The 72,089-nt window shown below is 27.8% G+C and overlaps 2 protein-coding genes and 2 long non-coding RNA genes across 7 annotated transcripts; 2 read left to right on the forward strand and 2 right to left on the reverse strand.

Moving 5' to 3' along the window:
* Window positions 1–16,647: 16,647 nt before the first annotated feature.
* On the forward strand, window positions 16,648–20,182 carry LOC119684459. Of its 2 annotated transcripts, XM_038098503.1 has the most exons (5): window positions 16,648–17,095; window positions 17,191–17,276; window positions 19,367–19,450; window positions 19,681–19,931; window positions 20,013–20,182. In XM_038098503.1, the coding sequence occupies exons 1-5, from the start codon at window positions 16,648–16,650 to the stop codon at window positions 20,137–20,139; spliced, it is 996 nt and encodes a 331-aa protein (XP_037954431.1). In that variant the 3' UTR covers window positions 20,140–20,182. The 2 variants fall into 2 exon arrangements, with proteins under 2 accessions (XP_037954431.1, XP_037954432.1); XM_038098504.1 differs by lacking the exon at window positions 19,367–19,450.
* An 8,016-nt stretch (window positions 20,183–28,198) lies between these two features.
* Window positions 28,199–29,636, forward strand: LOC119682403. Its single transcript, XR_005252583.1, has 5 exons — window positions 28,199–28,748; window positions 28,830–28,929; window positions 29,161–29,308; window positions 29,367–29,462; window positions 29,531–29,636. It is a non-coding gene; the product is annotated as an uncharacterized LOC119682403 (long non-coding RNA).
* Window positions 29,637–39,562: 9,926 nt separating this feature from the next.
* On the reverse strand, window positions 39,563–67,056 carry LOC119683583. 2 transcript variants are annotated; one of them, XR_005252662.1, is made up of 5 exons: window positions 66,577–67,056; window positions 42,221–42,285; window positions 40,526–41,027; window positions 40,094–40,221; window positions 39,563–40,035 (listed from the first exon to the last, which is right to left on the reverse strand). It is a non-coding gene; the product is annotated as an uncharacterized LOC119683583 (long non-coding RNA). The 2 variants fall into 2 exon arrangements; XR_005252661.1 differs by lacking the exon at window positions 66,577–67,056 and adding an exon at window positions 42,938–43,047.
* A 766-nt stretch (window positions 67,057–67,822) lies between these two features.
* On the reverse strand, window positions 67,823–70,413 carry LOC119685238. Of its 2 annotated transcripts, none has more exons than XM_038099473.1 (4): window positions 70,118–70,413; window positions 69,307–70,051; window positions 69,036–69,245; window positions 67,823–68,507 (listed from the first exon to the last, which is right to left on the reverse strand). In XM_038099473.1, the coding sequence occupies exons 1-2, from the start codon at window positions 70,354–70,356 to the stop codon at window positions 69,349–69,351; spliced, it is 942 nt and encodes a 313-aa protein (XP_037955401.1). In that variant the 5' UTR covers window positions 70,357–70,413; the 3' UTR covers window positions 67,823–68,507; window positions 69,036–69,245; window positions 69,307–69,348. The 2 variants fall into 2 exon arrangements, with proteins under 2 accessions (XP_037955401.1, XP_037955402.1); XM_038099474.1 differs by having other exon boundaries at window positions 69,036–69,248.
* Between the last annotated feature and the right edge of the window lie 1,676 nt (window positions 70,414–72,089).

Raw genomic sequence — 72,089 nt, forward strand, 5'->3', positions numbered from 1 at the left:
ACAAACATCACAATTGCTGGCATTAAAATTGGCATTAAATATAATCAAGCATTTCATGGATTCATGGATATGTAATCATATATAAGAGAATTATGAAAGGAAAATAACGAAATTTGTATTTCTGTTATTAATAAAGTAAAAAGTAAAATTCGAAGTGTCATTTAAAGTGGCACTTGCCAATTGCTTTCCGTTGCAGGTAACAAACGCATTAACAGCAATGAAAGTACCTGAAATTTATATCTGACTTTTGCGTTTCGGAAGAAGTAATGAACCACAAAAGAGGTAAATTACTCGAATTAACCAGAAAACGCTAAAACGACACAAGAAACAACACAAAATAACTGTGAACCGCAATGAAAACTCTGGAAAAAGAGCAACTAGTGAAATGATATGTGTAAGAAGAAACTATGGTAAATCACATTCAAAGACAAATTAAAAATTAATTAAGTAAAAAATTACAAGTAATTTGTAGAAGTAGTAAATTAGTCGAAGAAGAAAAACAAATAAAAACATTAGCAGCAATTAAGAAAAATGCACAAAACTCATAAAAGATACAGAAGACAGAAAAGATACAAAAGATACAATAATCAAGATCGCTGGAAGCATTGCGCAGGTAATTTGCACGGGCAATATAGCTATACACGCACTCTCAGCTCTTTATGTTGTACGCTCTACGCTTCGGATAATAGTGCTGACTAATGTGAGGATCTAGATACCTATGGGTGTAACAATAAATTCTGATTTGTTTTGCTGATATGTAATTAAACGTGAAATATGTTTGCAGTTATGTATCTGCCAAGCTTTACTCTCTCCACTCAAATCACCTGCAACATTTTTATATTTTGTTGTTGTATTTTATTTACTTCTTTTCTTAATGGTAGTAAAATTTCTTTCGCATTTCTACTCAAACATGTTGTACAACTCTTCAAACCATAAACTTGGCTTAAACAAACCAAAGTAACAGCAACAACAACACTTCAGCGTAGCTGCCAAGCTGCGAATGGAGTTTTCTGCATTTCTTTCAACCGCAATCAAGTGTTTAGCAACATTTCTCGGTTTTCTTTGTGTGTTGCTATTTTGTTGCAGTAAAATGGGTCAGACTATATAAAGCCAAGTTCAAGGCGATCACTGTTTCAGACGAAAGAAATCGCTGTCACTAGCAACACAACTACAGCCAACGACAAATTCAAGACTAGACAATCTTGTGCGAGTAAGCAAAGTAAATCAAATTGAAAATAAATCTGAACTCAGTAGTGAAATATTTGAAAAAGTTTTGGTGTTTGTGTCTTCAATTGTATCTAAAAGAGAAATTTAAAGCAAAATTTTAATTGAATTCGAAAACGAAAAATATTTTTTATATTTGAAACAGTGGCACTTTAAGTGCCCAAAATAAGTGCTGTGAAAACACATCAGTAGTGCAAATAAATTGGTTTATACTTCATAAATAAAATTCAATTAAGTTCAAATACCAAAGTTGAAACAAAAACACACAACCAATTTCAGACCACTGGAACAAAACCCATTGTGCTATTGAACTTTTTTAATTTAACCAGTTGAAGATATAAGATACAATAACAATATCAGGTAAGTTTTTAACTATGCTGGAGTAATTAAAATAACACATGAACGCGCTTTTAATTGTGTGAAGATACAAAGAGAAAGTTTTTGAATGCTTCAAAAAATTTTGAAAACAGTTAACATTATAAAAGCGTAAATAATTTTCATGCACTTTGATTTAAATGTGAAACATAAATAACAATAAAAATGATCAATATGAAGATAAAAGTTTAATATATTTGGCAAATATATAAAATAATTTTGCAGTAATAGAAATAGAGACAAACTACCATAGAATAAATTATGATAATTAAACACGAAATCTTAACATATATTCGTTTTTGGTTCTTTTCTATATACTGAATCTATTGTTAAGAACCTAACAATAAGTTGTAAAAATTCAATCTAAAATATGTAATAAGTATTTGTATAGATATTTGTTAGAATGTGAACTCAATGACCTTAAATTGAGAGTAGGTTAATTTAATAATATATTATTTTTAATATAATAACCATTTAGATACAATGACTAAGAGTGATATATATTGTTTTTTGAATATAAGCTAAATTAAACATAATTTGTGAGACTGAAATATTGAGATTCTTAAATACTTTGTTATATTTTAGAATATAAGATATAAACAATATATGTGGTGTTGTTACTTTTATATACGTAGCAGGTCTCACCAGAACTTTTATCCTCTCTAAAGTAGTGAGCTTTCTTTTTTCTCACTTAATAACGCAGCATACCTATAAAGTTTATATTTTCATCTTTTTTCTATATATTTTGATCCTTTGATATCATCATTTTTTTAATTTTATTCGAAATTTCTGTAATATTTCTGTTAATATGCTCATATTTTGATTGTTATCAAAGGATTTAAAGCTTTCTCTGTCTTTTGTACAGCTACCGAAAAATCATTACAGTGATAGCATAAAATTGTTAGAAGGATCGTTTAAATAAATGTATTAAAGTTCCGGGAGACTATTTTGAATAAAAATGCACACTTTTTTATTTTTACTTCCAAAACTTTTATAGCAACCTGTATATTACTTAACTGTTGGTAATCTTAGGACAATATTGAATTAATATTTCGAATATATCATAATTGTTAACTTTTAAATCTGTTTTGGGTTATTTCATATAGCTTATAGTCCGCGGTGTAATTATTATTTACTCGGTAAAAATATGTGGCGTACACAAGAAGAAGATCTCCATCTCCATCTCTCAGGAGATGGAGATGGATGAGGAGTTTGGACCATTTCATATTAGTTACAATTGATTTCTATTAACTAAATATTTTAATATGAATTAATTTAATAAACTAATTCTTAGCTGTTACTTGAAAAATCTGTTCATTAGAAGTTTGTTAATTAGGCTTTTTAAAAGACAAAAAAGAGCTATCAGTCTTTCAAAAAACCACTGTCAGAAAACGAAATATCTTTCAAACTATCCTTCCAACGATTTTTGAGTGTGATGTCAATGATCTTTCATCTCGAAAGATCGTTGACATAATACAAAGATCGTCTTTGTATTGTCTTCTATTAGAAACAGGTTTTGTTAACTTTTAATAATAATAATAGATACTAGTTAAGTGATTTAAAAAGTCCTATACAATAACAAGTCTGTGTAGAGGCTTCAATTAGAAACAAATTTTCGGCAAAAGATATTTCTTCGTTAACTTTAAATAACAATAGATATTAGTTAGAGGGATGATTACAAAAAAAAAAATCGGTATCATATCAAAGTGTGATAGTCAAAAAAAAAAAAGAAAATTGTTTGTACTCTAATTATTTTGAATTTTATAAATGGAAGAAAGCATTAAAATAAATTTGAAATAAATATTGTTATAGAATGGTCGAATGGTTTTATATATTCAAATGAAAATAATTTAAAATTGAATTTCAATTTAATTATTTGAGTGTGTTATTGGTTTCAAAATAAAATGAAACGGACATATTATATATCGCAATATATATAACACATATTGTTTTGATATATAGATTGTGTTTAGACTATATTATATATATTTCGGAGAATTTAGGGAAAGTATCTAAATGAAAAATTTAATTTATTTTATAAATTTGAATATTTATATTTCTCAAAAGTATTTGTTAGTTTGATTAAAAAATTGTAATTTCTCTTAACAGATTACAAGAAAAACTTGATTTCTCTATTATTAATGACTAATTTTTGAAAAAACTGTTTTTGAAATATTTGAGCTCTATAATATGTGCATATATTATGACTAATTATATATTATGACTAAAGTAACGGATATTTTTCGACTGTATTTTAAAGTCATGAACAATAAATTGACAACTTATATTAACCACACAGGTTAAAAAGGCAAATCCATTTTTTAATCTATTTAGCTTTAAAAATCATATTGATGGAATTTATAGATTGGATAGAATTATAATATTTGTTTAGATAACTAGTGTATCTGTTATTAGATAAACTATTTTTGACATTAATATCTTCTGTGTTAGCTACAAACAGTTTACCATCGAAAACGTACTTACCTAGATTTTTTACAGAGGAAGTTCACAGTTCTAACGACATTTTTTTTTAGTATCACAGGGTATTCTAGAAGTATTCATAATTTTAATTATGAATATATTATGAATATATTAATATTTTTGTATTATGAAATTTTTTTTTTATTTTTTGTTATATATATAGAGTATATATATACTCTATAAGTGTTAGCACTTTGTTACTGTTATTATTATTATTTCTTAAATAATTTTATTATCTCTTTTTAAAATTGTTAAATTTGCATTGGAGATACGACTGAAGTTGAGGACATTAACTTCATAATTATGTACAAATCAATTAAATATATACTAGTTTTTTTTAAATAAATCCCCAATATATTGTGATCATTCAGAATATGCAGACTATTGTTGTTGCTTCACTTATTGTATTCATTGTACAACCGTTTTTCGTCTCTGATGCTGTTATTATTGTTCTCATTATAATTGTCTATATTTGAGCATTGACTACATGCCTGAGTGAAGTGAATGGAAATGAATTGGTGTTTGTTATTTTTGTATTCAATCAATAATTTATGGTTGTTTTTACGAATGTGTTGGGTATTTGTTTTACTTGTTGTAATGTAGTTTATTACTACATTTATAATGTTTTGTTGCATTTAAAAAAATAACATTTTTTGTTTTAATATTAACAAGAAAAATAACTGTAAAAATGAAAAATAATAAGAATCATTAATAATAAAAACATTATTCATGATACAATTTAAACTTATTTGCTAACTTTTATCGCTGAAATCTTGATATTCCCTCAATTTTGTTGGCGAATTCTTTTATTGCATAATTATGAACCCAATCTGATCAAGATCTATTCAATTTAAAAAAATTTTCATATACAATAATTTGAGGTGTTGCTGAAACATCTGTTTGTATGCGATCCTTGCTTGGTATATTATTTATTTATATATGGCTTAGCAAAAAATAAGATATAAATGAAGATCATTGATAAAAAACTAAAAAAATTTTTTATAATGAATGTTCCTAAATATATTTTATACGTCCGTCATGCAAAGATATTTTATAAAATTTATGTTTAAATCAATAAAAATATTTGTTAATCATTATTATAGCTATTATTTAATTAAAATATTGCAAAACTAGGTATAAAATTTTATTTGCAAAGATTTTCATGAAGCCTATAATACATAAATTTATCAAAAAAATAAATTTTAAAATGAATTCTCATTTGAAAATCCAAATTTATTATTTGGATATTTATAATTGCCCATCACTAGGTAAAATATTACTATTGAACTAATGCTGAATGGGCTATATAGACTAAATCAATCATATTGTAGTACCTAAGAAGGAGCGTAAGTCGTCAATCCTGTCTACATAAGTTTATTGAAAAATATAACCAGTATCGCGTTTCTTTATTTTGTGATCCATATTGCATTTTGATTTCCATCTCATCTCATTGTATATAAACAAAAAAAAAAAATATATAATAACTAGTGTTAAAATATTATAACACAAATGTCAAAATTCTATTTCAACTCTATTTCTATTCTTTGCTTTTAATTATTAATTTAATTCTTCTAGGAGGTGTGACGTATCAATGTTTTTATTAAAAAAAATTATAAATACATACATATATTGTATGTATATAAAAATAAGTGTAAAACGTGAGTTATTAGTTTATTATGCAAATAACATTAGTCTACTAAAGCATACCAATCATTCCCAATGTAATCAATTTCATTTTAAATGAAATTAATTATTGTAGTCTCAACTTTCTCTCGATACTTGTTAATAAGTCATAATTTGATATTCGTTCTAAGCAAACAATTTGTCTGCTTATTTGCTTCAAATCCATAAAATCAAAAGAATAATTCGGGAAGTTGAAATATTTCAGAAAGCACAGAAAAATAGAAAGTTATTTATTTGCATTTATTAACAAAACATTCATAAATACAGTGGTCGTCCAGTATAACGAACGCTCGATATTACGAATTTTCGATATAACGAACACCCAAAATATTTACATTGATTGTTCTATATAACGAACGAAAAAAAAAATTCTGCTCCATATTACGAACAAAAAATTTTTTGTTTCTTATTCGTTTTTGTTTTATACAAATTATGCTTTTGAATATAATTTTACTATAAAACTAGCATTATTCAGCTTAGAATATGCATGTAATTGTCCGTTTTTTTTTTTCTGAGAAAAATGCCTATATATGGCAAAATGCATATATGCAGGCGCCACTGATCTGTTGTTCACAAATTCAGTTTATCATATACGAAATACTATCCAGACATACATATGTACATATTAAGGTGTTTATATTTAATATGTATTTGTTTGAAAATATCATTTAAAAATTAATTTTGACAAAATTAGCTGTACTAAGAGAACTACAAGAAAAAACTGTTCAGAAAAGTCTTGAGTGTAGTAAAAAACAAACAAAAATTAATGATATAATTTTTTACTCTACACTATGATTGAATGCGTCCTTTCTTATAAATAATTTTTGTAACAACCGAATAAAAAATACTTTTAAATAAATATATACTCGTACGTGTTTATAAGTTAATTTATGAACTCAAATATATGAAATTTCCTAAAAATAACCATATTGGTAGGTAAATGTATAACATTCGATATTACGAATTTTTCGATATTACGAATTTTTCGATATAACGAACAAGGGGTGCAACATAAAATTCGTTATATTGGACGTCCACTGTAATTTGTTTATAGGCGATGCTATACAGTAAAGTGAAAAAAAAACAACAAAAAAAAACACGGAAAAAAGCGTCACAAATACGCCAGCCACACAAATTGAAGTCAAAACTGTCATACAAAAATGTAGGCCACCTCAAGGCACAACGCTACGTATGAAGCATTTAAAAGGCAAAACAACAACAACAATAACAGCAACAACACAACAAACACAACAAGAACAACAACACTGCGAGACACTTTACAGAAGCATGAGGCATTGAGTACAGTTAAAGCCAAGATCACGCATTTGACTCTGAATTCACTGCACTGAATATTGCGTGTTAGTTAAGTGGAGTCAGCTACAAACAACAACAAAACTCCATTATACATTGCAACGAGCGGCACGCAACATACTCCATTCAATAAAAAATGCAGCAGCATTTGCAAGGCACAAACGAAGCAGAAAATATTAGGCGCATACCCACTAACCCCATTCTGAGCACTGCGCTTATGTTTAGCACCTCGAATTTTTCGTGTTGTGGAGAAACTGCCAAAAAAAAAATCAAAAAAAAAAAACAGAAAAGAATTTCATTTTCGTTGCTCTCGCACCGTTCTTGTTTTTGGCTATGTTCTATTTGCGCGGTGCGCGGTGCAAAACCTAAACAATTTTAATTGACGCTGCGTGCATATCAATTAACACTTCAATACTCGTACACTTAAAAAAAAAACTGTTAAAAGGTATTTCATTTTTGGTGTGTGTTGGCCGCTACTTTAACGTGGTTAGTAACTTGCATTTTTTTATGCCGTATTTTGGATTTTTTTTGTATTTGCTGTGTTGAAACAATTTCGTTTGGATAAAATATAAACTTTCATTCATGCAATGGAATTTTAGCCGCGGCTTCGCAGCTGTCGTTGCTCTTGCAGCACGAGTTCACTGTGAGGAGAAAGTTTTATTCAAAAAACATACATACATATACATATATATGTATGTATTTTTCTATAATCTTTTTATTGCTTTGTGAACTGTTTGATGCTTAAAGGTTTAGTTGCGAGTATTTATGAATATGAGTATTCAAGTATTCGCATATGAGTTATTATGTATGTATATATGCATATGTTATTAGTTTTGTTATACTCGTATATGAGTAAACATGAAAATATTTGCTTATTCAGATTTTTTTGTTGTTTTGATATGTTCTGTTGTTAAGATTTTAATATTTCGAGAGTGAGTAAAAAATTTTTGTTTTGATAGGTGCCGAAATTCAATCCATATTTTAAATTGAAGTTAAAATTTTGATATTCAATTTTCTTTTATCAGTTTTAATAATTTTAAAACTACAAAAATATAAAATTTTAAAAAAATTAATATAATAAAATAATAATATTGAATCGAATTTTAAAAATATAGAAGTATGAATTTATATAGTCGATATGAGGAAGGATATGAAGCTTACTTTTATTTTAATAAATTTTAAAAACTGTTTTTTTTTCCCAAATATTACTTCTAAAAATATATAATTTTTATAAATTGACAGTAATGTTTAAAATATACAAATGTTTCTGATTTTAATTCAAAATGTATCTATTTTATAAGTACCTTATCAATTGTCGATAGATAAAATTTTGTTTTAGTATAACTATAACTATTATTACTATATAAATGTACCATTAGTTTTTTATACATGTATGTACACATAAATACATAAATATTATAATAATATTTTATAATTCATTTAATAATGTATATTTTTTTTGAATTTGTAAAAAAAATTTGTTCATCTAAAAGAAAAGATCTATTATTGACTTTATTGTATATATGGATATAAAAAATTAATTTGATAAATTCTCAACATTATTAAGTATTAATGACAATATTTCAATTCATATGAATTAAGTTATTAAATTAAATTCATATTCTATTTAAAGTGAAACTCTTTATAACACCCCGCGCAAGTACTCAGTGCCCAATTTAGTTAGAAAATATGCATAAAAGTACATTTAAGAGCCAGGTAACAGCATTAAAAAGTGAAAAAAAAATGAAGGAATAATAATATCAAAAATACTTCTAAACTATTAATTTTATTCTAAGTCTACATTTGTTTATACTTGTAATTTATAACCGTAGTATAAGTCTCTCACCGTAATCTCTTAAAATACTGTGTCAATTTTTTTCTTTTTATTAACAACCGTATTTTAAAGGGTATTTTAGTTCTCTTCTTCATATAATGATGATTTTTTTGTGTATTTAAAAGAAATTAAAAGCAAAAATAGAATCAAAAATTAAATATTTACCCCAGATCAGATCAAAACCTTAGACTTAAGTTGTTACCGCTTAAATCTTAGTTGGCTTTAACATTGCTCTCCTGTACTGGCAAAACTTTATCGACTTATAAGTCAATTTAATAGCAGAAGTATTTTTTTAAATTGTATTTCATTGAAACATAAAATAATCTATAAGTGAGCCCACTTTATTATGAGAACATTCTTAACAATTAACGAAAAAAATTAAGCACGTGTTTTGCGTGGATGGGAGTCAGAGAGGGTGAGACAAACTGATGAGCATAAAATGGTAAAACTTTATTCAATTGAAATAATCATAAGCAATGATATTATGCTTGATCTATTATTATGTCTATTTATTAAAAATAATAGGAACACCACCCCCTATGTCCCACTTAGTTAGAACTATGAAATAATTTAAGAGATTGTCCTGTTTTGTTTTCATTTAAAATTTGTTATAACTTTTCTGTTACCTTTTTTTTGAATATTTTGTGTATAAACTAATAAAATATAGGTCGGAAATTATTTACCAAATGACTCTTAATTGCTTTTAAATAATTTTATATTTAGTTTCAAATAAGTTTTTATCGAAAAATCATAAAATTCGATCAAATACGCAATAGTTTAACATATTTACTCTAAACATGAGTTCAGTATTTGGCATTTATCAAGTAACTTTCTATCAAATTTCACAGCTAATATTCGGAAATATTACATCATTCAGAGTTGAAGTATTTTGAGTGCATATAAATCGATTACGCTTTATATTTTAGTTTTATTCATTTATTTTCATTTGTTTGTAAGTTGCATTTAACAAAATTTTAATTAATATATACCGAGCATTTCTATTGCATAAAAAGAAAAATACGTGCTTTTTTAGGCGACATACAAAATTACCATAAAATGCCCAATGTGTCAATCAGGAAAAAAAATTATAAAAAATCAAACTTTTACATGATATTTCGCACTTGCATACTAAATAATTGGTAAAGAGGTTACTGAACTGAATTTTTCACTTGGGTTGGTTGAACAGATACAACAATTTTTCTCAATATTCAATTTTTTTCACTAATAATTTATTTTATATTCGAACTTTTAATTGTATAATTGTAAGATTAAAAAAGAATTAATCCGGATAAAAGGGACTAAATATATTAAGATACAGTACAAATTCGTTTAGAAAGACATTCATGGTTAGCCAAATTATATTTGCTCAAGAGTTTTTTGAAAATTGGTTATCCGAGAGAGATCTCTAAACGATCGTGTCTCGTTTCACTGTAGTTCACATCGATCCTTAATATTCACATCGCAATAAATTCTTTCAGAGATATTTTTAATTTAATGACTTAAGGGTTTCTATTCATCGCTTTTCACATTTATTTTTCCTCTATCGACATGCAGAATTTATAGTTTCATGAATATATTCTTATAAAATATTTAAATCAAATAAACACATATTACTTATCATTATTATCCATCAAGACACTTCACTCTATATGGAGAAAAGCATTTCACTCATTACTCATTACTCATTACCTATGAATTACTTCATAATACCAATCCATGTTTATGTTGGGGACATATTCAGTTTAGTTTCACAAAATCTCTCTTGTCGAGGTTTTTATTAAAACCAAGAAATAATTAAAGACTTGTGTTTCAAAAAAATATAATTTCTTCTTGTAAAAAATTTCTTATAGAAAGTGCGGAAATTATAAAACAAGGGCAAGTTGTAAAATATATCTTATTTTTTAGATTTTTTATTGTTTTTATTACTTTCTATTCACTTTTTTTATTTTGTTATTACAGCTGCTTCTATTATAAGAAGTTATTACATCGATATTAGGGATCCATTCAATTCTGTCGTCTTATTGTATTCCAATTTAAATATCTCTTGGTTTGGAATTATGGAGAAACTTTAATACTTAGTTACTGCTGTCCTTCCCACCTAGTAGAGCATAGGGTGTTAAAGCTTTAATATTATGCGATATTTTTGAAAGTTCCAAGGAACCTCCATGGAAACTTAGTGCCTTGCATGTTTACTTTACTGACAAGAAATATATGCAATAATATATATATATTGTATATATAACAATATATATATTCCTTATCATTGAAGGGAATATTTAATCCTGTAGTAAGTTTGCTACAGTGACAGGTGTGAGGTATCTCAACGAGATTGTTGGATTTATTCTTACTTAGGAGAGGTCAACTTATATTTTAATATTTTGATACAAAAATTTATTTTCAAATAAAATTTAAACAATTTAGGTGGAATTTCTTCAACGATAGGATATCTTATATTATGGTTTGCCAACTCGTTTATAGACATCATTTGAGTTTTATACATTATATTATGTATGAAGGTAGCGTTTTTAGACATAAAAATATAAATAATTAGAAGGAAGTAAGTGAATGTTGTAGTGCCAACTTTTATCAAAATGAATAAAATAATTTTTAATTTATTTTACTGATTTAATCAATTATTTTATAATAATAAGACAGACACATAGCCTTGTTAATTAAAATCATATAAAACAATAAAAAACTTTATTTTAGTAATTAAGCATACAGGTAGAGTTTAGTTAAGCTTTTAATAATAATTAACCACAGTATTCTCCGGGTTTGGACCCCTGTGGCTTTTTTCTCTTCCCAATACTTAAAAGTGACACGACGGAACATGGCTAACGAAACAATATGATATTGCTTGAAGAGTTCAAGGCGTTGAACGAAAGTTGAAAGATTATTTTATACCATGAATCTTATAAAAATATCATCACAAAAACTAAAAGCACACACTAAAGTTTCAGTTCGCTGCTATATATATTTAACAAAAATCTAGGATTTAATTCAATCCATGAGTGTTTCGTTTTTAAACTGCCAGCCTTTCGAGGAGTGTATATCTGGCTATGGGTCTGATTCCTGTGTTTATATTAAGGGGTATATGAAAATATCGAATTATTTCTTTTATAAAATACTGTGTGGATTTTTAAGTTAAGTTGCGTTTCTCTATCCAACAATCTAAAATTGAAGTTAGGCTTAGACTTGTTTACTAATAATAAACAGATTATACTAGGGATATTTGCTATGAATCAGTATAAAACTATTTATAAAATAGTCTACTGTATATCATGTTAGACTAAAAAATTAGTTTATATAGTATAAAAAAAAATTTCATTAGAAGTGCAAACATTAATAAAATTTTAATGACATTCCCAAGTAATTAAATTTTTTTACTAATATAAAATCATTGCCTTATAAATTAAATTATCTGTCCAATTATCTATTTTGTTTCATAAGTCTTTTGTAATTTTAATTCCAATTACTTTTGGTTTCACTTCTTTGAAGATAATCTAAGTAATTAATTAAAACTGTTTTATGCAATACTTCGTAGCTCAAAATATATTTTTGTGGTCAATATATTGCGGGTATTTTCGGCTTTAAGAAAAGGGAAAGTAAAGCGATTCACTCAACCTTAACAGCATTAGTACTTTTTTAAAAATAAAAAATATATAAAAAAGTATCTAAATAAAATGAACGAAAGATGCTAAAGAATGAATCATTTTAATTTCACTCTCAGTTTTAAAAAAAAGTGTAATAAACAAACAAAATAAATGAAATAATAAAAAGTCGAAAATCTCTGGATTCTTTGCATTTTGTTAAAGTGAAATTAGTTGAACCATGAATATTCATTATTAAAAAATAATAGCAAGAAGAAAAAAATTGAAATAAGAAATCGTTTCACTGAGAGAAAATCGCCAGTGTCTACTTATTGTCGTTTGAGTTTTACGGCAATTTTCAATCTTTTTCCGAGTAACTCAATTAAAGCCCGGCGAGCGGCTCACGCTATTGGCATTTGTGGACTTTCTATTTTTAATACAATTTATAACAAATGCCTTTTTGATATTTATTATTATGACTTTATTTTCTAAAGAAAAAAAAGAAAAAAAACTAAAATAATATAATATAAAATAAATAAAGTGATGTACTCAATTACAGCTTAATTAATTATAAAATTGCATGAGTTAAAGAAAACTCTGAGATATTTAGACAACGAAAAAATTTAATAAATCTACAAAATTACTTAGTGGCACAATAATGATTTTTTATGGCTCTGAAAGTGATTCTTTGTGCTGGAGTCACGCTCATTGGGTGTGGAAGTGTATGCTTTGCAACTTTTACGACGTGATTTTCCAAAAATTTTGATGCATGACTTCAACTTGAAGTTGAGCGTGGAACAAAAGACTTTAGTCGCAAACTTCATTTTTTCTAGTTAACAAAATTGAAACAAAAATGAGGAGACAATAAATTAACGAAGTCTTGTCAAAAGACTAATTGAGGTTTACATTTCATTATTTTGTAATTTTTTTAATATGACTTTTGTTTTTAAATATTTAAGTTTTTCATTGCATTAATAAATTTTAAAGTAGATAAAATCGTAGTAGTAATAAATTTTTATATCTTATAAAGAATAACAGAAGGAAACACAATTCAGCATAAAATATATTTAGAAGTTATATACCATAATTCCTTTTATTACTTAATTTAATGAACATTTTTATAAGCCCATAAAAATTTTATAAAAATCGTTTTTAAGATAAACGCACATAACGACATTTTTGAGATGCTCATATCAAGTGGCATGAATTCTAAGATGTACTTTGGCTGATCTTTGATTAGATTAGATCAGATTTTAAACGGATCGGGACCTTGTCACCACGTCACTGCATCCTTTGAGGGTTATTGTGACACACCCACTTTAGTTTCATAGATGAGTATCAATTAAGAACTCCATTATGCCCTTTAGAGAGATATTGCCTAATTCCGTTATAAGTGGATACGCAGTTATTTTGATGATGATTTTGCTCATCATCAATGTAAACGGGTGCCATTATCGCATGCATTATCGCAACCTTTAAGTTAAAACTTATACTAAATTTAAAATGCTGCTTACTATTAGTTCTGATGTTCATCCCTGTATTAGAAAAATAAGGCTTCATCCTTGTGCAAAGGATGTTCACTTGCTACTCCTTTACACACAACACGATCGCTTGAATGAAATAATTAAGAAAAAGCGACCATAATTGTCCAACAGAGAAGAAGCTATATTGCTTCAACTCCTCTGACTCTGAAGAAACTGATGAAACTTGGTTAGGAAGCTTTGACGCATCTACTGTATAGCTCGAACTATGCACCGTTTAATTGCCATTTGTAACAACCGAGAAGTCGTTGAATATCATTTGAGCAAGTCTTCATCCATTCACCACAAACGTTTTACAGCGATGGAATTATGAAGCTGCCCGAAAAATGGCAAAAAGTCATGAATAATAATGGCTAATATATATTTGATTAAAAATTAATTTTAAATAAAAAAAAATTATGTGTAAAAATGTATCAAAAAACAGTAGTGTACCCATCATCAGTGGTCTTGAAATTATTAGATTTAATTATGCGTAAATAATTTTTTTAGACTGCAACTCGTGCCCTGTCAAATATGAAGCTCAGAGTGAGTGTTCATGAGCCAACTGACTTAAAGCCGTACTTGGATTTTAATAATTTACTGTGAAAGTTTATTAACTACTTTACGTGCTGTGTTTATATTAGAACGAAATCATTTTAGTATATATTTTTATATTATCATATTTTATTTATTGCTTCACAGTCGTTCAATATTAAATTATTCGATTTACTGTAAATTAATGAAATCAATAATAGAAAAAATGGAAACTATTTGTATATAGTTTATATGTAAAAATTGATTTTCTAAGATATATATAGATGCTTTATATATATGTTAGTAGCCAATATAAACTAACCTAACTCAACTTCCACTAATGTTTATCTTAAAGTCACAATTTTTCAAATCCACATATAATTTCCAAATGACTTATTTTTCAAATTAAAAATTTGAAACTTGGATCTAGTAATGAAGTCACACTTCTTCGGAAATTGAAATAAAAATTCTACTACGAAATATCTTCACACGAGAGCACACTTATGCTAAACTATAAAATATATCTTTTTTAATTGAAGTTTAATTTCTTGATAAAAATAAACTCAAACTCCAGTTTGAGCATGAAATTTCTTAACAGTCCGCGTTGCTTTCTAAATTTACATGTCTTCGATAATTACGACGAAGCCACTCCGAGGCGCGCTAATTTATGCAGCACAAAATTGTGTCACACAAAAACAAGTCAGGTCAGTACGTGTGAAAGAAAACCGCTAACCAAAAACATTAAACGTTTTTATTAGCTTCTAAGCTGAGCAGTAAATGGCTGACAGCAGATACTACATATGTTCTCTTGCAGATACTTTCTTCGTCGCATGCAGCGCTTGCCTTCACATTTAATCAAAACAATTTCTTATGGCCACTGGCCGATTTAGCAGTTGGTCTGTCCGACTGGTAGGCACAAATGCTGCGTTGCTCAAATCAGACTAGTGGAATAACAGTTTCAACGACTTGATTGCTATCGATTATTGATGGAAATGCACAGGTTATTGTTGTTCTGATATTAATTTAACGGTAATATGCTAGATGGCGCAGCATAGTCTTTCATAGGAGCTTCAGCTGCATTCGTGCATTTATCGTGCAGCTGTGAATTTGTTTTCAATGCATTTGGGATGTGTGAAGAGCGGCAATGTGGAGCGTACATTGTACTCTGAACTCATTCCAGAAGTAAATGCTGACTTCTAAGCTGAGGCAGTGAAGAATTTGTTTTATGAGTTGAAGAACAAAAAATGTTTATGTAATTTTTTACTAGTATTTCCTACTTAAAGTTTGTAAGTTGTAAGTTCGTAGCGTTTCTTTCATTCATTAACTGCTCGAAATCAAAAGATAAAAAGAAAAGTTAACTGCTGATGTTTGTACAATAGATGACCACGAGTAGAAAAAAAGACAAGCTCTAGTAATTGCAACATACTACCTTCGATATGCAAAGATTAAGATCGACTGAATGAGACTAGATTCTTAAATGTTTGATGAATTGATTTTATGGTTTTTTTATGATTTAAGTTTATGTTAAGCGGCTGTAAATATTCGTAATTTAGAAAAATTCAATTATGGTTTTTGAGAATGTGTTATACAGTTAAGCAGTTTACAAACATTTAAATATCTGATAAGTTTTATAGAAAAACCACAGAATAATTACAAACGTTTTTCAAATTGCCAGAGGATCTGCAAAAAAAAATTTCTCTTTGGCAAACTGTTGAATTCTTGATAAAAAAATAAAATTTTATTTATTTTAATTGAGCAATTGACTTAAGTTAAGTGTCATTAAAATAAAACTGTTAAGTTTTTTAATTGAAAAGTACTAAAAAATTTTTAAAACCCAACTTTCGAACGTAAAGTAGATAGATAGTACCGCTGGCAATTTATATCTTAAGTCTTGTTTGGTTGAGTGTTATATATTTTTACTTAATTATCTTTAAAATCCAATTAAAACTATTATAATTACGGCAATCCAGCATTTAATTTAATTTAAAGATATGCGTTTTTAAATTAATTAATACATTGTGAAAGTACATATTTAATCTATTACTATCAACTATAGCTATATTTAATAATTATTATTCTATTTTTTTCTTGCAGCATGTTCAATCAAAGGAAAATTAATGCTTATTTATTACTCGCCATTGTGACCACAAACTGCGTTTTGCTCACTTACGCCTACCCACAAAATGAGGCCTACCAGCGACGAATTCAAAGCAGTTCCCCGCAGCAGCAGCTGCAACAACAACAACAACAACAACAGCAACTCTCACCTGTCTACTATCCCGAAACAAGCGTAAATAGCGGTCGCAAGTTTGCAGTTAAACCAAATGCCTCAAAGAAAGTGGCATTAGACGACATCGAGGATGACATAGAAAGCAATCAAATACAAGAGTCCACCAGTAATGCATTCTCCTGGTCGAACATGTTGTCCACAGTCTTAACGATGTTCTTCAATGGTAATGCCAACAATGCGCCCACAAAATCGGATGATGTTGACAATACAATCGGTTTTGGTGGTTCTCCGTGGGCGAATGTTATTTCAATGGGTGAGTGGAACTTATTGCTTTGAGAAAGGTTTCTCTTTCGTGTAATTAATTATATATTTACAAATTTTATTTAATTCCTTTGTATTCACCCTTAGGCTTGAAAATCATAAATACACTATTGGGCGGAGGTGCACCAAGCGATGGCATTGATAAAGTCGACAATGGCGGTTCACCGATGCAGGTGAGTTTCATTGCATTTTATTAAAAATAGTTTAGTTGCACTTTTTCACGCTTATTTAGTACTTTTACACTGTAAATATTATTTCGTTTTTATAAATTACGATTTCAACTAGTATTTATACTAATTGCTAAGCTTTTAATCGCTTTTCCCACCCACCAAATTAATTTTTGAGTTACAATTTAACAGCAATTATTAACTCAACGGTTCAGATTATTATTTCAGTTATTGTTATATGGCACAATATTACTTACATTTACTTAATTTAAAATATAGTAGATATATTTTTTACCATGAAAGCTGCAGGAATATTTTTTATAACCTATATCTGTCCTTGTGTCTACGCTAGAATGCATCCTTCATATTAAAACTTTCTGAATCGTCCAATTGGTTAATCAGACAGTTTAAATAGTTTCTTCCGATCTTTCACTGATACACATTTCTTTTGTTTTGATGATATTAAATAAATTGTAGCAAATGTTCTTCATTGGTTTATTGGATTGGAGACTAGAGATATGGTTTTTAAAACAGTCTTGATATTTTCCACTTTTCAACAGTCCAAATCTCTAGTCATTTAGTTGAATAAAAAAATAAGTTGATCTATTGGATCAATAAAAAATCCAATAGAAAGTAAATAAATTGCATTCTATATTGGGTTCACTAATTACTCATATAGACAAAAAACGAATGATCTGATCTAGTCTATGTTTTTTAAGAAATAATGTCAACAAAATTAGTACCATAGGCAAAATTAAGAAAATATTTAAGAAATATAGAAGTTCTTTATGCAAAAAAGTACGAAACTATTATTAATCTTATTAATGTTGAATTTTTCGACCTTCTTTTATATGAAAATACTTCTTTGTTGTACAATGAAATACTTTTATCCTATAGATTATGCTTTATTTAGCTTTGTTTTTACCTAAATCTGGAAACAGGATACGTTTAAAAGTTTTCTATATTTTATTTTGTCTTCGATTCGAGATGAGAGGTTTTTACGATCTCCGATCTGCCACTTTCGTTTGCCTTAACAAGATCACTAATTTTTGCGGTAATTCCTATTAGAGAATAAAGTACATCAGATGATTTGTAAAATTTAGCTTTGACAGTAGAAAACGATCTGGTACTTTGAAAGATAACAATGAACTAAGTTATCTAGTTGGATATTAGTTATGTTTATTATAATCTCTGCAAAAACCTTAAGCTAAATCTCTGTTAATGCTTACTAATATAAGAAAGAAAGATTACGACTGTGTCAAGTATATGAAAGAATTTTTAAAAGTGATTCTCTTAATTCAAATCTTTTTAAATTGTTTATTGTTGTTATAAGTTAATGTTAAAATATATTAAGTTTGAAGAACCGGTACTAAATCAAGCATTACCATTAGAAACTAAAGTTAATCTAAACCCACCATAAAGTTTTTTTATCTTTGAACTCGATTTCAGTGCCAAAAATTTTTGTTCCACTTATGGAACTTGAATGTCTTTCAAATTAGGTTTAAATAGAAATATTGCTACGATAACTTGGGTTACTATCATAAGTTTGACAGTGAAAGATTGTCAGTTCCATCTAGTGGTTAAGAAACGTCTCCATTTATGTGATTCTTTTGGTTCAAGTCTTTTAAAAAATATTGTTACTGAATTGTTTATTGATATCTGTAAGCAGGGCGCATAGGCAACGCTCAATAGCACTACAAGTCCACCTACCGTGTCCTTAACTATTATATATAGGGTCTTGGTAACAATCGGTTGAACCCAACCTAACCTAAAGAAAGAAATTTATTGTTTTGCAGTTATAAAAAAATCCAGAGTTATTTTTAACGATTTAGTAGGTACAAAAAAATAATAAAATCAAAAAATTATAGTTCATATATTAAATCTTTCTTGGCTCTTTCCTTTACTGACTTGAAGTTGTCATAGATTCATTCTTCATTCAATACCATCTTCTTTGGCTTAGAATCAGTTAAAAAAAATTTTTTTTCTCCACTTTAATAAATTTGTATAAATAATAAAATAATTTTTTTTGTATATTTCCCTATTTGCAAATTATAATTGATTTGGTGTTTGGTTTTATGGTTTCTCGCTTGCAACAGGGCATCTTAGCAGCAGTGCTGTCTTCGGTTCTTGGCACCAAAGATCCAGATCAAGTAAATTCAATGGCCAAACAAGCTGGAGAGGTAAAACACTATAAATTAAGTAAATCGTATCGTTAATAGCAATATTAATTATAATTAATAATTCGTTCATGATTAACTTTTTCATTACATTTTATAAATAATTTTCATTTTTAATTTTCTTAATTTACACACACGTTTCGTTTGCTTTACACTTAAAAGTTGTAAAATTTTTAAAAGCACCAATTACCACTTTGCCTTTAATTGAATTTTATTCTCTTCATCAACTGCAGTTCATACAAATTGTGATGAATCTATTGGATGCACTGAAGACTTCATTCTCGCATCGTTCGTTGACTGCGCGCTCGCTGGGCAAACGTGATTCAGTAAGCGATGCCACCGTTGCAGGTATTTCGATGCTTAAAGGTTATGTGCGCACCTACCGTAATGCGGATGAGAAATGCATGCAACGTTATATGTGCGAAGCGAATACGGAGTGCTTACGCGAGATTGGTGGCAGCAGCATCTTCTGCCAATTGGGATCGTAAGTTATAATTGAAATCACTTTGCCGCGCACAGCTACTCGGAATAAATATGTTAAAAATAATTTTATTTGCTGTTACAGTTATGCTACCAGTTTTCTACTGGACCGCACCAGTGACGCACAGTTCGAGCACATCTATGAAGCCGGACGCAGAGGGCGTTCAGGTTTCGACTGCAATCAACTTTATCTCGAATGTAATGAAGTTTAATCCGATGTTGATGTCGTTTGTGCAAAATGTTGGCTAAGATACTTTTGACTGGATTTCCATTTAAATTAGACACGTAAAATAATTATTTTTCGATTTTAGGTTAATTATTTATTTATTTATGCGAACAAATCAAATAAATATTAATTATTTATTTTAATTTAATAGTTTTAAAAAATTAAAAATAAAAAAAATTTAAATAAAAAACTTTATCCGTGTGCCAATCATTAAGTTTAAAATCAACTTAAACATATATTTCTAAACAAGGCTGTATAAAATATATGTAAAGTATGTATATCTCTACATAAGACGATATATGCGTTAAAAGTTAGTAACACTATTTCTACAATTTTCACAAGACTTTTATGTGTCTTGTCATGTTGGTCAAAACAGTTTTCTTTAATAATAAATATTGGAATTTGCAATACATGAGTAATTTTTATGCATTAATTTGGTGCTTGCTACATTTGATGAATTATGTAGATTAAAAATTCGTATACATAAACTCTGAATGGTTGCATGTGTATAGAAAAGCACAAGAAATATTTTGAAAAATAATTTAACATTATTTTTGGTTTTAACAAATTCCTTATAAAGTTCTTACTTTAGCTGTTTCATGTTCCGTTCTGGCATTAAGAATAAAATATCCGTATAAATGTAAAATAGACTATATCAAAAAAATTATAAGAAAAATATCATTGAGCTTGTATTGGTTTCATCATCTTTTCAACAGCACCAAAGCATGAATATAATTTCAATGCACTGACTGCAGTAAACTGTGTGAAATCTGTTATAAAACCCAATTTTAATTGACAATTTCACTTAAGTATGACATGGGCCATTAGGAATAAATATGTTTATTTTGTGTGAATATGTTTACACATAAGTATCTTTTAAATAAAGACACAAAAATTGTATTAAAAGTAGGTGATTAACAATTGTGATATGACTTTACGTATAACAATGCCTTTTCATTATGACAGAAAAGAGCGTCAAATTGCCGTTACCACTCGTCATATAACTGTCTATATAATTTAGCAATAAAAATGCAATTGCTTAGTTTTCTTGTGGGCTTTCGAAATGTGATAAAAACAAATTATATAAAATCTAATTTTTAGATTAAAAAAGGGTTGATAGATAAACATATGTAAAATAAGCAATACTTCTTCCGATAAGTTGATGATAAGTTGATATAACATTCTTGTACTACGTAAGCAGTCAGCAGGTTATGGTTAGTAACACCACAATAAAATGGCCCTTAAAATTAAAAATTTAATAATTAATAACTTTAATTACATATATTAGGTATACTAAAAAGAAATCCATTATTTACCCAATAGATGGCTTTAGTGAGTTGTCGAGGTAAGCTAGATGGCGTTAGAAATATGAGATTTCGTACTAAAAAACTTTTGCAAGTTTGGTTGCCTTAGTTTTACTTGAGCGCGCATCAAAAATGGGCGTTAGCAAGGAGAAAATATGCCATATTTTACAAGTTTTTTTTTATAAAGATAAAAACGCAGGCCAGGCGGCAGGAAATGTGAATAGTGTTTATGGTCTTGATATTGTAATACCCTAAACATGCGCAATTTTGGTTCATTCATTCTGTACCGTTAATATCGATGTCAAAGATGCATCATGCACTGGAAATATCATAAAATTGTTGAAAATATCTATAAAATTATGAAATTTGTCGAATCTGACTGTAATGTTACAGTCAAGCACTGTTTTGATTCCCCAAAAATTAAAGATTGTACAAAATACCGATTGGGACTATTAGACTGAACATAAGACCATAAGACTGAATACAAAAAGAAGCTGGATACATGGGTGCTACTGAGTTAACGATAAAAACCTCATAGACCGAATATCCATTTTATAATCGCTGCTAAATCGCAATAAAATCGGCCTATTTGTGAAGCGGTTGGTGATTGGTGATGAAAAGTCGTGATCGAATCGTGATGAGATAGTTAAAATGGTGCCAAGCTAGGATTGACGCGCAGGGAGGTCATGCCGTATATTTGGGGGCATTGGCTGGAAATTATCTACTATGAGCTGCTTCTCTGCGGTAAATCTGTCAACTACGGCTTAGAACTGCACTGTTAACAAGTGGATCGTCTGAGGGAAGCAATCGCCCAGAAACGGCCAGCATTGGGCAATAGGAGAAGAATTGTGTTCCATCAGGGCAAATCTAGCCCACACATATCAAAAATGACTCGCCAAAAGCTTAGGGCGCTTGGTTGCGAAGTTTTTATGCTTTCAATTTTTAGTCCTGATCTGACACCAAGTGATTACCATCTGTTCATATCCACGGCGAACGATGAATAATTTTTCTGATGAAAAATTCGCTTCAAGAGCGAATTGTGAAAATCAACTGTCTCAATTTTTTGCCAATAGACACGAGGATTTCTATGAGAGAAGCGTAATGCCTTCAAAATGGCAACAAGTTATCGAACGAAATGGTGCGAATTTGAACTAAATTGGATCATTCTAACTATGGTAAATAAGCCTTTTATTTCTTGCAAATATATATTAATGGATTTTTTCTTATTATACAGATTATAATTTAATCAAATAAATTTAATTAAATATAATTTAATATTAAAACTAACTATTATAATTATTATTTTAAATTAATATCATATTTAATTTTTTTTATTATATAAATTTGAACAAAGCCTTTGTGTATGCTTCTCTTATTAAACTGTTATACTTATATAACAGTTTTGTTCATTAGCGCAGTGATGGATTTATCTCAGTTATCTCCATTATTGGTTTGCTTGCGCCATCTATTATTTAATTTTCCAACATTTTTTGAACAGCGAATACTTTAACCAAGTAAGGTTTCTGCTTACTGCCTTACATTTTTGCCGTTATTTCTGACCTACATTAACACATTTTAGTTTGGGTTTGTCATTTTCAAATTAAAAATTCGTTACACATTTGAGGTCGGCCATGCGTACTCCTAACGCACTTTCACACTTTAACACTTTCCGACTTTCCCCTTGCAGTGTGACATCACACACAGTAACGGGACGGTAACTTGTCCGACGAAGCATTTGTAATCTTTACGATTTGACGTTTATTTTATGAACTAAAGCAGAGCACAGAAATAAAATGTGGACTCAATGACACGTTAAAATGTTTCGAAGAACAGACATCAAAGTTCAGCAGACCGAAGCATTGCAGATATCCAATGCAGAAATTATGAGTTGTGATTTTAGTGTTTTTATTGATAAAAAAATAAGTAAAAAAATGTATATAAATAAGCATTGAGTTCATAAAAATTATTAATAACTTGGAAAGATTTATAGCAGAGCTGTAAACAGTACACTGCCAGGTATTGGGTCTAATACACACGTACATCTGGATGTAATTTGTTAGAAATGATATTTTATTTCTTGGAAGTTTATTTTTAGTAGCAAAATTATGTTTGATTTATTAACTATACAATATACAATGACTGCGAATAGATATTCAGGATGTTTTGTAATAACAAAACATTACGCATTACGATCTAGATAAATATTGTAACCCCTTCACGGACTTAGAGATGTTCATCTAAGTACTTCCTATGTTTATGAATTAGTTCCGGATAAGCCCCCAAAATTTAATTTGAGGTTCTATTTCTTTCTTTAAAAAACCTATAGTTTAACCTATCACCTTTTAACTGTGACCTGTTAGAGTTCTTGCAGTGATTTTGAAATTATTTCTCCTTAGTTGCTTGCATTCCTTAATTCGTTTTGGTTTTATAGTCCGCTTGTTTCTGATAGCCCCGGTAGTCTATCTCAGTACAGCTTTCTTTGTTTTTGTTTTTTGGATGAAAATAAATTACCTACTCCCAAACCCCAGAATGGTTCCGGATCTATAAGTAGCAAAGCTTTCTAGGAAACTTTGGTTATTTTGTTGCCGGAAATTTCAGCTTGACTAGAAATCTGTAGAATCTCTATCTGATTGTGTTGGTCAAAAAATCAGCTTTTCGAGACACTCTAAAAGCAATGTTAGTTTATTTTGGTGTGGACAATGTTAATCACTGTTTCTTGTTCTGTGTAATTCCCCCAGGCTACTGTTCCATAAGTTAACATGGTTCTGAGAATTGTTGTATAAAAGCAATTTTGGTGTCAGGAATATTTTAACAGCAATTTTTGTTATTTTTTCAGTGTGAAATCTACACTGTTATTTGAATACAAGTTATTAAAAATAAATAAAATAAAATAATGGTTTATTCAAGTAGCCGAAGCCAATTGGTCAGTTCACTCAATATTGACAGATGATAGCAACTATACCCATACCTAAAACACCATCTTTCAAATTAATAAATACTCGTTTGTTTTTTCTGAGTTTAAAGAAAAATATGTGTTTATAGTACACATATTTAATTGTAATATTGAAAATAAGATATGAAATAAGTGTGAAAAATTGTCACCAAATCAGATATAAGCAAGAGAAGTTACACCTTTTGCAAAATGTAGTCTTGTTTTTATAACCTCTAAGATCTATTTAAGTGCCGAAGATTATAGTCTCGTTTAGGGATTAGAGTCTTAGAGTCTTGTTTAAAATTCTTTTTTAAATTAGATTAATTTATTTCTTAGCGGGGTAAAGCTAAGATAACGAAAAGGATCATCTTAACTCGTGTTACCGTCGCAACAATATGGAATGTGAAAGAATATCGTTTCATCTTGAAAGAGATGAAACTGTCAGTCACATTTTACGACTGTCCGACTTTGAAGAAGATCTGAAGACACCATTAAAAAAAAGATATTTAAAAGCTTTTTTGAGCAATTTTTCTAGAAAATGTTTGTTTTATTAGTTATCTTACAAAGTTGTTGGAAGATGTATTAGAACTGAGTTTTAGTAAGAAACACAGAAAATGAGTAGCTAGCTACTTGTGAGAATGATGTTTTTGCAAGTAAAATTTGGACATATACTATTTCATTCATTGAAGAAGTATATGAATATCTTATATATATTACGAAGCAATCAGATTAAAATATGCTGGTGATGATTGTTCATCCCATTTTTTTTTAATTGTCTTTACTATTTAACTGAGTAAATAAATGATGTTTTTTTCGACTACTATTGAAAAGTAATTTAAAGACGCTGTGGATAACAATAATGACAATACTGTATGGCAATATTAAGACAGTTGAGTAGGAAAACTAAATACAGCAAATATAATATTTATGTGAGTACTAGTTTCAAAATAATTTACCAATAAAATAAATAAAAATGTATTCATTTGATTTTATAACATCAAATACTAGTAATTTATTGCATGTGCTCTACTTCAATCGAAGTGGTCACATCTGCGTTATATCACATTGAACTTAAGATGGTGAAATATTTTCTAAATAACTTTAATGAATATAGTATCTCAAGCCTTTTAATTCATTTATAAAAACTAAGAAGTGTCAATAGAATAAAAATAATAAATTTTTATTTTCACAGGATATCCGTATTTAAAGAATCGAAATACCAAAATTTATATTGTAATTCATCCACATACGTAGGCGTACCATTTAAAGTTGTTGTAATTGTTTTATAACGAATCACTCAGTGTAGCAAATGAATTCTGAATATTTTAGATGAAATGTTATCTTTCAAAAGAGCAATTCATTATTTTTGAATAAATAAATTTCGAACTTATTGATTGCAATTACATTTGAAATTTTAGATTTTACATGAAGCGTTGTCGCATAAAATGAAAATAAATTCAAAATAGAAACCAAATACATGCCTCAATGCCATCTGATGAATGTATGATGATCAAAAACTTTGGCAAAGATATTTTGTCTGTGTTGTTGTCATTTATTTGGACACGAAATCCAACATTTTGGTCCTACTAACTACGAGTTTAAGTATCTTGTATCTACAACTTAACAAATAGGCATATTGCATTTGTTCAATAACTGGCTGAGATGAGATGCTGAGAGTGTAAATTGCCAGTTTTGTTATGCAAATTGCCCTTGTGCTCACAGGCGTATGCAGTTGAAATGTTTGATTTGAAGCGAAGTGTTAAATGAAATCATCTGCAGAAGAATTTGAGCCCAAAAACAAAAGTTCCACCGAATAAGATTCTGTAGTTTGAGACAAATGCTGATGCAGTTTCAAATATTGTAGCAGATGTGACTGTGGTCGGATGTGCCATCTAACCTAGGCTCCAAATGCTCGTAGGTGCATATAAGGCATCAGTTTGCAAATCATTCATGTGCCTCTTGTAGGCGGGCGGTATTGGCTCAAGTGAAATGCAACTACTTCACCATAAGCACACAGATTATTGCTGCAAATTGCAATAGTTTCGTTGTTAACAACTGTTGTTGCTCAAGCAAAGTTGGCACTTGATTATGCACAAAATGAAAAGCAATAAATTCTTAAATGTTTGTTTCACAACTTTTCAGATTTTTTCTTCCTAAAGTATAGCTCAGCTAACTTCTAAGTAGGAGATTGGAGATTGAAAGTTTTCCATTTTAAGTTTGTTGTCATATTTGGTTCAACACTTGAACTTTAAAATTATTCATGCAAATTAAATTTTAATGGGACTTAAACCAAATAAAAATAAATGGATTTTATATTTTTAAATTAAAAAGAAAAATGAAATTACAATAATAAATAATAAAACATGAAAGGACGTGAGAACACATGCACGGAAACATTTAATGAGATCAATATGCTAAAAATATAGTCCCACTTTCAACGATATCGGAGTTGTGCTTGTAAAAAAAAAGTAACTTGCTCTATAAGAATTAAGAGTATAAATATCCTCGCCTTTTCTAGAACTGGTGCAGTTCAAAGCAATAAATTGCTTTGACTGTTTCTTTATATGAGATATATAGCGATATAACTACATCAGAGAATTGCAACGAGAAGGAGTATTTTAACAGTCAGAGTACACTGACTGATCGCTATAGAAATTATTTAAAAGGGTTTTCGTTAACGAGTCTGGATGTTTATGAATTAGCGTCACAAGAGTCCGTATAATTTTCTAAGTACAGTAGCATACATTGCAGATGACTCATGAGTCATAATATATACTCGCGTCATATGAATCAATGAATGTACTCATCGAAAATGAATGATTATCGATTTGACCAGTTTTGGCATTAGTAGAAATTTTGTGTGAGCGCTGTTGTTTGCTAAGCAAAAAATTTGTTATGGACAGAAAAGAATACAGGCAAAATTTAGTTGACTATAACATAATACTCGTGAATGATTCATAAATCACTTACATTATTTTTGTGTCAAGTGTCGATGCTTATGAGTACCATATGAAAAGATTACATTATAAATATTATAGGTGCTGTCAGCTGTATGTATGAATCAGGTGGAGTTGAATAAAAGAAAAAAAGAGTCAGAATGCGTATCATTGCAGTTTTTTTATCTAAATACATCCACAGCAATAAATTCAATTAGATTTTGTGAACACGTCTTCAAACATGAAATTTAAATGGTCACAAAGTCGCTCTTATGGGTCTTAGCATTGAAACTACTTCTTAGTGTTATAAACTACTCTACGGAACATTTCATATGCATGCATTATTAGGAGGTAATTTTCGTTGACTTGTGGGTACATAGCTGGTAATAGCTCGCCACAACTTAACGTCGAGGGATTGAGGACTACCAACAAGAATTTGAGAATCATCATATATAAACTGAAAAAATCGAAGCATATTTTTTTTTTAAATTAAATTTCATTAAACTCATTATTTCAGCAATTTTAAATAATTATAAATAATACATATTTAAACCTTTATATAAAGGTAAAAGTATATTATACACAGTGGTATAATATATGTACCATTTTATTGAAATCGTTTGGTCATAAAATAATATATATATGAACATAGTATATAATAAATGCAAATAACACCATTAAAATATTAATGGATTGGTTTCATTTTAATTCGAAAATTATTTGTATTCATAATGAATTAAAATTTAGTTTTGAATATTTTTAATAACTTTTCCACTAGTAATCCTCTCGTATTTTTTTTTAAGATCAAGTTTTCATTCCGATTAAACAAATAATATTAAATCTTAATTTTTTTCTATCATATATTTTATTTTTTTGTTTATTTTAATTTTTAAATATAATCTGCTTTCGGAAATAAAATGGGAATATTGACAAAAATTAAAAACTTTTTTTGGAGCAATCAAGAGCCTACACCTAAAAAACGGGTATATCCTTCAGTTGGTAAGCATAAAAGACGTCAAAAACCCTTAGCATCGAAATATGAGAAAGAACTCATTAAGCAGAAAAAGATTGCAACGGAGAAAATAATAAATGATAATGAGGAACGTTGGAATGCCTATGTTGATGAGAGACGTTTTTCAAAATTTCTTGAAATTTTAGCTTTGAAGAATCCTAAATTAAAGCCAGAAGAAATTGAAAAAGCTGGTTGGGCGGAATGGCGTGCATTGAGTCCTGACGAAAAAGTTCGTTATGATCGTGGCGGCATGTATTGGGATTTAAATAAAATTATAGTCATATCCGAAATGGATCTAAAGAAAAAAGTTAAACGGAATAAAAAAAAGGGCGTTAATAAGAAAGGTGCTAAGGGGAAGAAAAAGTGTGGGAAGAAACCGAAGCGTAATGCGCGTAAAAAATGAAAGTTCTGGTAAATAGATTATGTTTTCATTATTATTTTAAAACAAGTTAACTTCATTATTACAAAATATTAATTATAATATAATTCAAGATTATGTATGCTTCGAAGAGCATTGCTATGCAATTAAAATCGGATGTGCTCTTCTACTTCTCAGATACATTGCAAGGGAAAATTAAAACTATGAGTGAAAGTAAGTAGCTTCATAGTTCAATTTTTAACAAAATATAATAAAAATATAATAAAATATATTATTATTAGCAAATAATATAATGTATTAATACGAATATATTATATCATTTATAAATTATAAATAATATTTATTTTTTAATTTATTTAAACAAATAGTTATTTTTATTTTATAAAAAAATTCCAAGTATTAGAACCTTTAACATCAATAGCACCTTTAAATAACTATATTTAGATTTAATCATACCCTGACTGTATACTGGATATATTCTGATTGTGTCATGCCTCTATACTGACTATGTCTTGATTGTATTCTAATTGTGTCTTGAGTATATGTTGGATTGGATCTTTACTGTGTCCTCTTTGTAAACATAACTACATAAGTTAGTACTTTGTACTTTTAGTTCAATTTCAATAATTAATAAAATTTGTTTTTTTTAGCATGTGGTGTGCTTAGCAGTTGTTTTATTAATACTTGAACCTATCATTTTATTTAAATAAACTACAAGATACCAAGAAAATGTGTTCAAAATATAGGTAAGCTGTATAATCTTTCTATTTTTAAATATAGTGCTTTGATATAATATAATTTTTTTTACTTTCAGACTAATAACTGGAAAAATTGATTGTTAATATCCTAACTAAAAACTTTGCTTAAATATATTTTACACAAACTTATACGAATCTAAAAATTATGAGTCTTAATAAAAAATTACAAGTGTAAATTAATTACAACTTTTTACTTAAGTAATCTATTCAATCACATTAAAATGTTGAGATTTCCATCTATTTATTATACAATTGGCATAAAAATCTATTATTCAACAATTTGAAATAATAGGTACATTTTTAAATACTCCTATATTAAATGCATTTAATGGGCTTTTATTGGTAATTGTAATCAATGAATATTTCTAATTGTCTTACTTATCTTAATTATCTTAATATAATATAAAAAGGAAAAAATTTTAAAAAATTTAAAAAAATGTCGCACTACAGGATAAATTAGTCGACATCTGGCAATAGATACTTTTATGGACTTACAGTCAACATTGGTAATCTAGAGATAATTTCCAGTAGCAAATAATATTATCCACAGGTACCACAATAGTAGATTAATTTCTAAACATATTCATGCTATTAATCATGAATTTAAAGATATACTAATTATTGTTCCTATAATTACGATTAAAAAAAAATAAAATTTTAGATGAATTGATAAAAATGAAAAGAAAAAGGATTGGAACCTTTATAAATGGGGTACGAACCCATTAGCTTAATTAGCTTATTTTTTTATTAGTTTTATTAAATATTTTTTAGTGTAAGAAGCACAAAAGATTTTGATTTTTTTAGGAAAAGTTTAATTCTATTTAATATAAATAAATTAATGAATATGGTAAACCAAATAATTTACTCTATCAATGTAACCCTTTAATCAGGCAATTCATTTGAAAAATTTCATATAATTTTATAAAAACTTTTTTTTAAATATGATAAATAAATAATTAAAAATTATATTTAATAATATTTTGTTAATTTTATTAAATATATAATTAATTTAAATTATTAAAAAATAATTTTATTTATAAAAAAAAATTTATTAAATATTTTTGAATACAAATTTAATATAAATTTGAAATTTTATATGTAATTTTAAAAAATATATTTTTTTATAGTTAATAAATATTATTATAATAATAAAATATTTAGTTTTTAATTATATTAATATATTATATAATTATTTATAGATAATTAATTTTTTGCTATATATATAACTATATATTAAATTATTATATTTATATAAATAGATAATTTATATATTGTAATTATAATTTGCATAATTTAAAATATTAAATATTACATATTTTTTAAATATTCTATATATATAAATATATAAAGGTGGAATTTATATATAAATTATTTAATAGGGTTAATATAATAATTGTTTGATATATAAATATTGATTAATTAAATATTTATATATTTGGTAATATTTTTGAATGGAATAATAGATAAATCATAAATAATAAAATTTATAAATCCTTACCGATTTATTAATTTTAAAATTCGACTGCAACATTATTTAGAACATTATGACTAACTAATATTACAAACGATAAATTAAAAACGGTATCAAAATATAACTACCAGTCACAACAAAATATTTCAAGAAGTGGAAAAATTTTATTCGAAGTTATATTGTACAAAAGTAAATAAGCCAAGTGCAGCATATTGTTTAGTGTTTTGGGACTTACTTTTATTTTAAGTCTATAAGCTAAACCGCTTTACACTAACAATAGGCTTGAGTTTCACATATTAACTTGTACAAACTGATTGTGGTGCAAAATTTAACAAAAGTGCTTTAATGATGCACTAATAATTGAAATCACTATATAAGGAGTACATATCTAAATATGTAGTTGATTTCAATATGAATAATTGTGTTTAATATAACTTGAATCAAAATGTAATATAATATATTGAGGTGAATAACCGGGTGCTCAGAACATGAAATTCTAAAAATTTGTACTGTTTAAAACTAGATGCAACTTTTCTTGAACTGATTTCTTAATCTTCTTTGAAATATTTAAAATGTTGATAGTAAAATTGAGTACAATTTAGATCATCTTACTTTAAAAATTGAAAAAGAATTGAAGTTAAATAAAAAACAATATATTTTTTAAAAAAATTACTAAGTTTGGTAAATTTAGGGCTTAAAATTGTTTTAATAAACTCAATAAACTTAATCATTTAATTATATTTAATCACTTCTTGAACTAACAATTTAGCTCTTTTATTCTTTTAATAAAATAATTTAATTAAGAAATTTGTTATTTTTTTATTATTACCACATTTTACATATTTAATATAATTCTAGTTGTAGGCAAAAATTTTACATATAGTATTTTTTTTATATATTCACAAATGTTTGTTTTTGGGCATATCGTTCTTAAAAACCACAAGATCATTTATGTTAGTAACAATAGTGAAAATATATTCACAGAAAAATAATGAATAAGCGGAAGAAAAAACGAAAAATAAATGTTCCATTTAAAATTTTTGGGGTATAAGAAAGTATAAAATTTTATGTAGATAATATACTTTCAGAGCTAACATATATATGTTGATATGAATTAAAATAATAATATAAAAAAATAAATATTGGATTTATTATATGAATATGGATTTTATATATAAAACAATTTTGTTATTAAAATATTTATTTATCCAATTTATGGTTATTGTAACTTTTTTAATTTATGACGGCGTAAATGAAATCAAACAAAAAGTAAAATATAAATTCAAAATGAACTTACCTTCATGTATTGTTCACATATTAAAATTCACAAAATGTCAATTTGCTTCAGCTAATAAATAAAATTTATTTCAATTATATTTCACTACATTAAAATTTTTTTGTATATACAAAACGCAATTTCACTACGTATTTGCAATGTAAGTCGTCAGGATTATTTATTAAAATAATTACTTGAAACACTGATTTTAATAACACAAAAGAAAATTTCAAATTTATTTCACACTCTTCTTCTTGTTCTTGACCGTTTCAAAAGCATTGCTATCGCATCTCAGCATAGTCACGGCTCTAACAACTGCTCTGCTTGCGTTCCAACAACTGCAAAATGTTACTTGGTATTTGTTGTATTTGTATTTAACGTATATTACATTTTCATTTTTTTTGAAGGTACATCAATTCTGTTTTTTTTTTATGTTTAAATACTATTTAAATATTAATTTATATAATAATTTTACATTGATATAACTAATATTTATAACGTATTTAATTTAATATTTATAATGTAATATATTAATAGGAAATATGTATTTTAAAAATTTTATTTCGTCCTAATCGTATACTTGTAACTTTGAATTCTCATTAATTTATAAAGACATTTCCTCTATTCAACGAAAGTGTGATTGCAGTTCACTTTTTAATTAAAAATATTATTCTAAACATGTAAGTTTGTTGTTGTACTTTATTCATTAAGAATTTATTATATTTTAATAAAAGTTTATTTATTTAATTAAGTCTTTAACGTTTTTTAGTTAGTTTCGAATAAATTGACACTGCACACTGAACACAATAAAGCAAACGAAAGCAGAAATCACAACGATCAAAGAGACATCATAACCCGAACTACTCACTCCTTATGTGTTTTAATTGTATTTAATCATTATTGGTTTAGCGGTTCCTTTTTATTCCACATGATTATTATTCTCTATGCAGAGGTATTTAATTCGTCATTTTTTTGATATGTCGTGTACGTGGGAAGGACTACAGAATAGTGGAATAAACATTACTTCGTTAAAAAACTCTCATGGAAAAATAATCAAAAATAATTTATTTATTTGTTGTATCATATTTATGTAGAATATATGTCAATAAAAAATCCAGCACTATGCGTAAGTTGTATCTTTCAATATATGAATTACTTGTTTTATTGTATATTCATATTTGTATTAACCCTCTTCGACAGATAAATTATTTTTTTAATATTTTCTACATCCATTATAAACAATATATTTATATATAGTAGTTACAAATGTTCGTTTAATTAAAATTTTATAAAAATAATTTTAAAAAAATAAATGAGTTATCTTTAAAAAATAATTCAAGGAAAGCACGAAGTCGTTATATAATTTATTTAATAATTATTTCTTGAAAAAGTTATGAGTATTTAATTTTGTATCAGTATTTTATTGGAATAATATGTACTAATATGTTAATGCATGTATAATCAATTAAAGAAAAAAAAGTGATTCAAATGTTGATGTATTGATTAATACATATTGTACGTATGTATAAAGTTGGGTTAAATTCGTACAAATATTCTAAAAAATAAATTTAAATAAATTCAAAATATTTTTTTCAAAAAAAATTTTTAAATCGGAAAAAAATTTTTTTAATGTTTTAAAGTCCTTCCCACGTACACAACATATCGAAAAAAATGACGTGTTAAATACCGGTGCATACAGACACATTCATAACGAATAAAAATAAATCGTTAAACGAATATACTCATAAAATATAATTAAAACAGATTAGGAGTGAGTAGTTCGGGTTATGATGTCGATTTGATCGTTGCGTGTTCTGCTTTCCTTTTGCTTTATTGGGTTCGGTGTGGAGTGATAATTTATTCAAAACTAAAAAGATTTGAAGTATTTAACTAAATAAATCATCTGTTTTTTAAGATAATAAATTCTTTAAAAATTAAATCTTTTACATATAAATAATAATAATTCTAATTTGAAAGTGAACTCCATCACATTTTCGATTAGTTGAGAAAATGTGTGCATAATAAATGATAATTTAAAATAATAATAGTACATATTTTAAAAGTCATATACATATTTCTTGATTTATATTTATTATATTAAATTAAATACATTATAATTACTAGATCATCAATGTGAAATTAATTATTTAAATTAGAATATAAATTGCATAGTAAGAAAATGACCGAGTGTAATATACATTAAATACAAAAACAACATCTCGCAGAAAATGAGTGTAATATACGTTAAATACAAAAACAACATTTCGCAGTTGTGAGAGCGCAAGCAGCGCAGTTGTTAGAATCACGGCTATGGAAAGCTGAGATATGTTAGTGTAAAATAAATTTGAAATTTCCTTTTGTGTTATTAAAATCAGTGTTTCAAGTAAGTAATTTAATAAAAAATGACCAAAACTAATTCCATTGCAAATATTTATTAAAATTGCATGTTATGTATACAAAGAATGTGTAATAAAATGTGATAAAAATAAATTTTAAATATTATTTGATAAAATTGACTTTTTGTGAATTTTAATAAATGAATGTTTGTGGCCAATAAAATTGTGCAAGACGTAAGGGTAAGTTTTTTTTGAAAATATAATTTTCTTTAATTTTATTTCAATATCTGCGATTATAAATGAAAAATTAAATAAGTAGTAAATCACATATAAATAATATAAATAAATATTTTAGAGCCCAAAACATTTAGTATAAAAAACATGTAATGGAAATTAATTTTTATTATTATTTTAAATTATATTAATATTTTTATTTTAACATTGAAAATATTTACAAAATGTTTTATATTCTCCAAAATTTTAAAGGCTGTGTGTGAGTGCGAGTAAATAGATGGTAAATTAAGGGAAATAATAGACTATGTCGGTATGACAGCGTATGTTGGTATTTACCAGAATTTCGAGTGGGGTAAATTAGATAAAAATTAGGTAAACTAGGTGTTATCAATAGGTGTGAAAATTTTGTAAGATGTTGAATAAATAAATAAATAAATTGAAAAACTTTTAACCAGAAATAATAAATAAGTGCAATAAATAAATATTTACATAAGTGAAGTACAAAAAATCTCTAGGAAATTTCAATTTACTTTACCTCAATTTACTCGAACTCGCACATGGCCTAAATGGAACATTTATTTTTTCTTTCCTAGTTTTTCTTCCATGAAAAAATTATTGTTATTAGGAATGACTACGATATGCCTTAGAATAAGTATTAGTAATAAATAATACTCGATTTATTTATTTGATACTTTATTTTACCAATTTTTCAAACGATTACAGTTCTATTGTTATTTTATAATTAATAGTTGAGTGATGTATTTCAGCATTAAAATATTACAAGTTAATAACAATACATAATGTTGATAATAGAAATATTTGAAGACAAAAAAGGAAAATAAAAATTAAAATATATCAACATATTCGCTAAGTATAAAAAAATTATTTATAAATTAATTATATCTATAACAATATTAGAGTTTATATATAGAATGTCTTTTTATATACACATAATTTTAATTTTTTTTGCTGACGAACAATTTGCATTGAATTTTTAATACTACATTTAATATTATTGCCGCCCTACACAATACTTGCGGAGAAATTGGTTATTCTATGAAATAGCGAGACTATTAGCATTTAAGGATAAATCTTTGCTTCCATTCGATTGGATAAGGGCTAATTCTATCTATTCTCATGGTTATCAAATTTTTTCAAGTAAACTGTAACGAACCTTTTTCGCCAAGGTTTAGCTGGTCCGGATCCCAGGTCCAGCTCCATAATAAATTTATTTGTCTGGAACTGTTTAGCTGACTTTCGTTCAGAGAAATGTACATTTTTTATTGCATTAAAAGATTTGCTACGAAATATGAATTTCGTAGCTGCGAAGGAAATGGAAATGTCAATTTTTACCTCACCTGTAGAGTTTGCTATAAAATGTGAATATCGTAGTCGTGGGCGATGGATTTGTTATAGCAATGGACATTTCTATCACCCTTTTAAAGAATTGCTAATGATATTTTGATTTCGTTAGCCTTGGACGAAATCGTATTGAAATCAGTTTCACAAACCTGCATCACCATCACATTTCAGAACGTTGTTTTAGAATGTCTGAATCTTCTCAATTTTGGTGCAATTTTAATTAGTGTTTTATTGTAAGTGGATGAAGCAGTTTACATACCCGGATAAGCCAATTTTTGGACAACTAAAATGGCTGTGTCGGTTACAATTATTTCTTTGAAGTAGTGTTCGGCATTAAGGGAATCATGTGTAAAGAATATAACCCCTCTCAATGCCTCTGGGGATGTCTGCCTTTATTTTCTTACGGGAAGAGTGTGTATTTTTGTCTGATGTATACTGCTAAGCAATTTTTTTATTTTTAAAATATGATCAAAATATGTCTTTAGCAATATTTTTTATTTTTTTTCAAATGATTTCAAATGAAGATTTATTTTATCTTTATCAGAAAAGCAGTTAATTGAAATAATTTTTTTAATTTTTCTCAAATGACTAAAATATATCTTTATCAGAGAAGCAATAATCCGAAGTAATTTTTTTTTCTTAAATGATTAAAATATATCTTTATTAGAGAAGCGATTTGATTAAGTGCCTTATAGGATTTTACTGAACAAACTCAAAATCGTATGCATGGTTAAATTCCACAGTTCAAGAATGCTTAAAATGAAATCCTCCGAATACTTTTGTTTGTCAGTCCTAGATACTAAATGCTTGTAATTGTAATTGTTGATGTTTTTGGATTTCTAGATGGATTTTAAAATCCTTATGTATGTAAGTGATAGGTTTATTATTTAGCGATCATTTGACTAAGTTGTGTAATTTGAGGTCTAAAGTAACCTCATTTAGTTTCTATATAAAATTGAACACATTTTTTCAAAAAAAAATGAATTGTCATTTTAAAAGCCTTTGACTATTTGAAAATTAATTTTAACAATGCAAAATTTGCTATTGATTTCCCTTTTTTGTATGTTTTTCTTTGATGTATAATTCAATCTCATCGAATTTTTACTCAAAGAAGCTAAAATTAGCATATTTCATTAAAACACAATTCATTTCCTTCGAACGGAGGTCATATCCTTTTCATTGCTGCCAACTGCTGATAACAAGTCCCTTTGGCATAGACCAATCATTTTCTATATTTAACTATTCATAATTCAAAATTTATGGCTCGGAAGTGTGCTTAAATATTCAACAATTGCTGAACTTAAGTGCATTTTACACTTCGTTTACACTCAGCAATGAGAATTAAAGAATTTTTAATTTTATTTACAATAAATCCAAATTGAATCCTTTTGTGACGTTCTAAATTATTTGCGATAAAATCTTTTATGTATGCAATTTCACAAACGATTATGGAAAGGATTCGACTTGCTGACAAAACTATTTATTGTCAGTTAGTAAAAATGCAGTTAAGTTAGATAAATGTTCTCTTTCATAAAATATTTCAATAGAATTTTTAGGATTTTATGTTGCATTTATAAAATTTCCTATTTTTACTCGTATTTTATTCGTAAAATACCAATTAAAGTAAAAGTCGAAAGCCAATAATTGCCAATTTTCCTTCGCATTTTGCTTATGGAATGTATCTATCTATTTGTGTGCCTATGTGTCTATCTGTATCTGAGTTTCTTTGTTTGCTTTTGTTGTGACACTTGAAACATCAAATATCAATTTTCCTTTTTATACATTTTTAGTTCTAGGATTGCCTTCACTAACAAAAGGATTCGAAATCCATATTTGAATACGTATAAAAAGGCAATGCTCGTTTGTTCTTTCTCATCAGAAACTACGAACTTTTGCCATATGTACATGCCTAGTCTGGCATAGTTTTTCAATAAAAAGGACGATATTGTACTGTCATCTAGTAAATTTTATTTTTTAAACTTTTTTCCACACGTTTTTCTACATTTTACCTTTGTTTTGCAGTTTAAATTCTTTATTTTATTTGATTGCCTTTCATGTGCTTTTTGTCTCATAAAAATTCATGAAAGTCTGAAATTTGTTGCCGGCACGTATACTTTTTTTTAATAAACTAAACATTGTATGTTTCGATCAAAGTTTTGTGGTTTTTAAACTGAAATTTCAATACTTTTTCTTTCAATTTAGCTTTTGAATGGCTTTGACAAACTTTGACAAATGAAACTTTTTTAAACTGAAGAACACAATTCAGGCAAAATCTCTTAGCTACAATAATCTAACTGAGGGCTAAATAGGTTATATATGACAGCTCTCGGCTCAGCTTTTAATTTACGACTCTTTTAAAATAATGTAGGTGTCATTATTGGAGTAACTTTTATTCATTATCAAAAATATACTTATAACTTTCAGTTTGCAGTTCACCACAACACTAGTTTGTTCAATGAGTTCGGAATGGAAATCCTAACTCATTCGATTTGTGTTTCTATCTCTGCAGTAGTTTTCTAGAAGTTTACTAAACAACTCTCTGTGGTACTTACTATGACACTTCGTTTGAATCTCATTTTCCGGTTTACAGAATTTTACAGTGTAAGAGGAGTATGAAGTCAACAATAGATATGGTAGAAGAAAAATAAACTGGTTGCTGCTACAATTTTCTCAGTCAATCGACGATCTTCTAAAGTCATGTCATATTTCGATTTAGTTTTTGGATGTCTTATACGTGGATTGTCTTCAAGGATTGTGCGACCATTTTTAAACAAAACAGAGGACAGCCAAGCCATAATTTTTAATGAAGCATATTTACTTAATATATTTACCATTTTAATATAAATTCTTATATTTCTTCCTTTAAAAGTCTTCTTACAATATTTAATAATAGCATGAATTTCAAAAATACACATGTCAATTTGAAATAGGTTGTAAACAATAAATATGATATGATCTATATGATCTATAAGTTTAGAATTCAAAATAAGAATAAGAATATAGTTATTTTCATGAATGATGAATGGTTTCTACTGTTTACGAATAGATGACGCTTCGTGAGCTTCTGAAACTACTTTTTACAGAGGTAGCGAAATTTTAATGAAGGCATGCCAAATTATAGAATTTTTTCATGGTTAAATTTTTTGTGCAGCTAAATCTTGGTATAAAAAAAAAGACTTAAAGATCACAAAAAACAAAAAAAAATTCAACAAGGTATTTTTTAAAGTTAATACTATATTATAATACAATAATTGTCTTATTAAACTATTATATTATTTTTGTTATTATGTTACTATTATTAAAATTTCTAAAATAGTTGCGAAGATATTTAAAGAACATATGGTTTTTATGTTTATTTATTTTTAATTAATTAATTAACTAATTAATTAATTAGTATTCTTTGTATTACTCCACATAATTTTTTTTTTTACAAAATATATAATTTGATAACATTATGTTGATTGCTTCCTTTAAATAACTTTGACATTACAATTAGTATTGTCTTAATGGTCTTGGTTTCTTGGGTCCATAAGACAGGCTTTTATGATATGAAAGAGTTTCCTTGTGTTACACCATATAATTTTTTTTTACAAAATATATAATTTGATAACATTATGTTGATTGCTTCCTTTAAATAACTTTGACATTACAATTAATATTGTCTTAATGGTCTTGGTTTCTTGAGTCCATAAGACAGGCTTTTATGATATGAAAGAGTTTCCTTATGTTACACCATATAATTTTTTTTTATCAAATATATAATTTGATAACATTATGTTGATTCGTTTCTTTAAATAACTTTAACATTACAATTAATATTGTCTTAATGGTCTTGGTTTCTTGGGTCCATAAGATAGACTTTTATGATACGAAAAATGGGAGCTGAAATTAAAGAAAAAATATCAAGTAAAAGATTTAATACAAAATATTAATTTTTTACGTTTGACAAAACATCATTATTACTGGATATGTCTGGATGAATAGCTGGTGCCTTAGTATCGAATAGCTGGGGTCTTGGCAGTGGTCTCAGTTTAAGTATTTCAGGGACAAATTCAGAAAAGAAAAATACTGAAAATACATTAAGAATATTAATAATTTTATTATCATGTATATTAATACACAAACACGGCATGGCATTGTAAAAAAAATATTCCAATAAACATAAAATCTTTAAGAATGAGTTTTTTCTTAAACTACATATCTTTTTATTTTTAAACATACTTCAAATATGTTTATAATAAAAAAAGTTTTATATAATATGTATTTATGACAATTGATATAGTTTTGATATATAATATATTAAACTCGATATACCTTTCAGCAAATAGTAAGTGAATATATATATATAATATTCCCATGACCTTTTACTTACTTAAGTGTTGAGAAAGATTTTCACTTCTTGCATTTTTTACGCTTCTTTTTTGGAGCTTTTTTTGCACACTTCTTTGCGGGTGGCTTTCTCTTGGACTTACATGGTTTGCCTTTTGCCTTACTTTTACCTGCTTTACTTGGTCGCATTGGTCTTTTACATCTATCACAAATCAAGTAAAGAGTAGATTCATCATCTTCCGCTTCCATTGTAATGGGTGCTTTCTTTTTATATTTTATTTTACTTCGCCTTTTCGGAACTTCTTTGATTTTTTCGGAAATTTGTGACGCTCCCCCTTCCGGTGAATATTCTTCCTTTTCTTCACATGACATTTTCCGCCAAACAGATCCAGCTGCCTTTGCGACTTCGACACAAGTTAAACCAGTATTCATCTTCCGAAATTTTGCTAAAAAATTGAAAAAGTTGTTGGTCGGCATAGTCTTGTCCGATGAATTTTAGAATTTTATTTGATAATTTTGTAAGCTAATTGCGAAGGAATTTTGATCTGTAGTTAACAAAAGAAAATTTATTTGACAAATTTTTTTTAAATGATTTTTAAAAAAAAATAATTAAAAATGTTCTATGAAAATGTGAATGTGTTTTTTAAATAGCTGGCTTTATCACTTTCGATATATTCTGTCAATTAGCCGTTATAGAAACATCATTGATCTTTAATTTTTTGAATATTTAACAGCATATTATACTTATGATTAATTTACTTCCAAGTTTATTCTACAAACGGCAACTTTTCTTTATAGATTAAAAGCAAATAACTTCCAAAAAAAAACTCTGTCTACAGTTGCATTTCTGTACAGAATGCAGAAAACAAATGGTGTCTTAATAACTAATTGATAAAGTCCTGATAAAGCCATAAAAAGCTAAATTATTGCTCATGGCTCTAATCTGGTGCCCTTGACGATTCATTAACAGTGCATTTTTCTGGATATATTGACAGAAAATGATTCATATATTTTTGCCACGTTTTTACCACAAATGGTCCAATATATCTTATAGCCTTCGATACATGTTAATTTTGGATACGTAGCTTTATTTTAAAATATTGCTAGACGTAAGTCTTTGCAAGGTGAGTTTTTTAAAGCATTACTAAAAAAGTTATGACTATAACTTTTAAAGGAATTATCTACTTTTATATAAAAATAGTGAGGAAAAATAAAAGAAGACCCTGTTCTAATATACAGCAGCTATTACTATTACAATTTTTATATTACCCTGAATAAATGTTGTAGAAACATTGTATATAGTGACTACTCTAAATGTTGTTTTTTAATACTTCAGGAATTTTCTAAATATCTTAAATATTCGATTTAAACTCTTTTATAAAAATAATTATTTTATACAAGAAGCACAATTATTAATTATTAACTCAAATATGCCAAATGTGTTCTAAGATATCCTGGGATTTACCTAGGGTCATAGAAAACATATTTCACCTTCAAAGCACAATGAAAAGCTTCTATGTTTTGATATTTGAAAATTTGGATGCAAACCAATTCCACTCAAATTGTTCTATTAAACTATTTGTAAAAAATAATAATTTATTATGATTTAATAACATGAATGAAATTTTAAAACTTTTGCTACAATATTTACAACTAGCGGATAATCAAAAACAACTCATTTACTAAATAAATGATTAAAAAGATATTTATAATAATAATAATTAATAATTATACACACCTGTTCTCCTCGGATAATTTTGCTCTGTTTTGAAATTTTGCTTAGTTCACTAACTCTGATACTACCTGAAATTTCATGGAATCAATAGTGTTAAAATATTTTTTGTAAAATTACAATTTCTTTACTATATCTTTTTAAATAAAAGTTTACAAAAAATGCAAAAATTAATTAATTATTTTATTGGTATTTAAAAAATACAATAAATTTTTTTTATGTGTGCACTATAGATTCGTTTGTTTAGCATTATTATATATTTATTAATAAAAATAAATGTTAATTTGTATTTAAGTATTTAAAAAAGATATCAATTTTTTTCTAATCAAAACTAATTCCTTTTTTCGATAAAATAATAATTGATATATTTCACAAAAGGCAAAATAGGCCCATCAGTTGTAGTATTATACAACGGTCAATCAATCTAGTCAAGGCTTTCAATTAACTTAAACAAAAATGCCGGTCCACGATTTGAATAAAATAGCTAATAAGATTTACATGAGGCACAATAGATCAATCTGTGGTCTACGACGTTATTTAATTCGCACTTCTAACAAATTTTATAAATAATAACTTCTTTAATAGATATGTAACATAAATATGTTATATGCTGTAATTTTTTCAAGTAATTGACTTTTGCTTAGAGCACACTAAATATATTGAAATATATACAACATATAAGTGACATCTATATATTTTTGTTAGAACATAATAAGTACTCACAGTTATTCTCCAGATATTACCCAAAAAGCTTCGTAAAAGTCTCCAAATCTGATATATAATAAATCGATGTTATAACCCAGAATTTGAAACTTTCACATCAACAGAAAAAAAAATATGAATTCAATTTAAAATTGAATTTTCCTCAATAAAGTTTATTTTTTGACACAAAAGTCAAGACAAACATATATTTTTAAAAAATATAATCATAACGTAAAGAACACAATGGCAATGCAAATAGACTGATTCTACACAAGGCTGTATTCATAACACGAAAGAGAAGGCAGCATCCTCCAAAAGTGAGCATCGGTGGCACGGAGATATGGTGGGACGAAAGCATAAAATATCTGGGGGTCACTTTTGACAAATGGCTTGATTGGTATAAACATAAGAAATTCGAACGGAATGGTTGTTCTTAACATCTACATCTCCTAAAGCCGCTGTTTAATAAAAATCGATTCAACTTCAAAAATAGAAAGTTGTTAATACTCAAATAATTAGGCCAGCATTACTGTACGGATGTGTAACATACAGCAAAGCCTCAAATACTGTTATAAAGCAATTACAGATAGCACAAAATCTGGCTTTAAGAAGACTAATTAAGATTCCTTGGTATATTAGAACAACAGATATGCATAGAGACCTAAGGATCGACTCAGTGAAAAAATATGTCAAGAACAGAGCCCTTAAATTATTCACAAAAGTCGATACGTTGCCCAACCTCGCCCTAACAAACCTTAAGTCCACCTCAGGACGCACAGGAAGATATGCTGATCTACGGTTCGTCATCAGTTAAAAGATAAATAAATGATAATAATTTTAGAATAGTTAAAGCTTAATGTGGGGCAGGGATAATCCCCCCCAACCATAAAAGAGTAAAAGTGCGCAATAGCACTAACTCAAACCACAATAACAACAAAAACACAAGTTTGAATGAACTCAATTATCCTAATTATGTTGGCGCGGTCTTAAGGAATTTTCACTACCTGAACTAACTTTATAAAATCCAGGTCCACCAGGATGTTAGACATGTTGTAAGTAATGTACACTTTTTGTTAGATGAAAAAAGTATAGATAGGTGCATCTCTCTTTATTTACAAGGGAAACGTAAATTATTATCCCTAAAATAATTATCCATTAAAGCATCAATGTAGGATTAACTATTCGCTTTTTATTCACTTCTATGTCTAGAAACTCAGATAAGAGAATAAGAGAACTCAGTTAATTGTTAAGTCTGTATAATAAAGACACAAAATTCATTTTAAATTGAAATATACCGTGCGTAAGATACTAGAAAAATGCATTCAATCTAAAAGCTGACAAAACTCTTATAGACAGTGAATGTTTTTATGGTAATATACTGTTTAAGTATGGAAATGTCTACACTGAAATCATATTAAAGAAATGTTTTTTTTGTTAAATACAATTTTCTTGTTTCCATTAGTTTCCACTTTTATGCCATTTCAAAATTTTGTAGATTAAAGCAAGTTGAATCTAAAAAAATAGGCGTTTTTTGTTTTCCGCATAAACTTATTCGACATTTTGACGCATGTCCTGTCCATGACATTTACATTAGTCGTTTGATGTGTGCAAACTGTTGCAACGAGCCTTGCATTTCAATGAGTTCATCTGGTGATGTTCAAAGCGAAGGTACTAAATTTGATGAACATAACATTTACAGGATGCAATTTTCTGAGTATTTTGGATATGCAAACTAAATTAATTTTTGAAATTCCAAAATCGTGCACAGCAAGCAGTCAAAGAAAATTTTTTGAATTTCACAGCAATGAACTTTATGATTTCATTGAAATGAATTTTACAGCTTTTGACATTAATTCTAAATTCACTTCAGGACATTGAACTCGTCATTTCGATATCAAAGTATCAGTTGTCATGAACTGCGACAATATTAGAAAAAAATATTGAACATTTTGTAGGTATTTTTATATACCAAAAATTGACATTATTGATATTGACTGGTTGAATGCACTCAGTAGCTTTAGTAACTGTCAGGCTGATAAATATTGATTTCACGTGATATTAAAGAAATTATGATGCGAGATATTTGAAGTTTAAAATATGGATGTGTTTTAAATTTAAGTTCCTACTCTTCGGTTATTCGTTATTAACTGAACAGTTTTAATATTCTAATAGCATATTCAATATATATGCAATATATAGGATGAACAATTTTGTAGTATAATTTAGCAGCACTGTTAAACAGAACCGTCATTGGGTATCTGCTGAACTGCAGATTCCTTTACATCTCACATAATTACTAGGTATTTACTCCTCGAAAGGAACTTTCAAAAACAAACTATATTCTTCTAATTGACTTTATGTAGTTTAACAAATTTTTCTTTTCAAAGATGAGCAGTCAGATAGACTGTGAAGAAATTACGAGTACTACCTAAAAAATATGTTTCATCAAACATATTTTTCTTTTTCTTCGCTGTGTAGTCACAGAGTGTGTGGTAGTTTTTTCTTCGTCCAAACTTCCGTAACTTCTACAACTAATTTTAAACAGAAAGCACAGTTTCTGTGTGGAATTTCATATACCACGGACCTAAAAGATTAGCAATTAATCAGTCAGTATGTGGCAGAGAAAATCTGTAATCAACTTTACAATCACAAAAAGTTACTATATTGTGTGACATTTAGTCTGCAGGTGTGATATGTTTGGACTTTTTTGAAAATTAAAAATTTGTGCCACAAACATTTATTTCTAATCGCAACAGCCACATACAATTTTTTTAATTTGGAATTGTTGATATGATGTCAAACATATGTGGTTTTAACAGATTTTTTTAATGGTTTGTGATTCATTTTAGCAACGTTATTTGCCTACTAAGATAATGCAATTTGTAACCATTAGAGTTTTTTATCATGATAACGCAAAGGACAGTTTTTAAACTTGTAAGGAATTTGACGAACAACCATTAATTTATAGCCGTGCTATAATCAGGCATTTGTCGACAAGTCACCGATAATTAACTTAAAGGCAATATGAAAAATATTTTCATAGTGTTGTGTTATACACTAAGTGGCGACGATATTCAAATAATTCCTCTATGACTTTTTCTACCAGGGAGTACCGAATCAAACATCTTTTTAGCAGGAGCACGCATTTATACGACATGACCAAATCAGTGGTATTGATTATAAATATTAATTTTACTGCTCAGATTATTGTTTTTAACATTCGATTAAAGGAATCACACGAGAAAGAGTCATCTTGCTTAGTATCGCAGACCTACTTGCTCCACTTGATTTTCTAAATGAAAAAATTTTGCATCGACGATGGTGCTGTTGAAGCCAATAGTATCATTATCATTGGCATACTCAAGTAGCTTTGCACTCTTTTATATAGTGTAGCAGTACGGTTCTAATCTACTGCTTAGATTATCGTTTTCAATATTCGATTAAAGGAATCACACGACAAAGTATCATCTCGTTTAGTATCGATCGAAATCTCGTTTGCTGTTAAAAGAAATCTCGTTTGGTAACGAACGTAATCGCGGTTGATAGCGAACCCAATTTTAATGTTTCCCAATTCTAATGGAGCTATAAATGCTTATAAACGTTGGTCTATATGGCTGTATATATGGCTTTGAAAGCGATAAGTAGATGTGTAGATGTGACAAGTGTATCAGTTTATTTTTCTAGAAATAGACGCAGAGTATTTCATAATTGATATATTGAAAATTTATTAAAGATGTTTTAATTTTAAAATTATATTGATTAACAGACATTCTTTGAATGAACAATAAAAAATTAACATTCTTCAAATAAATCATGATATTAATTTGTAAATAGGAAAATAATAATACATTTAAATATATTAGTAAAATAATAAATGCATTTGGTCGTTAAATGACTACGTCTTTCGTCGTCAACTGCTATGCCGGATTATGTCCTGCATAATACATTTCTGAAACTCTATATCTCTATATATAAAACTCAAAGAATTGATAAGATTTTGATCAAGGCTATTGCGAGTGTAATCATATAAAAGTATCTATAGTAATAGTAAAAGTACCTATTTTTATTTCAAAATTAATGAAAATTTCTTATTATCAATGCGATAGCAAATAAATTTCAGGAATTGAATGTAATTTAAATAAAAAAATGCTAGAATTCATTTCATTGGTTAAAAATATTTAATTTGTTAATTTGTTTGGTTTTGAAAAGTTAGTAAATAAATGGTTGAGTAAAGCACTTTGAGGTCTGTAGTTGTTAACCTTCCAACAAGCGCTTGACGCTAATCTAATGAAATTTTAGTGTTTACCAGTTGCGAAAGTAAAAGTGTCGGTGCCGAACAAAAACAAATACTGCACAAAATTTTCCACAAACCTACTTTAGTGAACTCCTTCTTGCCACTCACTCGGAAAACTTCACCGAAACAAAATCATATATAAAACTTAAAAGCATTCTAAATTTCACTCTGTGCGGAATTGTGAGGGGAAGTGGTTAGGTGTACTGCATGAGCTGTTGTGTTTTTGCAATTAATTTAATTACTCGATTGTGTTAATAAAAACAAACTCCTTGCTAAAGCACACTTATTATGACTACATCGACTACAATGAAAAGTGGAACACCTGTTGCATGCCATACGCACATGTGTGAGACTTTAGATGGCTGGTGCCTTTTTTCCTAACAATTTCCGCTCAACTTTCAATGCAAATTGAGCTGAGAGTTGAGAGTTGTTGAAAACTGACTGGGAACAGTCAAGCGCAATAAGTTAACAGTAGCTTTTACAGAAGTCGAAATTTAACAGCGCTCATGTTAAGTGAACATTTAAAATATTGCTACTGCTGCAGCATTAAAATTGAAATCAGTTGCTTCGCTGTAGATCACAAGACAAAGTATGTTAAGCGGGTCCATGCTTGAGTAAACATGTATGTCCTCAAAACGCTTGGCATCAAAGTAAACGTAGAAAGCGCCTGTACTTAAATTTTATCTCACAATTACATTGCCATTTATATTTTTGTTTTATTGTTATTTAATGTTTTTAATCCTGTCAGCAAATATACTATGTTTCCCAAATAAGAAAGGACCTAGTGTACAACAAACGCAATGATAAATTACAACTTGAAAGGAAAAACAGAGTTTGTTCCTGACATTTAATGCCATCATTTTTTGTATTTGTCACTTAGTCAGTTCAAGGATATTAACTTTAAGTATTTTTTTGACGCCATTTTTAATTTGTTTGTCTGCATTACACAACCAACGTGTTTATAGTTATCCTTCAGTGTGGGTATTTTCGCATTGTCTTTCCTGTTATTTTTATTCCAGCGCTTCACTTAAAGCCTAGGGTTTGCGTTTAAATTTGTTTTCAATTTAATTAAATTTTAAATTTATTTAAATTAAATTTGACCCTTTCCAAAACCAATTCTATTTATGTTATTGGAAGATTACTATACTTTCAGTCTCGGTATTTCAAGGTTTCTTTTAGAAAGGTTGCAAGTGTCTAGACTCTAAATAAACAAGTTAGATTTGTCATTGCTGATAAAAAATAGTTACGTATGTGAGATATGTTAAAAAATAAAAATGTCACTGTCTTCTTTACCTTGACGATAGGTTAAAAATGTCTGTTTACTTATAGTAAAAATACTATTTGAAATAATAAAAGCTTTTAAAATAATTAAAAACATATATCTTTTTTTTTGTTCCTTATAGGAACAATATCGTAATTTTATTTTCATTTACAACGAAACGCATTGATTCTATTTAATCAATTTAATTACATTTAAAATCAAGTTTGAATAACATTTATGATTAAATAAAACCGACGTTTATTTTGAATAAAATAAATAATCCACAAAACTCCAGTTAGTAGATAGCTGAAGATTTGGACATGAAAACAAAATAATCAGTTTTTGGTAATTAAAATAAATCAAATTCTTTGGTCATAAAAATAGATAATTTGCAAAAAAAATTAGCCCGTTAAAAAACAAAATTATTATTAAAAAAAATGATATATATCAATTATTTCTAACTTATTAGAGCTTGAGAAATTATGAGAATTTATATTAAACGTGTTTCTCATTATTACACATACATAAAAGCTTTTCCAAGATCAAGTTTTTTTTGACAACAAGTACTTCAGATTATCATATATTTCTAATTTAATTAGAACTTTATTCTTATACTTATAGTAATATAATATAATTTATAATTAATATTTGTAAGCTATAATTTATGTTTAAGACTAAGAGTTTTTTTCCAGTTGAAGTTTCTTTTGTATTTCAAGAATGTGAAATATCAAAATAGTTAGTACCCTCTTATAATATATGGTATAATAATATATAGTTTTCGATAATAACTTGAAATAAATTAATTAATTTCTAAATAATTATAAATAATTATAATAATTGTATAATTATTTGGAATAGTTAACTACTGCTACAATTGTGTTGCATTTATATCTAGGCACTATACTTTCTTTTTAATTAAATGAATGAAAAATATAATTTAATTAATGTTAAATTAAATTATAAAGAAGTTTCGTAAGTAAACAGGACTCTTTAAAAATATTTATTCATTATTTTATTTTATTTTTTTTATATTTTTTTTTAAAAGTATTATATTATTTTTATTTATTATTTTTATTAGGGCCATCTATTGACGATATAACCCGTTGATAAAATACATAGATTCTTCAGTAACATACTGTCAAGCATGAAGGCAGTAGCATATTTATGTTATTAGTACAAAAATGAGGTGTTAGTAAGGAGCAAATATTCAGTTTTATTTTAATGCAAGTAAAACTAATCAATACTTTTTTATTAGTGAATCAAGTTTATGGTATATCTGGTAGCAGAGCTCATAAGTAGCATACTAGTAAAAAGGGTCTTGAGTAGATTAATCAAGAATAACATATTGACCTAAGGTAATTTGCATTTTGTAACCTTTACTTCATAATGCAAAAGATTTCATATGGTATGCTTTCAAACGGTGTAAATCGTTGGAATGCGTCAAAAGAAAATTATTTTAAATGACACAAATTATTATTTTTATTAATGAAAAGTTGGGGAAGTTACGAAATAATATATGATAAATATTAACTTCGTTTCAGAGAAAGGTATAACTACTAAACTAATACCTACAACTAAAGTGTAGTAGTACTATTAATAGTACTGAAATTTTTAGTATGAGTACTACTAGTACTTGACGACTATTATTATTTACTATTAGTAAAAACAAAAACCAGCTTAACCAACAACTTAATTTAGTACTAATAGTACTTATACTACTAAGTACTAAATTAATTAATTATATTTAAAATAACGTTTTAATAGTATTTAATCAATTCTGATTTTTATTCCTTTTTGTTTTTAATCAATATAACTTTGTTTAGAAATTATAATAATTGTTCATATATGTAATTATTTATATAGCAAAAAAAGTCATATTTACAGGAGCTCAATGTTGGATTACCTAAATGTACAACTTTCAATGAATGGTTCTTTGAAACAGCTGATTCCTCACTTGGTATTATAAACTGATGAAAAGTGATGGCTACAGTGCTGAATAAAGCAATCATTTGATCCTGACAATAAGTGGAGTGTGTATTCGTTACCCCTTTAGCAAGTCATGCCCATGATAGGGAATGTTCATAACTCACATTCTGGCGAATGTATAGATATCTTATGTGTTTATATGAACGCCAAAATTTATTAAAAATTATTGTTATTGAAAGGTTATTCAAATTAGAAATAAGTTGCGAATAAGAGCAGTTGTTTGAAACTGGGGTAGCATGAATAACATACATGAATTGCTAACTTTTTATAAAAAGTTATTTATACGCAACAAAAAAGTTTACAGAGTTTAGTAATATTTTTTCAATAAAATAAATGTAAGCAGTTTTCACAAAATGATAGCAGTTATTTAGTATTACTTAACATCTTTAAGGAATTTATTATTCAAAATGAAAATTATTTTGATGTGTGACAGATTTTTTCCAAATTAATTATAATAATTCCAATCAACCCAGGTAAGACGTTTCAATATTAATAAAATAAATAAAATAAAATGATATACACATAAATAGTGAAAAGTGAAATAAATAAGTCACCCTCCTGATAAATATAAATATTTTGAAATTATTGAACAATACTTTGCCATTTTATTTTCTTTTTTCTATTGTGTTCTTAAATGTACGTACTTATTGACTATTTCAGCAATTCATGTATAGAATTGATTTCTCTATTTATCTGACAAACATGTATATATACATCAACTTTTATAGCTTAAAACACAAAAAGAAATTTACATATTTATAAAATATATACGTATATCATATAAACAAATCAAAATATTATTCCTTTCAATTAACATGAACGTCTGTTGAAAGCTGGCACAGCACTGTTTATTTTAGATCTTCCCCATCCTGATTTCTCATTAGACTTTATTCAATTCACACATGTGTGCTCGTCCTACTAACTTGATATGTGATATGTTGGAAAGCATTTAAAACTCAGTGGTAGTTGAAAGTTTTGTATCCTTTTGGCTTTCGGATCTATTTTCATTTACTTAACTTGCAAGTTTCTGTCCGAAATTTTTTCTTACTTATATGGCCAATGATAGTTCGCATTCGGTTGAATAAATAAAAGTTTTAAACTCAACGATTGGCAGTTTTTTAATTTATTTCCACTCATGATCTGGTAAAAGTTTTTGGGAAGCAATCGTGTGTGAAAAAGTTCCTTTTCTGCTAACATAGTTTCAAGTAGTTTGTTGTCACTTACTTGCAAGTTCAGCGATTTTAAAAATTTTAATAAATTTTATTGAAACCATGAATCGATGCTGAATTGAAAGAAATTGAAAGTTTTCTTAAGAAATTGTATGTATCAAGAGAAAGGTAATATTTTGCCATACTAAAAGAGACATTTGAAAACTTTTCACATAAATATTTTCATTCTAATTGTATAGTTTTCTAGGCGATGACCTATTACTTTCCTTTAAGAAAAATTGGAAATTGTTTATACTTAGAATCACATAAAAAGAACCATCTTCATTTAAAAATGATAATTAGTTTTAAGTGACCTATTTTTAGGAGAAAATAAACGCTTAAATTTTATATTAATTTTTTGCAAGATAATTCCTTAACTTTGTAGTTTTAGTTCAATGCAAAATTTTTGAAGATTTTCTCAACAATTATATTTTATCAAATAAATTTCCTATTCCTAAAAAAAAATTTTTATTTTAAAATAGATAAACATTATCTATTTAATGTTAAGAAGATTTTAATCATCTCAATAATTGTCAATAATTATCTATTTTAATAGATAATATTAGATAAAACAATAAATTTCTGATAGGAAACAAAACCAATCTGTTGAAGATTTGAACCTAAGAATTATGTTTTTTTTTTTGAGTTTATTTTACTTTATTATTTTTTAATCAATATAACAACCTGACAATAATACTATGGCAAAAACTAACATCCAATATACAGTAGACGTTTTAATGGGTTTAATAAACCTATAGTCTTGTGATATACAGAAAATAAAACAGACAATGCTGAAGTGGAAATTATACTTTCATCCTATCTGAAGCATAGTGATAGCAACTTATGGTTGCATTATCTTAAAACAGTCAAGAAAATTATTTAAAATATATTTCTTTTATCAATTAAGCTTAAACTTTGATCAAGTATAAAATTTTCAAAATTATTATTAACTAAAAATGATGATTAAAACCAAAGTGCTACTGATATCTAGAAAATATAGTCAAAATTTATTCCACTAAGAAGTGAAATGAGACGGAATAAGAAAGATAGAGATAGAGAAAGAGAAAGAGAGAAAGAGTACGGTGCAGAGAGGTACAGTTTGTATATGAGAAAGTGGTATAGGTCACGGTTAGGTTAGATTGTGGTGACAATCCAAAGCGATCCACTTAGGCCTATTGGCCCATTGTGTTACCGTAATATACAAGCTCAGAGGTTTGAAACCACCTTGAACGTATGGTAAAATTTAAAATGCTATCTAATGGTGGATCTTGCAGTTGAACAAGATCATGAAAAAAGAGGCTCTCAGATTAGTAAGGCGGCGCTGCGCATATGCTGGGCAAGAACAAAGCAGAAGAGAGGCCAAAAATAATAGGATAATTCAATTAAAAGTGATTCCACCAAAAAATAGATTGATACAGAGCTAGACGAAGAATAGAGAAATGTTTGGGATAATTCTGATAACAATGAGAAATAAGTGATTGTAGAAAGAAATTTGGAGCCCATTCACAAAAAATATGGATCTGGAGCTTGTTCTCATCATCAGCAGAAAAGTAATAATATTTGTAACTGAAATATAATTTTCTTTCAGTCTGCTATATAGGTTAGATTAGATTAGAGTGGACACCTTGTATCCAAGAGCTCAAATAATGGCCCGTTGTGGTACCATAGGAAAAGTGTGGGTTCGTGCATAGACTAAAAAGTCAGTATAAGACCAACGCTGAAAAAGGCAAGGAGTTCTCCATTAGGTGAAGGTAAACTAATCTTATAATTCCATGAATTTGGTTAAGTCCCTAACACTGCTATATAGAGAGAGTAACAATATTTTTTAATTTTTTTTTTAAATATGGAAAATTTTAAATAAAATGAAATTAAAATCTAAATAAAACGCTTACAGTTTTTATAATTTTTAGTAATTGTAGCTACTTATAGAATGTTATCTGTGAAAAAATTATATTTTAAAATTAAATATATTTAGTATATTAAGGAAGACTGGTTTGAACTAAATACTATATGTTTGGCTAGCACTTGGTTAAAATTTTATTTTGATAAATCTTGTACTGTAATGAATAATATTGATTGTAATAGCGTTTATCATATTTTGTAATTTGATAAACATAGTACTATTGTTTTTGCAATAATACTAGATTTAATAAAGTCTTCCCTGTATTGTTTCCTAACTCAAAAACAGTTAAAGTAAATTTTTAAGAACATTTTAAACATTAGCAAATTTTAAATGAATTAAACAAGAAACCAAGTATTTATAAAGAATGAATACAACGTTATTTTTTTCGGTCTTAATGCTATCAACTGGATATATTTTCATTTTAAAGCAATTGAAACAACCGCGTTTTATTCCTTAAATTAATAGGAACCACGCCCTTCATATGTCATCACACATGCATGGTAGGAACGCTTCCGCTTACTTGAATCCCAATACACCATGAGTTGCTCGGCTATGGTAGCTAATATCCTTAAAAGTAACTTTCGCGGCTGTAAATGACACTTTATATTTCAATAAGAATTATGTTTTAGGAACTTTTTATCTCACTTCCTTGAGTTGAAAAGGAAAAAGGCATTCCAACGTGGCGTAAAATACTGTTTGTCTCAAAAGTATAGCAAAAATGTACATTCCAAAGAATAGAAAAAAACAAAAAAAAAGCAGAAATCTTTAAAAATTCAGTGCCGGCAAGTAACTTTTTTCGAGAACAATACTTAACTTGATATAAAACTTACGAAATACATCAATTTTTTGTTTAGAGTTGCTTATTTTTTATTTTTGGTAAAAAGTTGCCATGTAGTAAATTAGCTTTTTCTCCACTTCCTGGGAGTGTCAGCGTTTGTGCACATTTGTATGTGGGTAAACAGTCAGTTAAAGGAGTGATTGGCAGCCACAGTGTCTTCTCCATCCGAGCAACAAGTATGAACTTCACGTTGAACCTTTGTAAAAATTATTGAAATAAATACGGAATACAGAATACAGAATGAAAAACAAGTGTTGTTCGAAACTTTCAAGAAACAAAAAGTTATATCCTTTAGGTGTAGTGTAGTGATTACTTCTGTGTTTAGAAACTCAACTCCTTGTTCGCCTGGCCTCGCTTTTTCTTTACTTTTAAGTTTTTTCTCCTGTCTGCAGTTATTTACTATAATCATGTTTCCTGCAAATGAAAGTGGCATCCTGTGTATTGTTATTGGTAGTTACACCCTAGTGCATTTTAGCGTGAAAACGTAAATGATCCCAACATCTATGTTACGGGTACAAGCAAATGTGAAATTATGGCGTGAAAATAGTTTCGAGCTTCATAAATTGTGAAAGTCAATTTCAAAATATGTAAAAAGATGCACAGTCAGGATATGAGGTTTCTGCTTAAAATGTAACTTCCAGGCAATAGGATTCGATTTCGCAAATGTGAACAGATTTATGGCCAAGCAGTTCGAGCTCAGATTGTTTCTATTGTTGTGAACATTTATCGCAATTATGTCAGCCTCTACTCGTATTTCTTCTGTTGACAGTAATGCACGTGCAATGCAGTAAATCATAAATCCAAATAAATGTTTACAAAATAAATGCATGAATTGACACAAAAATTGCGAGTTTTGTTAACATGCACAAGTGTAAAAATCTAAGCAAAAATATTTTTATGCAACTACGTCTAAAATATATAATAATATAAAAAATCTGTAAAGAATAAATAAAAATATTGTTATTATTTGCAATATTTTGACATGTCCAACAATTTCACCGAATAAATTGACAAAAAATAGCTTTCACTATAAATGTTTACTTCAAATTTTTATCAAATCCACAAGAAAAATATATGAAAACATTCGAACTATATATAAATATGTTTTTATTTATATTTTTATTTGAACACATTAAGATGGCAAAGAATTACTTTTTACAACTCACTCACAAACTCTTAAACTAAAAATCCTGTTAACTTTAGCCAAAAAAAAATAAATATCAATAAAAAAATAAATAAATATTATTTCCAACAACTGATAATGGATAGTTACCAATATTCGATATGGTGTTAACTTATCAATTAATTGTTTTTAATTAGTTCCCCAATTAAAAACATAATTAATAATTAAATAGCATAACACTATTGGCATAAAACATTATGACCATTATGACACATCCATTATGATGGATAACCAGAGGTTCCAATTTTAGCTAGATAATAGAAGTGCTTTTGATGTATTGTTCCATGTTCTACCGTTGCGAAAAAAATCTCTCAATGCTTTAGATTTTAATTTACTTGCTACTTTCCATTATAATGTTAATATAAGCTACTATGTTTTTAATAAATCTCTTAAAAATATTTATATTGTTTCAAATTATATGAGATTATTCATTCAAAGGATGAAGATTTTATTTGTTTGAAATTTTATTCCGTTTTATTATAGTATTTTTGGAATTATTGAATTAGTAATCTTGTGTTCAAAATATCATGAAGGCTAACACAAAGTTTCTTTTAATGGTAATTAAAATTTCGTCGTCTTACAGTATTATCTCCCTTTTTTACTCGAAATATATTTTTTAACATGGACATACAACTTCTGATAAAATATTCTTGTAACTTTATAAAACCGTTTCAAGACTGGAAAGGATATTTTTTCGTAATATATGTATATTTATTTATTTCTATTTGAGCCAGTGCACCTGAGCACTTTTACTCTCTATAAACTGCGGGGTTTCTTCAAAACTCCTCTTTGCGCCTTGACTAGATTATTGTTTATCACTTCATCAGACTAAGCAATAATTGACCTCAGATCTGCATATCTCCCCGAGGAACTTGTAACCATTAGGAGATTTGATAACGCGGTATTGGTAAGTCTGTCAGATTTCGCAAATAATTTCAGGGCTCTATCCTTTATTATTTTTTTTGATGGGATCAATCTTAAGATCCCTGAGGAAGTCCTAATGTATCATGGTACTTTGAAAAGTCTTCTCAGAGCCTGGCTTTGTGGAATTTCTAGCTGGTGAATAGTAGTGTTTGAAGCTTTGCTAAATGCTACCCAACCATATAGAAGTGTAATATGTAATTATTCGTAATTTGTCAATCAATAATCAATAAAGTTTTGTACTCTGAATATACGACACACATAAAAATTAATAACATGTATTTATACTTTATACTTTACTTTATATACTTTGTATTTATATAATAATCTTTTATTTCATTAAACAAAAAATTTTTTGAGAGAAATATAGTTCAACAAGTTGCCATGTTAATAAAGTATATTCACAGGATAACCATTTTTTGGATTGTCTTTATACTTAGAATAAGAAGTGTAAATTGTTTGTAAACTTGTGGTCCAACCTAATTGAGTAAAGCAATCTAAATAGTTTTTCGAGTCAACAACAAAAATTTAGTAGAAGAGGTATTAAGAGATATGCAGTTGACAATATAATCTACAGTTAATGAAAATAAAAAGGAAAAAATATTATGAAAAAATATTTCTTAAATTGTGTCCGTTTAGGAAGTTATGGGTCGAATTAGATATAGATCTTTAGATAGATTTTAAAAAGATTTTGAGCTATGTCACCATGTTAGTGCACCTTTTGAGGATTATTCTGACAAACCCACTTTAGTTCCACAGGCGCGTAGCAATTAAAAATGCCATTATGTCCCTTGGACAGACGTTGCCTATTTTCATTTACGAGGATAGGCAGTTGATAAGTATCGTAGTCTGAGTCTGGCAAGCCTATCATAAAAGTATAGAATGTGTTGTGCTATTCTTCCTTTTAATACTTAGATTCGATTGACGTTTTTTGACTGACTTTGGGTCAAACTAAGAGATTAAATTAATCTAATCAGCTTTTTAAACCAACAAGTTGTGTTTTTTGGTCTACATAGATGTGAATTCAGTTTAATCATATCTTCATTAAATTTTCTAATAATTTTGTTAACTACCTACACTGAAATGGGAAAAGTGATATGTGAATGAAACTGCTGCGTATATCATTTAATTTATTTATTACTCTTTCTTTGAAGCAAATGAAGTCTCAACTTATTTCTAATCAACTTTTAAATCGAAGGATATAGTAAGTTTTATCAATACGCCTAATTTAGCTCGAGGTAAGTTCCGAGACTTTTTTAATAAGCAAGGTATAATCATATGATATATGATTCATATGCTTCAGTACTTAAAATATGGAGCCATGAGCCAATGCCAAAAGATTACTCAACAATAAAGATAGTAACAACTTTATTGTCTACACAAATCTGAATCTCGATTATTTACTGATTAATCAACTGTGTACATATCTGTAAACCACCTTCCTCAGATAGATGAAAAGGTATTGATATTTATAAGGTTTATGACAGTGCGAATAAAAAAGTTTCCAGCTTATCCAATATGTCAACCTGGCTTTTCTTGAACTGAGGGAAGTTTCGAATCTTAAACTATGTTTTTTACGGTTTAGCTTAAAGACTTTCTGCTGAAGGAATTTACGACTCTTTAAATAAGTTTGACTAAGTTTAACTTAGTTTAACTAAGTTTACCTAAATGATTTTTTTCTAGAATAACACAGTCGTTATTGTAGGTCACTGAGTATTATTAGCTCTTTTAGTAATAATAATTATGTACATGAAACATATAGGTTGTATGAACAGTATAATAAGTATGATATTGGGACCAATATAAATTATCTAGACTACGATTTGTGTGACTGCAACAGACGATGATAGAAAGCTAAAATAATAAAGGTTGAATCGTCGACGAAGCATAATAGTAAACGGTTATTATAGATATAATTATTGCAACTTCAAGAAATATGCAATCACATAAATGCTCCAAAAGATTGAACAATATGAAGAAAATACTGCATGCACTCCACATATTGGATGTAGGAACATCCAATATGGTACAATTAAAACTATGTATGTACATATGGTATTTCACAATAATTTTTTCTAGTCTTAGATTAATATGCAAGATATTGGCTGGTATCAACTTTAATTATATGGTGTATTTGCTATAAATAGCAAATTTTCAGTACTTAAAGAATTTTAAAGTATATTAAGTCTTTACGAAAGACTGAACGTGATGTATTGAATGAAGTATTATGTACTCTTTTGATTATAAATAAGGTTTGAGTCGTACACTATAATCTTTTCAATCTTTTATGCATTTAAATATAATTAAACTGAATGAGTTTTTTGTTTTGAACAGATATTTTATAAAATTGTAATTTTTTTTGCTTTTATTATAGCATGCAAGTTAATTAAATAAAAAATTATACTCTCCAACCGAAGCCAAATCGAAAGCTATTTGCTTGCGATAAAAGTCCAACAGCAAGGACTTTTTGATAAATTGACAAATGTGTGGAATACATAACAATGTTTCATATTCATTATGGTGGATATAAAAAATAAGCATACGAAGTCCACAGATTGAAATAAATACGCATACAATATAAATTAATTATTTGATTGATAAGTGTCAGTTTTGGGCTTATGGAATTCATTTAATACTCATACTCGTACAATTTCAGTAATTTTCATTGATTATTTTCCACTCAATGATTAAATAATAAAATTTAAGAAAAATAAATTAATACAATTTTTTATTATTGTTGCATTGATATCCTTATTAAAAAAAATATATCATTGCAAAAGTAGAACAATATGTACGCATTCAACTATTAAAAAATTAAATAATTTTAAAAGTTTGAATAATTACAAACATTATACATAACAAAGAGACTGGTTTGATTATTTTTTCATTAAATTTCGTATTCAAATTTGTTAAAATTGAAAAGAAGTTTTTAATATGAAGCACTTTCAAATTTATGGCTTCAGTAGTAAAATTCACAAAATGCTTCAAATTATTAAAATTTATTAAGGAAAATACTAGCTCTGTGCATAAAATCAACATTAATCCAATCTGTGTTGAAAGCATTTCATAGTTGAGAATATTTTTCTTAATTCCACTGGCAGAACTAAAATGCTCAATAGTGCCAAGTTTATTAATGCAACAGCACGCCTTTTGTATCTAAATTTCTGCATCATGTGGTAGAATCATAAAAAATTATGAAATTTTAAGCTCATTCAAGAGTTAAATTTCTTCACCTGCCAACAGTAGTGCAGACTTTGTATTAGATTCAAGCTTCCATAAAGTGGCCACATAAAAGTTTCCTGTTTGTCACATTTGAATTTTCGCTTTTGTATATCAACTGTTAATCCTTAAAGATATTTTCAACTTAAAATTCTTGCATGCTTTCACCATGAAAATAAATTCCTTGCAATCTACTTTTTAAACTTATGCCATTGCAAGGATATGCATAGCATTTTTTTATGTCTTCGTTAGAGGAGTAGGTTTACAACTTGGCATTTAGAATCTGGTTGAAGTATTTGTGTAAGAAAAAATTCACAAAAATGTGGTTGACCCAAATTCTGAATGTTGACCAGTAAGAGTTGTCGTATGCATCTCCATCAACTGATTTACGATTTTTGTGTTCTACGTGCATAAATTCTGCAATGGCACCTGTTTGTCTGCGTATGACTTATTTGCAAAAGAACCACTCACTTGGGAAAATGAAAATACATAATGAAAATCATATTTGACTTTATACGAATAATAAAAACGCCAAACGAGTTAAAATCAGTATCACTGATGAAGAAGTGTTGATGTTATTTTAAGATTTTTAGGATTAATTGAATATAGCAAATAGAAAAGTAAACTAGAATTTAAAATCCTAAATCATAAAACTGACAACTTTGGATAACAGCACTTCTCATTTCCCAAAAGATCTGAACTCAAACGTTTTAAAGAAGAATTCACAAAATATACTAATTCTGAAACACATAAGAGAGCAATATATATCTCATATGAGTAATCAAAAATACTAGTACACACTTTTGCTATCTATCATGTAGATAATACAAATCTGTATATAATAATAGACACGTATAATATACCTAATACTTGATAATACATAGACTGAATTAAATATCTGTCTATTTTCTCTCTGTTAATAGACAACATGAATGGTAAAAATTGTGTTGCCTTTAAATTAATTTTTATTTTATGCAAATGTTTCGAAACTGTCTCTGCTATAGAACATTTTCTGCTTTCACTGCAGAGTGTCTCGTTTCCATATCTTCCATATCTTCAGATTTTTTAGGGTACTTAAATGTTGCATATTACTTTACAATGTGAATTTGTTTTTTACAAAAACATGAACCTTGCTTCCTGTCTCACAGTTCTATAAGTTTCAAAAAAAATTTTATAACAGAGTAAATATTAGAATATTGTACCCTTTAATTAATAGATGTACCCTTAATATAATAAAACTTTTGTTGAAAAAATGTTTAGAACTTTTCAGAAAACCGTCGGTGATCAGGCTATGTTGCAAAAAAATATTTACGAAGAACAAAAACAATTTATAGAAGCCAGAGAAAGGGTTCAATAACAAAAATGATCCGGGACTATCGATACTCCTATAATACTCCAATAATGTCTTTAGGATGAATATAAACCGTTTTGAATACTGTATTTTATTGGAAAAGAGCGCAATCTTGTTTTTTATTCATTTATTAGGTTAAGAGAAAATTTGTGATAAGCAGAAATGAGACTTGGATCTATCGATACTCCTATAATACTACTATAATGTCTGTTGTAGGAAATCAAGATAATCAACACAGCGCATCGCGCTCTTAATGCGTTCTTGTACATTTTGCAATTTCGCTTTGGTGGCAGTTGTGCTTAAGATCGCAGCATGATCAGATGTCAAATCGGTGGCGGTTGTTTTTCTCTTTGTATTTGTTATACATAGTTGCTTGTATTATTCAATAAATAAATTATTACGTTGAATTAATATCGAACTAAATTATTTGTTGTGCAAATAAATTATTATTTGAAATTTATCGAACTTGGTTTGGTGCTTTGGTGGTCTGCAGATTCGTGCTGTGCGACCAACAATCTCCAACAATGTCTTTAGGATCATTACAAACCGTTATGAATACTGTGTTTTATCGTAAAAGAGCGGAATCTTGTTTTTTATTCATTTATCGGGTTAAGAGGAAAGTTGTGATAAGCAGAAATCAGACTTCTATACATATAATCCAGTTACGAACTCCTCCGTCAAGAAAACTTGTTAACAATATAATATTAAGGAATATATAAAAACAGACAATTCTCGATTTTTGCAAAACGATAAATAAACTCTCCCACATTGCATTGATTTTTTTGATATCATTTCGTCAAAACTTTAACTCATATCATATCAGATCCAACGTATTTGCCTGGTTAAGCACCGTGCGACGTCTGGCTATTCACTAAGCTCATGATATCGCTTCACGGGCACTGTTTCGATACTGAAGGAATAAAAATCGAATTGATGTGCATTTTAGAGGTTATTTTTGAAATCGACTTTAACAATTGATTTCAGAATTAAAAAAATGTTGATGTTGTCTTGAAAAGGGAGTATTTCGAATGCAATGAAATAAATTTGAAATAACAAAACAGGATTGAAAAGTTATTTACAAATTTAAATTAATTTTTCCATTCAGACTAAAAATTTCAATCATTTAAGTAGTTTATAAATATGTGACAGAAATAAACTAATCATAAAGATGAGAGGTTTCCTTTTTATAAGTAGACTAAGAAGTGTCTAGTTTTATCTTTCTTTCTCAATAATATTTAATAGAAATAAACAAGATTCGTCCATTTTATCTCAAGAAATATTTTAATCCAATATATGCTTTAGCGAACTCAAATCCAATATACAAATTTTAATTGCAATAACTCATTTCAATAAGAATCGACATAAAAAATAATTTGAACAATCACAGATTATAAAGAAATTATTTTTGTTATTATTTTATTAAAAAATTCCTGATAATTTTAAAAAGATTGAAATACGAGTATGTATTAAAACAACTACATATTTAATTGCTGACACTTTTTTATACTTCTCAGAAAAATATCAGGCAAGCAAAATAGCACAAGGCTATGATTATTTACTTTTAATTAAAATATTCTGATTTCAAAACTTAATATTAAAATAAAAATATATTTATTTATATAAATCCGCAAGGATAGCAGTTGCTCCGTGATTTACAAATTGCAGCAAATTGATTTGAATCAAAGAAAGGAAGCATGAAGTGTTGTATCCTTGAAGTAAGGAGCGTTGCAGAAGATTTTTCGCGTTGCCACTTAAAGGCAACCGAGGGAATTGTCAACCATGAAAGATCAAAGTGGCTCAAATCGATTAAATATATTTCTATTACTTACAAAGATATTTTCCCTTAATGCTCACACTCAGTTTATAGAAAAAAGTGTAAATTTCACACATTTTAATTTTATGAAAACACATCAAAGTTCTTTGTGCTTTTTACTCGTACAATTTTTATTTTCGTGATGAGTTTTCACATTACATTCCCGACGGGCAATTAATGGAGAAATATTAAAATTCCGGATAACAAACCTAATTGATATACGACTAAGTTTATAATTACATTATCTAGGGACTAAAAGTCACGGACACGCACAGCACAACTTCATGCGCCAGCTCACAGCAGAGATTAAAGGGATTCTCTGCGTAGACGTTCGAGTCTCGAGTGTGTGCTGCTAAGTGTGCTGTGCTAGGATATTTGTGTGAAGGATATGTGAACGTGTGTATTAAAGAAATTTAAATAAAGTTTTATAACTTTAAATTGACTGAAATAGAATTGCATTCAAATAAGAACAGTCAAAAAAAAGCATTGCTAAGCTCAAAAGGACTTAAGGAATTATTTTAATGCTGTGAATGTAATAGAGACTTTAGGTTATTACAATTTTATGAAAAGAAATTTGAAAAGTTTAAGTGACGCTTGGGGTGAATGTCATAAGTAAGCAAATTATTATTATTAGATTGTATCATATATGGTACACGCACTCGCATATATATGCAAATATAAATTTAATTCACAAAGGTATTATGTTCAGCCACCGGCTGAAAAATTATTCATATGATGTACTTAGGGATATGAATTTGTTAACCTTTTAATATGTTCACTACTTATTATAAACTAAAGGTGTAGAATTACTAATGAGATATTAAAATTTGTTGAAAATTTAATTATGTTTGCTCTTTAATATTGTAAGCTCTTAAATTCTTAAATTTACAATATTTAATTTAAATAAATATTTTAAAATTTCTATATATATATATTAATCTATCATTTGCGCGGTCTGGGCGTTAAGTGTCATCACTATCCGGTTAATATTCAACAAACCAAGTGATTCAATTATTTTGAAGCTATTTTTAGAAAAATAGTTATAAAAATAAATGTATCTTGGTGCATCATTGCGAATGCGAAATTGATGTCTGTTAGAAAAGCAAAAAGTATTGAAAACGCATTAAAAACAACTGTACACTTGCAATACCGACAGTCTATTGCGTTTGAGAATGCATTCATTTTTCTTGACTCTATTGTGAATGGCTATGCTATGCTATGATGGGTAGCACTTTTTTGATACCTTGTTGAAAAGCAACTGTTTTATTTCTAGCACAATATTTAATTTTGTCAAAGAATTATAAGGGAGAGTCCAACATTTCAAACGCATTCACAACGATGCACCAAGATTATATATTATGGCAACGATGTCATATAAGGCAATACCATTTTTTCCCTTTTTCTTATATGTAACGTTAAATGCTTTACCCTATTTTACTGTTGATTTTTTTCATTGGCCGATTTCAAGTATATTCGAATTATTCAGAAACAAGAATCTCGTAAATGATTTTTCTTATATTACAATTTAATAATAAGACGTTGCAAATTTAATTCTAACTGAACAAACTTTGCTGAGTTTTAACGCTATCACAAGCAACAATAAAAGTGTTGGTAGCTGACTTCAACCAGATTTGAACGACCACACTGTTGAAAATCTCTCAAAATTTTATCAAATCATATTGGATGATGGTTCAAAAAAAACTAGACAGCTTGCTGGAGTTATGAACATTGCGCTCGACTGCATTGGAAAATATTTTATGAAGTTTTGACATGTGAAAGCTTTTCGCATGCAGGGGTCGATTTTCTTGATAATGAACCAAAAATGCGTCGCTATAAGGCTCTATTAGGAAAGTTTCAAATTCATGACTGTTGATAAATCATATGTTCACCGCATACACTTCGAAGACCAAAGAATATATAAAATTATGGGAATAATAAGGTACAAGCTTTCCGAAGAAGAAAATGGTAAAGATTATGGTGTTAGGACATGTTTCTTATTAAAAATCTTAAAAAGAGTGGCATAACAACACTATTCAAAGTACCTAGAACGTTCTTTTTGCTTTACAAAGACCCTGCATTAAAAAGCAAAAATATCATGAAAAGGTGTTTTTCACCGTATATGAGTATTTTGAAAACTTTTAATCAAAAGCATATTTTCAAAAAATGAAGAAGTTAGAGTACCGTTAGCAAAAAGACATTCAGATTAAATGTTGGAAAATAAGCAACAAAATCTTTATAAACACTTCTCTATAACTTGAGTGCACAACTTTTAAAATATCACTGGTGCTCTATATTCCTCACAATATGACTGTGAAAATTTCCACAAAAACTTAACTAGATATTTTGATTTCCACTTCGATGGAAATCCATTTAGGTTTGATGTGAAGTTTAACTATAATAATTTAAACTTTTTCAGACTTAAAAAAAATTCGATCAAAACTTATAGATGTGAGAAAATTACTAAATTAAAATAAAATTAATTAATATTAATTTAATACTAATATAGAATTAACTCATAGAATTCAATATTGCAGGATATGTACATAGGGGCGAAATTGTTTTTGACTTTGGCTACAACAAAAAATTATTCAAAAAATTAAGCATTCAATGATAGCTATTTTTAGATATTTTTCGAAACTTTAATCAATTATTTGAAGGTTTACTGTATAAAGGATTGTAAACAGCCCCTAACATATAGAAATGTCAAAGTTTTAATATTTTTGCAGTCATATTAAGAGTGCATAGAAATTATCGTTAAACACATCTTGACATCATTTCTTTGTTTTATCAAATTTTTTACGTTCTCCTTCTGTTGTTATACGTAAATTACATCAAATTCTTCGGTGTTGGCATCAAAAGGTCATTTGAAGGAAGAAAAACTGTAGCAAGGAAGCAAACCCAAGTTGACCTTATTGTGTAAATCTGCATAACATGCAACTCGTTAAGTTGAAAAATCCATTGAAAAGGGAGAAATCATTTTGAGCTGAAGAACTTGTCATGCATTTTTCCGTAATCAAGTTTAAGCAGCACAGCTGGTGAGATTCAATTTCTCCGAAGGAAATTTTGAAAGCATTTCTGCTTTAAAAAGTATTGGAAAATTCTGCAAAATTGATTTTTTATACTTTTTATAGTAAAATGACATAATACAATATAACTTTTTTAATGCCATTCTTTAAATTATACGTAAAAAGAAAAGTTCATTTATATGAATATATAAATATTAATGCAGTGATATAATAATATATATTATTAAAAAAAATTCTTACATTATTCATATCATATTAACCAAGTTGAAAGGCGTTTAGTTAAAATTTATTTTATTAAAAACAGTTTCCAATTTTCAATAATAATAATGATAATATTCATCACTATTCTAAATATTTTAACCTCTCAAAATAATTCAATTTTTTTTTCATTTGACTACATGGGCGTACACAGGTAGGGACAGGACTTAAATAATACTTGTTTCACTTTATGCTATCATAACGTATATGGTAATGTAGTAAATCGGATCTAATTACACCCATGTTTGACTACTAAAGATAATTCCACGCCTTATCATAAAGCGGTTTCAACGTAATAATAACTCATGACTATTTATATCTATTCTTATAAGAAAAATCTAATAAGTAAAGAAAAATGGAAAATAGCATGATATTTATAAAATTTTTTTTTCTACTTACCAAAATAATATATATAGATTCAATTTATCAGATTTTTTTGCGGCACATATAGTACAGAACTTATTAGCCCATAAAACCAATACCTTTTTGATGCTCTTCTTTAAATTGGAGCAAGAAAAGTGTTGACTTTCTTGTTTCCTTTAAAAAGAATCGAAAGATATACTAGATACACTACTATCCGCACTCTTGCTCTCTTGTTCTGTTTCCGTAGTTAAAATATGATTAAAGATATTCTTAAAGGTATTATCAGGTATTGTCTTCAAAGCTTTGAATTTTTTCTCAGGTTTCTCAACTTTTGAAGGAAGACGATATTGTTCCTTTTCTTCGGGGCTCATAGCATACCACACATCTGCTACTGCTTTTACTGCATCGGCTGTTGTTAATTCTAAATGTTCAGATCTGAATATTGCAAAAAAATTTATAAATGGGCTGGAACTCATTACACTTTTTTCCAAAACAGATATACTAAATAAATTAATAAAATCAGTTAATTTTTTTTTTTTTTGTTGTAAACAATTTTTTAAATATATCATAGATAGTTAGATTTAAATGTTTAAAAATGATTTGTTTTCTGTATAGTATTAGAGTTCGATTTACTAGTTGTTGTAATTTTCCTTTTCAATATGACTGAATAGTTGTAGTTATTTTGAAATTGTAATTAGAGGTCTCCGGTAATATGTTTGAAACCATTTCTATACCAATTATGATTTAATGCTGTCGATTTATTGCTTATAGTTTATTTAATCATTTAGGGTTGAATATAGTACTTACCAAGATACAACGTTAGCTACAACTAGAAATACTACTTTCTACACAAAGGTATGATAAAAACTGAAATCTTCAAAAGGACATATTTTATAAATAGTATATATGTATTACAATATTAAATTCAAAATTGTCAACACGAGTATGAAAGCAATTCTACTTTTCGGTTCTGAAACCTAAAAAGACAATGCAGCCAAGTCTTGGTCGAAGATCCGTCTCTAGCATATAACTACTTATTATGATTGTAAGTGACTCAGTTGAAAACAAAATTTGAGTCAAAATCAGTGTTTTAAACACTACGCAAATATCCATTGAATGAATCTAACCTCACACTATATGGTTGAGATCCATTTAAGCAAAACATCGACAGTTCGAATTGTGGTAACAGATTCGTAATAACATTTGTTACAGACCACAATCAAGAACATTTTTTCCATCTTATGTGTGGTTATATATATTAATTTAATATTAAAGAAAAAAATTAAAAAAATGTGAACTTGTATTTTATTCCTAAAACTTGTTGAATATAAATATATGGTAGAGGTATCCAGCATCTGGCGTAACAAGCTCGGTTATCAAATATTATGGTGACACCGCTTTGTACTATTACTATTGGCGAGCTCGTTAGGCGATATCGCGATTATATGTTACCTCTTTAATGTTTGATTTAAACTTATTTTTAATTTAATTTTGTTCATGATCTGACACAGCGAGTTTTTATTTTAAATTTAATTTAAATTTTACGGTAATTTAGTTAGGAGCATCTACCGAATAAAGAGTTCAGTTCCAAAGTCATCACAGAAAAGTTGTTGGAATCGGTCATATTTATCTTGATTCATTGAGTGACCACCGTACAACGCCGATTTGGTAATTTTTCATACTTTACTTGTCAAATTCTAGGCTCCAATGGACCTGCAGATTCTTTTACAATTGAGAAATGCATAAGGAATTGAGAGAGACCTCGGTATTATTGAGTTTTTAAACGTCTTTGAACTGAGTAGCAAACAGTTGTGGGTAACCATCTGTAACTCAGAGTATATTTGTTGGAAACAGAAGATAATGAATTTTTAAAGCAGTCTCAAAGGCATTGGCTATCTACCAACAGCTTATTTCCGATTCGAGTAATCCACATATCATTTTCGTTACCAAAAGTAATTAGATAAAACCTAATGAAATTATACGAAGAAGAGAACACAATACCATAATAAATAAAACAACACAAGTAATTAGATATAATTAAACCTTGCAATTATTTGTTATTATCATACGTTCTGTTCAAAAAGTACGACTATTAGAAATTTATATTTTAGAGGACATGTTCTTAAAATATCTAAAAATAACAATTGAACTTTCATAGTAGCATGATTTATGGAGGCCACGACAATTTTTCCACTGCCTAATAAATATTATATGCATATTATTTGATTGACTTGTAAATTAATGTTGATTACAGATATACAGATTTTTTATAAACTCTGTCGATAAAACATTCAAGGATTATTATAAATCTTGAAGACATGTCTTTTTAAATACGATCCAGAAACAAGTTAGCAAGGCATAGAAGAGACAATAGAAGTGCAATAATAAAAAACTGCGACATATAAATTTTTTTTTTAAGTGTTCCAAATGCACATCTATTGTATTACCATACTTTTTGAACAGTTTCCCAATACATATAGAAATATTATTATTACCATTTTTAATTGTTTAATCTTAAAAATTGTATTTGAACATGCCACAAAGTTTTCTGAAATCTTCAATGGAATGCTACTGCTTGGTAATATCCATACAAATCTATTTTAAAAATGATTTTTAATAAAAAAAAGTGACACATATACTTGGTTGGTGGCTTGGTATGTAGTTACGTTGTTGCGGTAACAGGAGCAGGAATAGACCATACCTATCTTCGGAAAGTATATTAATGTAATATAGAAGAAATATTTTCAAATCTTTATTCAGACTTACTTTTATTTAATTCTTTCCTGCACCTTTAAACTACTATTTATTCTAATGTGATAAGCGGCACATGGGGCACTTTCTTGCCCGCTTCTTCTTACGCGATCGCTTACACCCATCCCACGTTGCAAGCATGGGGGTGCGTTTACTATATTTGTTCAAATTTTTTTGTTTCCTTTTTGTAGTTGTTGGTGGACCTCGTTGCTCTTTGCCACATGTACAGATATCAGTTTCCGGCGAATTTCCACATGTCACATTTAATGAGGTATCAGAATTTTCACTAAGAATTGTGGAAATTTTCTTCATCTTCCGTCGTTCTTTAGCCGGTTTTTTTTTCTGTTTTAGAGGAGTTCGTTTGTTAGACCGAGTTTTTTTCGTTATAAACTCGTCACATGTACAAAAACTAGTTTCAGTTTCAGACGAGCTTGTACAAGCCGTATGGACCGATGTATCGTAACTTTGAAGATTGGAAATTTTCTTTATCTTCCGTCGTTCTTTAGCCGATTTTTTTTTCTGTTTTAAAGGAGTTTGTTTTTTAGGCCGATTTTTTGTTGTTTTGTACTCGTCACATGTACAAAAACGAATTCCAGTGCTAGACGACTTTGTACAAATCGTATGGACTGAAGTATCGGAACACCCACTGTGATGATTGGAAATTTTCTTCATCTTTCGTCGTTTTTTCCCAGATTTTTTATTCTGCTTTAGATCACTAGTTTTTTTAGGCTTTCTTCTTTCCGTTTTGAAATCGTCACAGCTACAAAAACAAATTTCATTTTTAGATAAATTTTTACATGCTATATGGACTGAAGCATCGGAATACCTATTTCGATTTATTGTTATCTCATTTTCTTTTTTTCGGTCCTGATCCGAGTGCTTTTTCTTACATTCAGTTTGTTTTTTAGAACCTATTTTTGTTTTAGATTTACCTGCTATAGGGGGCTCGTATTTTTCAGTTTCGGCATGGTATTCACCAACATCTTTATCTGTTTCCTTGATCGCACTTTGAACTTTACTGACTCCATATGTCTTAATGAGATTAAATATAAAATTTAAGGCCATGATGATTTACGAAAGTTTACTTATTATTTTTTTATTTATTTTTAATGAAAACATGAATTATAAACATAAAATAAATTTATTTTAATATTTTATTTTTTTTTATTTAATTTTATTTGAAGTTTTAAACTTAGCAAAATATAAAACAAAATATTTTATTCTATGTTAATACCAAAATAGATTCACTATGTACTCACTTAACTATATATCAATAAATTTAATGATCGGACAAGATTTTTCCAGTTGTGAATAAAAATGCCAGGTGACATATGAGTGACAGTTAATATTTGAACAGAGCTAAGGGGTTCAAACTAAGATAAAATTGTTCTCAAATGATTAGGGTTACATATACAAGATTTTATAGAAACTGTTTTGATACCCTTTTTCCAGTGTAATAGTGACTCTATATCTGTGATATTACGACATACAAATCGAAATTCTTAAAGGTTATATACGATTCTATATACGATAATTAATCGACATTTCCTTATTATATCAAACGATCATGATAATGAAAAATATTTCATTTTTAATATAATGACTCGCGGCACTGGATACAAGTTCTTCGAACCAGTTGTACAAAGAAGTCTTTGTCAATTAAGTAAATTAATGTGAAATTTAATAAATTAATAAAAACATTCCAATTCATTTATTTGGGATACCATAAAAATGAAATAGTCTGACATTACTAAAATATTTCAAAGATAAATTTGCCTAATTGTAGTGGATTAGAAATATGTCGCGAGCCGCATGTTTGGGCCGCGTTCTTTGGACACCCCTGATTTAGATAAAAAGTTGTCGCATTTAAAAATAAAATCTCTCTTGTAAAATATTTTAAGCAATTTACTCTAAAAACTTTACTTTCCTTAATCGTTATAAATGAATTGTGTTTTCCAGTATTATCGCAAAACTCATTTGTTAATGTTATCCTTAATTTTTTGGCTATTTAAGGATATCAGAATAGCTTAATTGCAATGCTATTAGCTGCTAATACATCATTTTCATTTTATTCTCAACTATCTTTACTAAAGCGATTAGCTTAAATTTCTTTCAACAAAATTCCTCACAAATACTATAAAGCAAAACTCCTGAAAGAAATATCGCGTTAGTTTGTCTGCTGCCGGTTTTCTTTATCTCTTCTTATTGCAGGTAATCAATCTTAAGACTGCATAAAAAACGCATGCAAATCGTGGGACTGAATTTCATGTGAATCTACATTTATGCGTTTGTATCTTCAATCTTCAATGAAGGTAAATAAAAGCTGTAATAACGGTTGGAGTACATGGAGAAACGTCATGTATCTGTTGCAGAGCAAATGATTGATGTGCTCAAACGTAAGAAACCAGAACACAATTGATTTATGAACTTAACTGGAGAAGGTTCGTTCACAATGCGAATTAAGAATGCAAACTCAATTCTCTTGATGGGTTATTTTAAATGCTTTAATAAGATTTTCGAACACAATTGATTTAAGAATATTTCTATAAAAAAGAATAAATTTAAGAAAATAATTTATTTATTTAATGCATGTACTATTGAAATTAAACAAAGATTTAAATTAAATCGAGATTGTGTTTTTATTTTAAGATATAAAGACAAATAAATTATTAGCTCCATAAAGTTTACTAATTAATGTAAAACCAACAACAATTAAATCATATACTTTTCATATTTTTAATATGTTTTACTGAAATTATTCTGTTATTATTATTAAGAGTTTTTTCAAACAGCAGTGA

The sequence above is a fragment of the Teleopsis dalmanni genome, chromosome 2 (assembly GCF_002237135.1).
Source record: "Teleopsis dalmanni isolate 2A chromosome 2, ASM223713v2, whole genome shotgun sequence".
Lineage (NCBI taxonomy): Eukaryota > Metazoa > Arthropoda > Insecta > Diptera > Diopsidae > Teleopsis > Teleopsis dalmanni.

What these genes read in the sequence shown, in the direction of transcription:
- LOC119684459 (XM_038098503.1), top strand. Translation starts at nt 16,648, where the DNA reads ATGTTCAATCAAAGGAAAATTAATGCTTATTTATTACTCGCCATTGTG. An exon ending in ATGGCGGTTCACCGATGCAG is followed by an intron (nt 17,277 to 19,366) that starts GTGAGTTTCATT and finishes CGCTTGCAACAG; the next exon opens with GGCATCTTAGCAGCAGTGCT. An exon ending in TGGCCAAACAAGCTGGAGAG is followed by an intron (nt 19,451 to 19,680) that starts GTAAAACACTAT and finishes CATCAACTGCAG; the next exon opens with TTCATACAAATTGTGATGAA.
- LOC119685238 (XM_038099473.1), bottom strand. Translation starts at nt 70,356, where the DNA reads ATGGCCTTAAATTTTATATTTAATCTCATTAAGACATATGGAGTCAGT. An exon ending in ATAACAATAAATCGAAATAG is followed by an intron (nt 70,052 to 70,117) that starts GTATTCCGATGC and finishes TTGTTTTTGTAG; the next exon opens with CTGTGACGATTTCAAAACGG.